General features: G+C 38.1%; 5 protein-coding genes, 1 long non-coding RNA gene and 1 pseudogene across 12 annotated transcripts; 3 read left to right on the top strand and 4 right to left on the bottom strand.

Moving 5' to 3' along the window:
* LOC112164090 overlaps nucleotides 1–8954 on the top strand; it is a 9281-nt pseudogene extending 327 nt beyond the window's left edge.
* A 511-nt stretch (nucleotides 8955–9465) lies between these two features.
* LOC112167170 (histone H3.2) lies at nucleotides 9466–10151 on the bottom strand. Its single transcript, XM_024304143.2, has one exon. The coding sequence runs from the start codon at nucleotides 10086–10088 to the stop codon at nucleotides 9678–9680; it is 411 nt and encodes a 136-aa protein (XP_024159911.1). The 5' UTR covers nucleotides 10089–10151; the 3' UTR covers nucleotides 9466–9677.
* A 12648-nt stretch (nucleotides 10152–22799) lies between these two features.
* On the bottom strand, nucleotides 22800–25927 carry LOC121049278 (basic leucine zipper 34-like). Its single transcript, XM_040505986.1, has 5 exons — nucleotides 25389–25927; nucleotides 25190–25280; nucleotides 24939–25065; nucleotides 24580–24777; nucleotides 22800–22915 (listed from the first exon to the last, which is right to left on the bottom strand). The coding sequence occupies exons 1-5, from the start codon at nucleotides 25925–25927 to the stop codon at nucleotides 22800–22802; spliced, it is 1071 nt and encodes a 356-aa protein (XP_040361920.1).
* A 15832-nt stretch (nucleotides 25928–41759) lies between these two features.
* LOC112164089 (protein ALP1-like) lies at nucleotides 41760–43153 on the top strand. The gene is made up of 3 exons (XM_024300328.1): nucleotides 41760–42281; nucleotides 42376–42601; nucleotides 42696–43153. The coding sequence occupies exons 1-3, from the start codon at nucleotides 41760–41762 to the stop codon at nucleotides 43151–43153; spliced, it is 1206 nt and encodes a 401-aa protein (XP_024156096.1).
* Nucleotides 43154–43805: 652 nt separating this feature from the next.
* On the top strand, nucleotides 43806–45213 carry LOC112164088. Its single transcript, XM_024300327.2, has 2 exons — nucleotides 43806–44240; nucleotides 44347–45213. The coding sequence occupies exons 1-2, from the start codon at nucleotides 43881–43883 to the stop codon at nucleotides 45019–45021; spliced, it is 1035 nt and encodes a 344-aa protein (XP_024156095.1). The 5' UTR covers nucleotides 43806–43880; the 3' UTR covers nucleotides 45022–45213.
* Nucleotides 45214–45491: 278 nt separating this feature from the next.
* LOC112166340 lies at nucleotides 45492–48142 on the bottom strand. 7 transcript variants are annotated; one of them, XR_005800882.1, is made up of 4 exons: nucleotides 47905–48142; nucleotides 47799–47830; nucleotides 45806–47668; nucleotides 45492–45708 (listed from the first exon to the last, which is right to left on the bottom strand). It is a non-coding gene; the product is annotated as an uncharacterized LOC112166340 (long non-coding RNA). The 7 variants fall into 7 exon arrangements; XR_005800881.1 differs by having other exon boundaries at nucleotides 45806–45860; nucleotides 46679–48142; XR_005800878.1 differs by having other exon boundaries at nucleotides 45806–46904; nucleotides 47121–48142.
* A 1909-nt stretch (nucleotides 48143–50051) lies between these two features.
* On the bottom strand, nucleotides 50052–54223 carry LOC121049277. Its single transcript, XM_040505985.1, has 6 exons — nucleotides 54099–54223; nucleotides 53864–53935; nucleotides 52544–52638; nucleotides 52011–52122; nucleotides 50267–50345; nucleotides 50052–50096 (listed from the first exon to the last, which is right to left on the bottom strand). The coding sequence occupies exons 1-6, from the start codon at nucleotides 54158–54160 to the stop codon at nucleotides 50052–50054; spliced, it is 465 nt and encodes a 154-aa protein (XP_040361919.1). The 5' UTR covers nucleotides 54161–54223.
* Between the last annotated feature and the right edge of the window lie 17595 nt (nucleotides 54224–71818).

The raw sequence follows: 71818 nt of genomic DNA, 5'->3' as shown, positions 1-71818 counted from the left end.
CAGGTTCAGGTTTTCCGATGGCTGATTCGGGGCTTTTCCGGCCGATTCCAGTGGTTCCGTCGACTCTTGGGATTGAGGGCTTCAAGGTGTGCGGTGAAGGTAGCTAGCGTTTGAAGGTTATGATTTTAGGGTTCCGGGGTTAGGGTTTCGTGTTGATAACGTGTTTTAGCAAATCGAAAATTGAGAAAGAATAAGTTGTGTCTTTCATTGATAATAGGGCCCTCTTTATATAGAGGATTATAATCAGAGAATATGAGTCTTACATGGAAACTGAATCATACATTGAATAAGATATCTCCGAGAATATCTGTATGACTAACCCTATTACAACTTGGAGAAATAATCAGAGTTTGGGCCAGACACACAAACTAGGTGTCCTTAAACATATTTAAAGTTTTCTAACCGTCTATTTATGTTGGTGTAACTGTACGTCAGTGTTCTAAATTCTAGGTAGGCCACTGATTAGAGAATAAATGACAGCTCTCTGGGAGTTTTAGGCAACCCATATACTGCAAGGAGCCGAGATGATTTGGGCAACCCCAAATAACTTGCATAGCCTCCAACAAAGGGGGGCTAACTTTTTCAATTGCAAGTTCAAGGTACAATTGGATAATTATATAATTAATTATAGACAAACAGCCCCCAACAGAGCGGCAACACGCTTTCATTACCTTGATCAAACTACTCCGCATTTCCGGAACCACCTTCCCTCTCCTCTCGTCTCCTCACTACTCATTACCAGTCGTGTTGTCGAAGTCTCCGTGTCTGAGTGACTATATTAACTTGTTCAAACTACTCTTGCTTTCTCGATCACGACCAGCAAATTAATATATATATATATATATATATATAGAGAGCTAGCTATTTTGCCTCTCACTAATTACACACCAAAAACGAAGCCAGACAAGGAGAGAGCCTAGAACACTAGTTCATGGCCACCAACGCCCTTCCTCTCTTCCCCTGCCGCTTTCCGACCATTCTCTGACGTAATTTGACTTCGTGTTTCTCCATTATTCCATCTAGGATGACTAGAAGGATAGCCGTCTCCACACGCCACTCCATGTCTCACATGACCGGAACCGGAGAGAACCAGAGCCAGCCTTTGGAGGAAGAGCGTGTGAGCTTAATTAAAGCATTTTTTTCAGCAGGCCAAGGATCTCGTCTCATCGGACATCGGACCACCTCACTGGTTCTCGCCTTTAGACTGCGGTCACCCCTTACATGATTCCCCCCTGCTTCTCTTTTTGCCGGGTACGTAACTAATAATAACTCAAACTCAATGTACTCCGCTTTTTTCTCTTCAAGTGCTGTTTGCGAAAGCTTTCAACTTTATGTAATTGTTTTATTCAACTCTAAGTTCTGCAGGAATTGATGGCACTGGACTTGGGCTTATAATGCATCATAAGAAACTTGGAAAGTACGTTTTAATAACGTCGACTGTTCTATTACATATAGTTTCTGTTTTAATTATTTTATTTTATTTTGGTCAATTACATATAGTTTCTGTTTTAACTTCTCAAGGAAATAGTTTACTGCCTCTTTCTATTATCAATTCGTGCTGATTGAACTACATTCTAATCAGTTGCCCAGCCTAATTTATACATATAGTTTGAAGGATTTTTGAGGTCTTGTGCTTGCATATTCCTCCCAAGGATCAAACACCAATTACAGGTTCTTCCTTGAGTTCCTTCTTTTTCTATGATATATGTAGCATTGGCACTCTATGTGGTGTGTTGCAATTTGGATTTGCTTCACTCGGTCATCCCATATATGTGACTGTGCTGCATGCAATGAAAATCACAATAGGAGATCAAATTATTTTGTAATTTCTCTTTTTCAAAATTTCTAATGTGACAGACCTAGTGAAGCTGGTTAAGAGAAAAATTCGGTCAGAGCATCATTTCTCACCTAATAGACCAATATATCTTGTTGGAGAATCTGTTGGAGCATGCCTTGCACTATCTGTGGCATCCCTTAACCCAGATATCGACCTTGTTCTACTTTTAGCAAATCCTGGTAACATATATTTGTTCCTTCATATTAAGCCTTTTTAATGCAAGTATATAAAAAGAGGATATTAAATTGGTGCAATTTCTCACTAAATTTAATCCCTACGATGAACATTTGCAGCAACGTCCTTCGGCAGGTCACCACTTCAACCCATATTACCTTTACTGCAGTTCATGTCTGAGTTATTACCCAATCTTAGTCTTCCTCATGTACTGAGTTCAATGGCAGGTGTGCTGTCCGTGTTCCATAATTCCATTTACTTTTTACTTGTGTCCGGAAAGATGAAAGCAAGGGCGGAGCTAGGAATTTGTTCATACTTGTTGGTTCATTTGTGTTTGGAGACAACCGATATAGGATGTCAATCTAGTTTATTTCGTTTTTATTTTATTTTTTTTATATTGAACTGATACGTGATTTGTGTAATCTACACTTGTTGCACTTAGTTCAAGTGAATTAATGGCTCAAAATTTCTGTGCATGTAACAGAAAGTACCTATATGTTTATTAATCTGCACCTGTTTTGCATGCATATAGGTGCGATGATGGCTGATTTAGAGAAGGGCGTTGAAAGGCTAACGCGGGATCTTGTTGCACCATCAATAACTTACCTCTCTGTAAGACACAGCTTCGAAACATTACTCTCACCCATAAGACCACTTTATATACATACATACATACATACATACATACATATATATATATATATATATATATATATATATATATTATGTGATTTTATTTTTCAAAAACCGAGGTAAATCTTGTGAAATAGAATTAATGGTTATTTCCAGGTTCTTGCTGATATCTTACCCATAGAAACACTTCTGTGGAAGCTACAAATAATTAATTCAGCTTCTTCGTATGCCAATTCACGCCTCCATGCTGTAAAAGCTCAGACCCTGATACTTTCCAGGTTTTCCTTAAACTTCCGTAACCACTTCTGGCAATATTTTCATGTGAGATACTGAATAATCATGCATCATTTCAATTTTATCACATGTGACAACTAACAAGAAAAATTTGCTGCATTACCCTATCATTTTTTTAGAATAATAGTGCTGATTTCACTTTTTTATCTGTTTAATAGTGGAAGAGATCCATTGCTACCTAATCAAGAAGAAGGTCTGAGACTCCAACTGCTGCTTGCAAATTGTGAGATCCGTACATTTGAAGACTCTGGCCATTTCCTCTTCTTGGTAGGATAATCTAATCATGTGCTAGTAGAAATCTGATCCCGTTCTCGAATGTGCATTAGTTTCTTCTCTACTATTAAGTTGTGACGTTTTATACAACCAGATGTTTCTGAGCATAAATTACATGTACTCACACTTGAATATTTTGCAAGTTTCACATCTATACATATATTTTTCATTGAATTTTTTGCAGGAAGATGCTTTTGATTTGGTAACTGTCATCAAGCAGGTTGGTGTCTATCGTCGTTTAAAAGAACGAGATTTTGTTCTAGATTACATACCACCATCACCTTCTGAATTAAAAGATGTACTGGACAAATACAGGTGGGTGATACTTTCCTGGCCTATATGGTATTTATGCATCGTAGCTAGGCTTTATTTTTGTTTTTCTTTTCCAATATTGATATTTAATGAATGTGTAGATGGATTAGCATAATTATGAGCCCAGTGATGCTCTCAACTTTAGCAGATGGGAAGATAGTGAGGGGCTTTGCTGGGATTCCTTCAGAGGGTCCTGTAGTGTATGTCGGTTATCACATGTTACTGGGATTTGATATCTTTCCATTGGTATCACAGTTGTGGGAACAAAAAGGCATCCATCTGCGAGGGATAGCACATCCAATGACGTTTATGAAATTGAAACAAGGAAATTTAGTTGAGTTACACTTTTCCGACTATTTCAGACTGATGGGTGCTGTTCCTGTCTCAGGAAAAAACTTTTTCAAGCTACTCTCTACAAAGTCTCATATCCTACTCTATCCTGGTGGAGTGCGTGAGGCTCTTCACAGGAAGGTACTGAATTCACTCCCCCTTATTGTTTCTTTTGTTTTCTAACAATGCCAAGGACATAACTGGATTAAATTTCCGTGCACTTGAAAATTTAAGTCACTAATCAGTACTGTAACTCGCACTTTCCAGGGGGAAGCATATAAACTAGTTTGGCCTGAACAGTCACAGTTTGTGAGGATGGCAGCTAGATTTGGAGCCAAAATCATACCCTTTGGTGCTGTTGGAGAAGATTATAGAAAATTGAGGTGTTGAATACTTCTATATATCTTAACTCAATCAAGGTTACAAGGCATATATATACAACTACTGTACGTTCTGATATCCTCACATCTGGGAGCTAATCTAGGAGCTATTCTAGGTAAGCATAGCAAAGATAATAACTACAGAAGATTACATAAGATTATCTACTCAATACAAGATAATTACGGAATTAGTTGGGATCCTTTCCTTCAATACTCCCCCTCAAGTTAGGAGTGTAGATGTTGATCACTCCTAACTTGCGCAGCAATGCAGTAAACTGATTCGAACTGAGAGACTTGGTGAAGATATCAGCTGGTTGCTCCTTCGTCTTGACATGCATTGTTCGAACCAATCCTCTTTGCACCTTCTCTCGTACAACATGACAATCAATCTCAATGTGTTTGGTTCTTTCATGAAACACGGGATTAGATGCTATGTGTATGGCTGCCTTGTTGTCACAAAACAACTTGACCGGCTGCACTTGTTTGACATTCAGATCATTCAAGAGATATAACAACTAAGTAATCTCACAACAAGTAGTGGCCATAGACCGGTACTCGACTTCCGCACTCGAACGCGAAACCGTAGTTTGCTTCTTACTCTTCCATGAAATGGGAGCATCTCCAAGAAAAATGTAGTAGCCTGTTGTCGTCCTCCTTGTGTTCTTGCAACTCGCCCAATCCACATCGCAATATGCCTTTAATTCCAATGTTCCTTTAGAAGGTAGAAAAATCCCCTGACCTGGGGTTTGCTTGAGATATCTCAGTACTTTGTATACTGCGTCCAAATGAGATTGTCTTGGTTTGTCCATGAATTGACTAAGAATATATATGAACTGTATACACAAGGTCCGGCCATGTGATGGTTAGATAAATGAGGCGTCCAACAAGCCTCCTATACTGAGATGCATCTTCTATCAACTTCCCTTCTGCCTTCATAAGAATAGTATTCTGATCAACCAGAAACTTTGAGGTTTTGAGCCAAGAAAACCTGTTTCTTCAAGTATCTCCAGTGCATACTTTCTTTGACTCAACATAATGCCTTGTTTAGACCTTGCTACTTCCAATCCGAGGAAGTACTTCAGTTTCCCCATATCCTTTAACTTAAAATGACTTGATAAAAAATTCTTGGTTCTTGTGATGTCATCTAGACTGTTGCCTACTAGAATCACATCATCTACATAAACCAACAAAGTTGTAAAGATACCTTGATGGTTTCGGACGAACAAGGAATAGTCAAACCATGATTGTCAAAAACCAGCGAACTTGAGGGCTGAGGAGAGCTTCAAGAACCATTGTCTGGAGGCTTGCTTCAAGCAGTATAACAACTTGTGTAATTTACAGACTCTGTACTCCCCCTTTCGTTTGAAACCAGGTGGAGGTTGCATGTACACATCTTCATGGAGGTCCCCATTAAGAAACGCATTGTTCACATCTAATTAGTGGAGATGTCAATTCTGTTGAGTTGCAAGACTGAGTAATAACCTGACTGTGGTGAGTTTGGCAACCGGCGCAAATGTTTCTCGATAATCAAGACCTTCGACTTGACTGTAACCTTTTGCAACTAACCGCGCTTTATACCGTTCATGGTGCCATCAGGATTGTACTTGATCTTGCATTTACACCCATTTGTAGCCAATTGGTTGTTTGTGGGCTGGAGGAGGAACTAGACTCCACGTATGATTGGCTTGTCATAGCTTCTCTCCATTTGGGATCTTTAACTGCTTGAGAAAACGAAGTTGGTTCTCTTTGCAGAGAAAGATTAGTAGCAAAGGTTCTATGAGAAGGAGAAAGGTTGGCATAAGAAAGAACCTGAGAGATACTGTGAGCCGTACTAGGAGAGTGAACCTCATCAGAAGAAGATGATGAAGTGGGACGTGAGGGAAGGGCCGCTTCAACGTGGAAGTCCTGAAATGCCTTAGGGATTTTGAATTCTAGACCATTATCACTTCTAATGTCCTTAACAATTTTACCAAACTTAGTTTCAGCTAAATGGATGAAATGGATGAGCAATGTGCGTGCTTCTGATTTTTGTGCCATCAAATACACCCCAAGCGCTAAGTGAATGATCATCAACAATTGTCAAAAAATACTTTGCACCCAAATAAGTTGGAACACGATAACCACCCCAAATATCAACATGAATTAAATCGAAACAAGATGCACTACGATTAACACTTAATGGAAAGGGTTGCCTAGTAAGTTTGGCTAAAGGACAAATAGAACAAGAGTTTGAATCACAAGCTTTATTTGCAAGAAAAGAAAATAATGAAGAAACTTTATTCGAAGGGTGGCCAAGCCGTTGGTGCCACAAGTTGTCCGAGCTCGCATGAACCACATTGCATGTTCCTTCCCGTTGCAGATTGAGGCGGTAGAGTCCCTCCTTCTCAGTTCCCGTCCCAATCATCCTCCCCGATCATAGGTCCTGAAAGTTCCTCATAATTTGAGATGTTACCGACCAAATTGGCAGATGGAGGCTTTGTTCGAGTTATTAGTTGGTTGAAGAGATGATGACACTCCTCTCTTGTGAATGGAAAATTGACAGAAACAGCTTCCTTGTCATCCTTTTGTACCTCGACATGATTTGCCTTGGATCAAATTTGTCCACCTTCAGCAGCAGCATTATCATTCTTCCTTTTGCGACAGTATACGTAGGTGTGCCCTTTGCCCTCGCAGTATGTGCACTTCAAGTGTGCCCTGCAATACCGCACAGTGTGATAATTTGATGTTCCCGCACTAGGATTGAAGTTGCGGTTCTCTCCTTCTTTAGGATTGTAGCCTTTGTTCACTCGCTTGACCACAAAGGCAGAGGATTCTGACGAAATTGTGGATTTTTTAGCTGTGGTTTGACGGTTTCTGCTTGCTTTTCTTGGCGTAACACCATTGCATAAGCTTTGTCGAGGTTTGGAAGAGGATCCATTCCTATTATGGTGCTGCGGGTTTGTGCAAAACTCTCATTTAGCCCCATGAGAAACTTCATGGTCTTTTGGATTTCAATGAAAGTCTTGACCTCTGTTGCGGCCTCACAGATACAAGGAGGAAAGGAACAAAGAGCATCCTTTTCATCCCATAGACCTTTGAGTTTCATGTAGAAGGAATTGACTAATCGTTGATCCTTGTTCACATCCATGTATAGCATTCTCTATATTGAACAACAAAACTGTATTAGTTTGAGAGAATCTCTCTTGCAATTCTAGCCACATACCTTGAACATCCTTGCAGTGAACAACGCTGCTTTGATTCTTCTTTGACATGGCTTCCAGGAGCCAAGTCCTGACAAGAGTATTACATCGATCCCATTGGTTCTGTTCATCGGCGTTGTGCGCCGGTCTTTTCTGAGTTCCGTCAATGAAACCCTTCTTGTTCTTGATAGTGAGCGCCATGTCCATTGATTGTGCCCACGTTGGGTAGTTATCTTCCATCAATGATTGTGAGACAAGAACTGCCCCTGGTTGATCTGAATGATGGAGAAAGAGCGGGTGATTGGAATTCTCCCATGGTTCTGCGGTCCTGGAAGTGTTCAAATCCTTGTCTTGTCTGATGATCGAATGATCTTCGTCACCGGCCATGAGGTAATGGTTGTATCATGTTCTAAGGTCTCAAGAGTGATGCTTTGATACCATATAGAAAATTGAGGTGTTGAATACTTCTATATATCTTAACTCAATCAAGGTTACAAGGCATATATATACAACTACTGTACGTTCTGATATCCTCACATCTGGGAGCTAATCTAGGAGCTATTCTAGGTAAGCATAGCAAAGATAATAACTACAGAAGATTACATAAGATTATCTACTCAATACAAGATAATTACGGAATTAGTTGGGATCCTTTCCTTCAATAATGACTGGGGTGACGTAAGGACACAAACCTTATTTTATCTTTTCTTTAATCTTGGGGTTTACTGTTTTATCAAAACTACACTTACTGAATTGGAGTTGTCTAAGACTACTCTTAAATACATGTGGACTCTGCATGCCCTGCTGATGTTTCACTTACAAGTTCAAAGTTATATCTGTTCTCGATTTGCTTGTTAGTTGTTACCCATTATGGTCAGATAACAATTGTGTTTAATTGGTTTCTTCTTGTAAGGTATTATTCGATTATGAAGATCAGATGAAAGTTCCTTTCCTCAAGAAATATATAGAAGAAAAATCAGATGATGCTGGAAAACTAAGGTACTAGATCTGTCAAGATATCGTTCCATTATTGATTTTCTTAGACCTTCCATAGGCATGCATTTTCTTAGAATGTATTCTCCTTGGATGTTGATGTGATATTGTGACCACAGGGCTACCATTGATGCGGAAGTAGGAAACCAAGCTGTACACTACCCAGGAATTCTACCGAAATTTCCTGGCCTGTTTTATTATTGTTTTGGGAAACCAATTGAAACAGAAGGTAAGCGTTTCAAACTATAATCAACGGACTTTAGGGAGAGGAGTGAGGACTTGTTTGACACATTAATTGTATTGACACTGTAGGGTGATTATGTACATTGTCATGTCACTCATGTGAATACATGCAGGGAGGAACCAGGAATTACGAGACGGGAGAAGGCTCAGGAATTGTATTGACAAGTGAAATCAGAGGTTGAGAACTGCATTGCTTATTTGCAGAAAAAAAGAGAGAGTGATCCTTACAGAAGCCTTGCATCTCGGCTACTCTTCCAGGCAAGACATGGCTTTACAGCTCAAGTTCCTGCATTTGACATCAATTAATGCCGTGCTCAGATACAAGGATCATGAACAAAATTGGTTTAATTTCCTTAGACATTTAAAACATGTAATACCTGCAACAAGTTAACAACTATACCATTTTATTTCACCAAATATAATTGTTGAATGTCAGTGGACACCTAACCAACCTACCAGTAATCTGAAGGTCCACAGCCATCATCAGAGGTAAAGCTTGAGGCAATCCAAAACTACATCCTTAAAATAAAACCACTAAAACTCATAATTTGTGAATTTGAAGGTAATAGATCTGAGAATATAACTAGTTCTTTCCAAAGGCTGAATATTGCAAGGACCTACTCACCGTGAACCTCAAAGTACCAACTCTCAGGCAAAGATCATCCCTTGATATAAAAAAATGCAGAAGATCACTACTGGAATTGACTAAACCAAGCATATGATCCCAACTAAGGGACTGATCTCAAGGCTTCCCCTCACAATAACCAATCCAAAAACACATTACCCAGATCCAGCCAGTTAATTCCAAAGCACCAACTACCACACAAAGACCAATCACAATTACTAATATCAAAGAGTACTTTTAACAATACACATGGAGTTCAATAAAATAAGCCCAACAAAGATTAACCACATAAAATTCCAGACTTCCTCATAGACTCAATTCAAGATTTCCAAGTACATTACCAATTCCAAAAGCATAAATCCACTGCCTAATCCTAATACCAAAGCATAAGATCTGGCTCAACTCTAAGCTCTCTCACCCCTAATCCTCCTCGCAAGCTGAATATCCTTGGGCATAATGGTAACCCTCTTGGCATGAATCGCACACAGATTAGTATCCTCAAACAAACCCACCAAGTAAGCCTCCGCCGCCTCCTGAAGCGCCGCCACAGCGCTGCTCTGGAACCGAAGATCAGTCTTGAAATCCTGAGCAATCTCCCTCACCAGCCTCTGGAAGGGAAGCTTGCGGATCAGAAGCTCCGTGCTCTTCTGGTACTTTCTGATCTCCCTCAGCGCCACAGTTCCCGGCCTGAAGCGGTGGGGCTTCTTTACTCCTCCGGTCGCCGGAGCCGACTTCCGGGCCGCCTTGGTGGCCAGCTGCTTGCGTGGGGCCTTTCCTCCGGTGGACTTCCGGGCAGTCTGCTTGGTACGGGCCATTTCTGAGATCTGGGGAATCTAGAGTTTTTGTGGGTTTGGAAAATTGAGAGGAGATTGGATGTGGAATTGAGAGGGGTTAGGGAGGGTTTGATTTATAGGGAGGGAGATTGGAGAAGCGGGAAGTGAAATTTTTGGGGGGTGAATGTGGAGCGTTTATTGTTGTTTGAATCGACGGTGGAGATTCTCTGGTGGAAGGTTTGTGGAAGTGTGAGGCTAGTGATCCGCGTGCCTTCTATAAGGACCAATAGGATTCATCGGCGAAAGGGCGGGCTGTTTTAAAATTTGGGATCTTAAAATTTTCAAGGTGGGATGTTTTAAAATTTTGAATTTCAGTTTAAGCTGAAAATTTTGAAATTTTAGTTTTTTTTTTTTCTTTGAGAATGAAAATGTTAGTTTTTTTTTTTTTTTGAGAGAAAAATAAAAATGTTAGTTGTGTTTAAGTAAATCCAGAATATGTGTCTAATCCAAACTCGGTAAAGTAGTTGTAATAGGGTTAGGAATTAGAGATATTTTCGCAGATATTCAGAGATATCCGATTAATTGTACGGTTATCTTTTCTTGTACAACGCTGATTCTATGTCTTGTAATCCTCTATATAAAGAGGCCCCTATTATCAATGAAAGCACGACTCAATTCTCTCCCAATTTCAGTTTTTCCTTAAACACGCTATCAGTACGAAGCCCTAACCCTAAAACAAATAGCTAAAACCCTAAATCCGAATACAAAACCTTGAAACCTTTTCTGTCTCCGCCACACTACTTGAAGCCCTCGATCCCAGGAATCCAGAACCTGCGACTTTTTCAGGCCAAATTTTTCGGCGACCTATTTCAATATATTTTTTGTTAAAAGTTCCCATTTTTTTGAGTTTTTATTCAATTTCTCTTTTTTCCCTTCGACCGAGGTTATTTTTGTCCCATTACCTATTTCAATGTATTTTCTACATGTATGGTCTCGAAACTTGAAGGGTGTGTTGTGCTCTTTTGTATTCGGATTTAGGGTTTTTGCTATTTGTTTCAGGGTTAGGGCTTCGTACTGATAGCGTGTTTAAGGAAAAACTGAAATTGGGAGAGAATTGAGTCATGCTTTCATTGATAATAGGGGCCTCTTTATATAGAGGATTACAAGACATAGAATCAGAGTTGTACAATAAAAGATAATCGTACAATTAATTAGATATCTCTGAATATCTGCTAGAATATCTCTAATTCATAACCCTATAACAACTAGGTCAAGTAAACTAGAGTTTGGGCTAGACACGTATTCTGGATTTACTTAAACACTCCCCCTTGTGTCACCCAAACGTGGTACCTTGCCGAGTAACAAAAACCCTGTGGGACAAAAATAACCTCGGTCGAAGGGAAAAAAGAGCACAACACACCCTTCACGTTTCGAGACCATACATGTAGACATCTCCCCCTGATGACTACGGTAATGGGAGTTCGGATAACTTCCGCAAACGATGCTATCAAAATGTTCCTCGAAAGTGGAATTTAGGCAATGACTTAGTGAGCAAGCCTGCCCCACTGTACTTACATGAGCATTTTTCGAGCATAATTAGCTATAATGAACCACGTTCATGCTACTGCCAGCGGTATCGAGAACCCTTCTTCTACCCCTCTTTCTTCATTATAGGGAAGACCTAATTAAGCCGAACTATGGGGGTTCGTGCTCACTCTAAGCTTTGAGCTTGTTGAGATCTTCAAACTTAGAGTTTGTAGAGAATTTATGATCGACCACTTACGTCATTGTTTCGATCTAATCCAATATCTCTTGGAATTGAATTTCTTGGAAGCGATTACGCTTAGAAATTCCTAATTTCTTGAAAGCGATTACGCTCAGGAATTTTATATGTTTTCGTGGTAGCTTTTTCGCTCCGAAACTAACCATTTTTCTTGTTCTCTTTCAGGATGAGTAACCCGAACAAATTGAACTTTGCTCCATTGGGAACAACTGGCTCTAGATATCATAGGTGGGTTCGTGATGTCTGCCAGCATCTCAAGGCCGATGGAATCCTAAAGTGACTACTTGATTGGGAAGGGATATGCCCACGCATTTCCATAATAAGTTTCAGATTCTATCGCAGTTCATGTAGGACATGATCTTCATTGGAAGCCCTTAAAGAGTTAAGGGAAACTGTTGAACACTTGAAATCCGAGTTTGAGATGAAGGATTTTGGGAGAACATGATTATGTCTCGGTTTGGATCTTGAGCATCGTGTCGATAGATGCTTAGGCATTTTGACAAGGTCAAGCCTTCAAGCACCCTCATGATCTTCCATAGTCTTGATCCTAAAAAGGATCCTCTTCGTTCAAAGGATGATGGCGAAGATGTGCTAGAGGTGGAAGTGCCCTACATAAGTACAATAGGTGCATTATTATACTTAGCTCAATGCACAAGACGGACATCTCATTTTCCATGAACTTGTTAGCTAGATATAACTTTGCGCCAACGCAACACCATTTGATTGGTGTAAAAGATATCTTTCAGTACTTGAGATGTAAGATTGATATGGGCTTGTTCTATCCTTACAGAGAAATGATGGATTCGGACCCATCACACACCAGGAACGCCGCCAGCACTGGCCTGCGTCCACTATCCCCATCTCAAAACGACATGCGTTTTGGAAGGTTTTGCTGATATTAGGTATCTCTCTGTCCCACACAAAAGTCATTCTCAAACTGGTTAAGTGTTCACCATGGGTAGGAACTCTGAATCATTAGCACATATTTTTCTAGAATGTTCTTATTCCAACCAGATTTGGTGTTGCATGTTTTCTAAATTTGAGTTAGGTACTGTCCCCAATTCATTAATTGAGGTATGGCAAGTGGGATTGGTTAATCGTAGTCCTCAGTTGAAGGAGTTGTGGTTGGCATGTTTTACCACTGTTCTATGGTTTATATGGCAAGCAAGGAATAAAATGAAGCATGAAGGTCAGGGTTTCAATGTGGCAATAATTTGCCGTTTAATTGTTGGGCATGTTCAAGCTGCAAGTCGCATTGCTTCCGGCTATATGACCAACTCTCTTCTTGATCTTCAAGTGTTGAAGCAATTCGGAGTTCAATGCAAGCCACGCCGTACTCCGTCAGTTATTGAGGTTAATTCGTTCCCTCCTCCTTTTGGGTGGGTGAAAATAAATACTGACGGTGCTTGGAAGCAAGATTCAGGCCGTTGTGGTTATGGAGCCGTTTTTCGTGACTACAGAGGAGATTTCATTAGTGCCTTTGCTTCTAATCATAACATTCCTAGTTCGATAGCGGCAGAGGTAATGGCTGTCATTAAGGCTATTGAGCTAGCTTGGGTAAGGGACTAGAAACATGTATGGCTAGAAGTTGACTCTTCCCTAGTTCTAAACTTTCTGCAGTCCTCGGATTTAGTGCCTTGGTAGCTTCGTATTGAGTGGGGTAATTGTTTATATCGTATTTCTCAAATGCAATTCCGATCTTCACATATCTTTCAAGAAGGGAATCGCATTGCAGATGCATTAGCGAATTACGATGCGACTTCTAGTGTTCTGACTTGGTGGGATCTAGCTCCTCCTTTCATTGACAGACATTGTCAAAGTGACAGTTTGGGAATGCCGAATTTCCGTTTTTGTTAGTTGTTTTTTCCTATAGCTAGCTGTTTTCTGTTTGGTATGGGAGGTTTTGGTTTTTGTTCCCTCTCCCTTTGTGTATTTTTTCTTTCTTCTTTAATAAATTCTCAAAGGTTAAGGTGGCTCTTTGCCTCTCTTAACCTTTGACTTCAGCCAAAAAAAAAGAAAGTGTTCACCATGGGTAAAGACCGTGATATCTTTAAGGTCTACAGAATAGACCCTAGTCGCTATATCTTCGAACAATGCAGAGATTATTGCTATTCACGAAGTGGTTCATGAATGTATATGGATTGGATCCATAATTACGCATGTTCGAACAATTATGGTTTGAAGTTTACCACAAATGAGCCTACGAGCATATAGGATAATGCTACTTGAAGCAAGGCTACATCGAAAGCGACAACACCAAGGATAATCAGCAACAACAGACTCTCCTCAAGATCAAAGTGAACTAGGTTCAATTTGAGGACAGTGTGGTAGGCTTGCTCACTAAGTCATTGCCTAAATTCCACTTTTAAGAAACATGTTTGTAGCATCGTTTGCGGAAGTTATCTGAACCCCCATGACCGTAGTCATCAAGGGGAGATGCAGACATCAGGGGGAGGTGTCTACATGTATGGTCTCGAAATGTGAAGGGTGTGTTATGCTCTTTTTTCCCTTCGACCGAGGTTATTTTTGTCCCACAGGGTTTTTGTTACTCGGCAAGGTACCACATTTGGGCGACACAAGGGGGAGTGTTTAAGTAAATCCAGAATATGTGTCTAGCCCAAACCCTAGGTTACTTGACCTAATTGTAATAGGGTTAGGAATTAGAGATACTCTCGGAGATATTTAGAGATATTCGATTAATTGTACGATTATCTTTCCTTGTACAACTCTGATTCTATGTTTTGTAATCCTCTATATAAAGAGGCCCCTATTATCAATGAAAGTACGACTCAATTCTCTCTCAATTTCAGTTTTTCGTTAAACAAGCTGGAAATTGAAACTCTTGAGCCTAATTTTATGATAAGTTTGTTTTTTTACGTGAAATTGCTTGAGTGAAACATATGGTCTGGACCAACTAGGGCTAATTAAACTAATTTAGTGTATTCAACAAGTGCACTGTGCACCCAATACTAAATAATTAATCAATATATTTGTTTAAACAATATGAAGGCAGTCCATCTCAATTATCGAAGAAAACGTGTTGTGATACCCAAATTTATATAATTTTTTTTTGTTGATAATAAGGAATTCAAAAAACAAAAAATGCAGTTCTTAAGACACAAAACTGTACGTCATACATATCTATGCTTGAGCTTTCAGCACGTGAGGCCTACCATTTTCTTCATCCCACCCTTCCCCGTGTTGGTTGGTTCGGAATCGGAGTCGTCTGATATGGTCTAAATTCATTCCTCCCCTCATGTCAATTACATTCTAGCTTGGAAGGTTCTCAAGGGGCGCATTCTCTCTTAAGATTTTCTCCAGAGACGTGGTGTATCTCTTGCATCAAGGTGCATGCTTTCTATGCTTTACTCATGGTGAATCACTTGATCACATTTTTCTTAATTGTCCTTTTGCGGAGTCACTTTGGCAACAGATTGCATGCATTTTTGATTTAGGTGGGATTCATGGTTCTTTTGGATAGGGCGATAGGCGGCATCATGGTTTATTAATTGGCCGAAGTGCACAATTGCATGAGCTTTGGCGTATTGCTTTTGTTGGGGTTCTTTGGTGTCTCTGAAGGTTTAGGAACAAAATGAAATATGATGGTGATTGTGTTAATGTGGCTGGTGCTTTTCAATTGGTTAGTGGACAGATCATTTCCTCCAGCATGCTTGCTTCAGGTACCATGTCTAACAATGTCCATGAGCTTTGCATTTGAAGGAGGCTTCGGGTCCCTTGTAGCTAGTTCTAGACGTGCTCCCCGTATTATTGAAGTTAATTGGTTTCCTCCTATTATAAGATGGGTTAAAAATTAATACAGATGGTGCTTGGAGGAATGCCTCAAATCAAGCGGGGTATGGTGGAGTTTTTCGTGATTTTAGTGGTCATGTAATTGGAGCTTTTTCAATCTGGATATTCCTAGCTCCATTGCTGCTGAAGTCATGGCAATAATCAAAGCCATTGAGTTGGCTTGAGTTTGGGATTGGAAACATGTATGGTTAGAGGTTGATTCTGCTATAGTTCTTACCTTCCTCAAATTAAATGAGCTAAATCTCCCCATCTAGTGCCTTGGCAACTTCGTGTTTCTTGGTTAAATTGTTTACGCCGCATCTCTCAAATGTAATTTTACTCTTCTCACATTTATCATGAGGGGAACCAACTAGCAGATGCTCTTACTAATCACGGCTTCTCTTCAAATGGTTTGATTGGTTGTACCTCCTGATTTTGTTCTTTCACAATATAGTAGGGATTACTTGGGTTTGCCCAATTTTCGCTTTCATTAGTTTGTTGATCATGTATTGCTTGTTTACTTTGTTTTTGTAGGGTTCGACTTCTATCACCCCAAATTTGGTGTATCCTTTTTTTTTTTCATTTATTTTTACTTTTTCTAATAAATAGGTGATCAGGTCTTCTGATCTCCATTTCAACGTAAACAAAAAAAATATCTATGCTTGAGCTAAAATGACTATAGCAAACGCAATGTGTATGCATACAAACCACTCTAGCTTTTAATATGTGTGCACCTGACCTAGATGACTTTGTAACTCCACATTCGTTTGATCGACTTTGTACGATAGGTCGATAGTTAAGTCCCATTTCGTTTAGAAAATTTCATCACACATCTTAAAAGAATTTCCTCTTAATTTCTAGATACGTTAGGCTAATTGAGCCCTCATTTTTCTCCTTGTCCCTTGTCAAAGACAGAAACCTAGCTCATTCCTTCACATTAGTCCCCCTTTTTTCTTTGGTAACCCTAACCCTTCATGCCTTCTTGGGAGACCAATCTTTCATCGATCCGAATGATCCGATCCCCTTTGTGGAAGAATCCGACCCCTCTCCCACTCTTAATGCCTTCTTGGAAGACTAACCCTACATCCAACTAAGCAACTGAACTAATATATCTGACCACAATCGATCAAATCCCAAGAATTAGTGATCAACTCTCAATCTCACAATATGAGGAACTAATCTCCACAGTGCTAGCATGCATGGTTCTCCTATTTCAATGATCAACTCTCTGCGATTGCGATAAAAGTACCATATTTCTCTAGCTTCAAGATTGTTATCCCACTTCCGGCCTGGATAGTTCCATGATGCTCATCCAACAACAAACGTAAGTATACGTCCTTGAGAACAAGAGTATGCATGGCTTCAACAATTATTTAAGGCTTAATTTGGACTATATATACATACGCACACATCAATATTATACATATATATACACACACACATGACCCTTTTAGTGAGGAATCTCATTTTATTTTGTCATTTTAAGGGATCGCTTATTAGACTCTATCATTTTCCAATCACATATCCACAGCTTAACCGTTCAGTTTTTAGGTCTATATGACTAGATCATCTCTACAAATTTTCAGCCAAATTGATAATCATTATGACATTCATAACAGTTATTTACAATTATGAACACGAATGGTTCAGGTTGGACAAATTTGGTTCTTCTAATCTTGTTCAATACCTTAATAATCATCAATTTGGTTGAAAATTTGCATAAATGAACTATACATTAGGACCTAAAAACTAAACGCTTGAGATGCCGAAATGCAATCGAAATTGAGTCTCACAAGGGATCCCTTAAAATGTTCAAAAAAAAAAAGATCCCTTAGTAGAAAGGTCCTCTATATCTATACTGTTATTTTGAGAAGAAGGTTTACTAGCCAAAATAAAAAAACATTGACAGAAATTACCCTAAAAGATTAAAAAAAAAACTTTGAGAATTAATTAAATCGTAAGGACAATTATGACATTTATAAAATATATTTTTATTATTAAAATAAACAAAAAAAGAACCATAACCTATTTTTCTCCCATTATCATTTGTCTACAATAACCGTTTTCTTTTTTATTTCCTGAAAGAAAAAAAAATTGCACATGCTACTTGTATAAATATATAAAAATCAAAACTAGAGATCGATGTCATTAATTTTTTATATTTTCCCACCATATAGAATGTAAGCCAACAAGTATTGCAATAAAGATTGAACAGTATTGTTGACACGTGAGTCATTATTAGTTGACATGTGAGTCATTAGGAGAATATGTATATTAAGTAGTTACCTTATGGGAATTAGTTTCCTATATTGGATTGTACTAACGTAGTACAAGTGTAGTACACTAGGGTTGTATATATACCTCTTACACAATTGTGAATAATATTGAAGTATTATCACTCTCAAATATATCCTCTTTTCCATCTCAATATTTGACCTAGTATCAGAGCAAAGATTTAAGAGGATTGTCTCTTTGTTTTTCTTTCATTTTTCTTTCCTCACAATCCAGGGAAATATTTATGTTCCTTCCTCTAATTCAGAGGTTAGGATTGGTTTTTTCTTTCTTTCAGAAAGTATACTACGGCTTTGTCCTTTGTCTGATTTTTTGCGAAACCCTAACGTTTTGACTAGTAGATTAATTCCTCTCGACCAGTCGACGTACCTTCTGTCTCAATTCCATTGCACGTTGTTTCTGTTGGTATTCCAATGGCTAGTCTTGATGTTCCACCTCCTAGCTTCTCTCTTGCACATTCAGGACTTCATCCCATAACTCAAGGTCCTTCATCAGGAGTCAATTTTGGTGGGTTGGTATGTCAGCATTGCAATCTGACTAGACACACCAAGAAAACTTGCTATAAGCTGGTTGGGTATCCTGCTGGATACTTTAGTAGGGCTAAGCCAACTGGATCTCCAGGTGTCGCTAGGCAAAATCCTACCACATGCATAAATGGTAATCCTTCATTATTAATGGTTGGTAGAAGTACTGGTAAGATTGGTATGGCTTTAAAAATTTCAAATTTTGTAGGTTCAAATATCATGGATTATTGATTCTGATGCTTCAGATCATATGACCTATGATAGGAAATACTTAATTAGTTTATCCATTCTTGGTGTGTTATATGTCACAAATGCCAATGGTGAATCCTTCCCTGTCTTAAGTATTGGGTCCAGAAGAGTCACACCTACCTTGGTTTTACATGATGTCTTATATGTGCCTGACTTATCACAATATGATCTAATCTCCGTTCCCCAGCTAAAATACTTAATCCTTGTGTTCTATAATATTCTTTCCTATGTATGTTATTTTTCAGGATCTTCTAACCAGGGAGGTAATCGATAGGGGGTATCTGAGGGGAAGACTATTTCATCTGAATCAAGCATATGTCAAGGAGAGGCCAAGGAAGACTATCTCAGTCACTTTGACGTACTTTGAATTCTGGAGAGTTGAACGAAGTGCGGTTATGGCATAGATGCTTAGGGCATCCTTCTTCTAGAGTAACGCATAAAACTATGCTCTCTTTATTTGTTGCCATTAATGAGTCTTCCTTACATTGTGAAACCTGCGTTTTAGCAAAAAGTCATCGAGTTAGTTATCCATTGAGTCTTTCTAATAAAAGTTCTATTCCTTTTGAAATTATTCACTTTGACGTGTGGGGACCTTCCAAAGAACCTATTGTTTTTGGAATGCATTATTTTGTTCTATTTATTGATAATTGTACTCGATTGTTGTGGGTTGCATTGCTTAGGTCTAAGGATGCTGTGTTTCCTGCTTTTCAAGCCTTTTAAAAAATGATTCAAACACAGTTCAATGGCCTTATCAAAGTTTTTCGTTCTAATAATGAGGGGGAGTTTGTCAATAGCGTTTTCTAGGAGTACTTCCAAGAACAAGGCATAGTCATCAAACTACTTGCCCCTACACACAAGAACAAAATGGTGAGTTAGAGAATAAAAACCATCATCTCTTAAACATAACTCGAGCATTATTCTTTGGTGCGCATATGCCCAAGTATCTATGGGGTGAAGCAGTCCAAACAGCATCCCATCTCATTAATCGTCTTCCTTCCAATGTCCTTCAGAGGCGTATTCCATTTGAAGTCTTGTCAACCCATGTCTCCCTTCCTTCCATAACCTACCTACCCGACTCTTTGGATGTGTTTCCTTTGTTCACATACCCAAAAATTAGCGGTCAAAGTTGGATGCCCAGGCTTTGAAGTGTATCTTTGTAGGCTATAGTTCTCATTAGAAGGAATATAAGTGTTATCACCCACCTACACAAAAGTTCTACATCACTATAGACGTGTCCTTTTATGAAGACATATGCTATTTCTCCCCCACCAACCCCTCTCTTCAAGGGGAGATTGAATTTTTTGAAGAGATGTATGTTGGTGGAGCATTGAAGAAGAATCAAGATACAGAAAAAGAAGAAAGTGCTGCTGAAAATCAATCAGTCGACCAGTTAACAGAGGGAGTTGACATGTCAATCCCTAGACTTGAAGTTGTTGATGATCAGTTGACAGGGGGAGTTGACCTATCAATCAAAGAAATCTTACAGTCGACCAGCCAAATAGTCGAACAATCGAAAGAATGGGGAGTTGACATGTCAACCCCTAGACTTGAACCCATTAATAACCAGTCGACAAGAGGAGTTGACCTATCAATCAAAGGAATCTTACAGTTCAGTTGACTAGATAAGTAGCCATCCAGTCGGAAGAAGGTGGAATTGACATGTCAATCCCCAGACGAGAAGACGTCGACGTCGACCTGTCAATTTCTGAAGCTGAAGAAGATTCTATGCAGGCTTTCCCCTTACCTGATACTCCACCCCTTAATGTCGAAATCTCTGGTCAAGAAGCTCCAACTCAGGTATGTCTAATATCTTCACCTAGTAATCTTGTAGAGTCTATCTCTTCTACATATTTGTTACATAGGAGAACTACCCATGGTCAGCCAGTAAAGAAGTATAAACCTTCTATAACTGCTAAAGTGAAATACCATGTTGCTAACATTGTGTCACACCATAGGTTGTCTAAATCTTATATATCATTTGGGAATCAAATATCCTCTGTATCTCTACCTAACAAAGTGCTGGAGGCTATGGGAGACCCAAAGTAGGCCAAGGCAATGGAGGAAGAAATGGAGGCATTAGAGAAGAATCACACCTAGGAACTTGTACCATTACCACGTGGTAAAAAGCTAGTTTGATGTCTGTGGATCTTCACTGTGAAGCATAATGCAGATGGCATAATAAGCAGGTACAAGGCAAGGTTGGTGGCTAAGGGGTTTACTCAGACATACGGGATTAACTATGATGAGACTTTTACTCCAGTTTAGGGATGAATACTGTTCAAGTGTTATTGTCATTGGCAGCCAACCTGAACTGGCCACTCCATCAGTTTGACATTAAGAATGCTTTCCTTCATGGAGAGCAAACTAAAGAAGTATACTTGAACTTACCTCTTGGTTATACACCTGATACACCAGGTGATATTGTGTGCAGATTGAAGAAGTCCCTTTATGGACTGAAACAGTCACCCCGTGCATGGTTTGGCAGGTTCACTCAATCCATGAGACATAAGAGCAATTCTGATCACACCTTGTTCTTGAAACACCAAGAGGGGAAGACAACTGTGCTCATCATATATGTGGATGATATGGTGATTACCAGGAATGATCTAACAAAAATTGATAGCCTTGAGAAGAAGTTGTCATTCGAATTTGAGATGAAGAATCTAAGTGACTTAAAGTATTTCTTGGGTATTGAGGTAGTCAAGGGGAGAGATGGTATCTTCCTATGTCAGAGAAAGTATGTGCTGGACTTCTTGATAGAAACAGGCATGTTGGATTGTTGTCCAATTGATACGCCAATTAAGCAAAACCATAAACTGACAGAATACCTTGATTAGGTTCCAGCTGATAAACCTCGATACCAAAGGTTAGTGGGATGTCTGATTTACTTATCAGACACTAGACCATGATGTAGCTTATGCAGTTAGTGTTGTGAGTTAGTTTATGCACAATCCAAGTGAAAGACAAATGAAGGTTGTTGTAAGGATCTTGAGGTATTTGAAGTCTGCACAGGAAAGGGCTTAATGTTCTCTAAACATCAACATCTTGATGTTAGTGGGTATACAGATGCAGATTGGGCTGGTTGTATCACGGACAGAAAGTCTACATTTGGCTACTTTACTTTTGTGGGAAGAAACCTTGTTACCTAGAGGTCCAAGAAACAAAAGGTTGTTGCACGGTCAAGTGATGAAGCTGAATATAGTGGTATGGCACATGGAGTTTGTGAACTCATGTGCTTACATAATCTACTATGAGATTTGGGTTTTAAGCCTAATTCCGCTATGCAGCTATATTGTGACAACAAAGCTGCAATTGAAATTTCTCAGACTCCTGTGCAATATGATTGAACGAAGCATGTGGAAGTTGACCGACACTTCATTAAGGAGAAGTTAGATACAAGGTTGATTACCTTTCCTTTCATTCCCACTGAGGAAAGCATATATACTTACCAAAGCTGTATGTAGCAAGCTGTTTCATGACTCACTAGGCAAGTTGGGTCTTCGAGATATTTATGCCCCAACTTGAGAGGGAGTGTTGGCACGTGAGTCATTATTAGTTGACATGTGAGTCATTAGGAGAAGTGTATTAAGTAGTTACCTTATGGGAATTAGTTTCCTGTATTGGATTGTACTAACGTAGTATAAGTGTAGTACAAATATAGTACACTAGGGTTGTATATATATCTCTTACACAATTGTGAATAATATTGAAGTATTCTCACTCTCAAATATTTCATCTTTTCCATTTCAATATTTGACTAGTATGAATATAATGAATATATGAGTAAAACTCTAAAAGTTCAAGATCAATCCATAAAATGATATAACAATTTAAAGAAATTTATTTTCATAGATTCATGAATAATAAAACACAAAGCAAATTCAAGTCCATGCAAACACAAAGAAGAAAATGGACACAGTGCCAGCCCTAGCGCGCCAAACACGAAACAATAATATAAATTAAAACAAAATATGACGAATCTTATTCAAATAATAAAATAAAGCAACTGCGGCCGAGTCATGAATGAAATCTGATGTGAAGCGACGGAGCGGAGGCTCCTGGTTCTGGTTCCTCTGATCTGATCATGTAGTTTTATTGAAGTGCAGCCTCAGTTCCTTATTTCTTCGATCCCGCAAACACTCCCAAGCTCGGTTTAACATCGGGCGTTTGTTCAGCCGCCTCACGGATCTGGTTCTGCAAATTCTCTGCTGCTGTCTTTTCTCCACTTTGTGCTATACAAAATAGGAGAAAGAGAAATAATGTCACTTCTTAATACTACACCAAAGCAATCCTCATAGCAAAAGAGAATGACTGCATGAGTTGTGTCAAAAAATTTGGACTTAAGTAGTCCGAATTCAAATAAATAAATTCAACACCCCAAAAGGCCGGAAGCAAAAATTTATGCTTTCTATTAGTGTTATGTCCCAAATATGAACAGGTAGGCAGAGGTTCCATGAAAACCTAATACAAGCATACAACTAATTATTTTGTTCTGGAATAAATATAATCTGCCATAATTAGTTACAGTTACATCAACTCTGCGTTACACGCATTGCTATACAGCTAAATAGCTGGCAAAATAACCGTTCCCACACATGTTTTACTCATTTGCTTGTTTTGTCCTAATTCAACACAAGTTTTGACTGGTAATTAATTACCCAGCAATAATCATGTTTATGCAAAACACTTGTTTCAGAGTTTCTTACATCCTGTCTTCATTTTTAACTCCTCCAATCAATTTGTCTCTGCTCTATCTCATTTAAAAATCAATCCAATTAATTCATACTTAATAGTAATTTTCTGTAGAGTTAAAAGTTTAAAAGGAGCATTTAAGGTAACATACATTTTAAAGAAGACCTAGATGCGACAATAGTAATTAATATGTGTTCTATTTTTGCTGTTGTTGCCTAAGATTTTCTTCCTTTTTATGTTCTGATGAATTTAGATACATTGGATTAGACCTCAATATTCTTTTCCTTAATTTCATATGACTCATATGTAAGTGTTACAGGTGCTATTCTGTTTTTCCTTAATAAGTTTGCCAGGTTGCTGGGTTTTCTTTCCCAAGTAATTAAGGAGCATATTTCTAACAAATTAATTGTAAACAACAATGAGCCAAAAATGGTTATGAAATATTAGTGTTCTGGTATACAGGCTTACGTAGTAAACGTAACTTTGTATAGCAGACAAGTACGTATTAACTGATGTGGCAATGCATGTATGTCAGTAATAATTAAATAAAACAATACTGAAACATTATGTTCGTTCGTATAAATTGCATTTTTGAATATCTTAACGATCATCAATTTGACTGAAATTTTGCAGAAATGATCTATACATTAGGACCTAAAAACTGAACGGTTCAAATGTGAATATGTGATCGAAAAGTGGCCAAAGACTGGAAATCAGTTCCATAAACTTAGGTAAGGATATACTTACCTTAGAAAAATCATATATATATATATATATATATATATACACTATTATTAAGAGAAGAGGGTTTGTTAGCTAAAGTGGACGTGAAAAGACAACTAAATCCTTAGACCATAGATTATCTAAAAATATCTTTTAATTAATAGAGGACATAATCGTAATAAATAAAATAACCTAATAAAATTTTAATTGATTTCCCCTTAAAATCTCTCTCTATAACTTCCCACTTCCACAACAAAAGAGGAAGAAAAAAAAAAAATTCAAGAACTCCCCACATTTTCTCCAATGATTATTTTGTTTTTTGTTTTTGTTTTGTTTTTTTTTGTTTGTTTTTTTTTGGAAAATTAAACCCACACACAGTGTGTGTTTTGGTCTAGTATGTATGTGTGTGTGTGTGTGTAAAAAGATGCAATATATCGCAAAATTGGTGAGTACGTTTATGGAATTTATGTTTGGGTTTTACCTTTTTTTGAGTCTGAACTACATAACATCTTTCCCAGCTCAGATTGAGTGAAACCTGGATAGTTCACCATCTTCGGGTCCATTGACCCTACACCATCCATATTAATAAACATGCTTGCCTGCATTTGCTGCTGTTCAAATATCTTCAATTGCAGTAGCCTCAATCTCTGCACCTCTTCTTTGTTTGCTTCAATTAGAGCTGGGAATCAAATTACAAACCACGTACTTTCCATTAAATTTATTCACCCCACAACCGAATTACGAATAGACACCCCAATCTAGCTTCTTTTCCCATAAATTACAAAGTCGAAAAATTATGAAACACTCAATTTGGAGTGCCTAAAGGGTAGGCTTACATACCATCTTTATGTAACTTGTCAACTGCGCGAACAGATATTGATTCGTTCAAGGCATGTTGCTCCATTTGTAGAAAATAATTCTGGTTTTTAAAGAACTCCACTTGAGGACTTAGCAGAGCTACTTGAGCCTGCATACACATAAAATTTCAAATATTAATTTCTGATGTAATGGAAGTACTAAATTGACAGATTTATCACGTTTTGGAGTTCAATCAATGACGTCTGAGAATAATATCTGATTTGTATGGTCACCTCCAGAGCCTTTGCCTTCTTTTCCATTTCGGCAACATATTGAAGCTTCTTTAATCTAGATTTTTGTGCGGAAACTCGGTTTGAAAGGATCCTACAAAAGAAAAAGAAAAAATATATCAAACATAAAATCTCAAATATCTAGCAACCCATCTAACATAATATCATATAAATATAATTAATCTGGTGAGTATATGAATGCCTCTTGAGCTTTCTCGGATCCAGTGACTCAGGAGCTACGTTACGACCCACTCTAATTTGAAGAGGAGCTCCAATCAGAGTGTCGTCTGTCTCCTCCTTCTCAGTCTTGACAGTAACAATTTTATTATCATTACCGTGGTCAGCATCACTCCCAGATTCTTTCTGGGGTTTCTTGCCCTTATCCTTTATTGCTTCAACTGCAGGGGTGGTAGTGGTGATTGGGGTGGTGGTGGAAGGGGTAGGGGTGGTGGTAGTGGTTGTGGTGATCGTGGCGGTAGGGGTAGGGTTAGTGCTGGTGGTAGGAGTAGGGATAAGGGTAGTGGTGCTAGTGCGGATATCTAAGGGCTGGAAATGAGTCTTGGCTCCTCTATTGCCTTCCCCATTTTCAAAATGGTTCATCAAGTAAGGTCGTTTCCACACCTGAGATGAACTAGGGGCTAGAGGAAGGGTTGATGGAGCCATCATCGAAAAGGGGCTGTTTGGCCAGGGTGCTACTGTCTCCAGCTGGCTAATTTTACTAAACTTCTTGTCTGCCTCCATTTTACAAATCTCTTTGTAAACAAGAAGATGCCAGCAGAAAACAAGGCAATAGGAGAGAGCAATAATGTGCTTATAAAGGGAAGGGTTTTGTATTAGAACTAGCCCCTCCTTAATCAATTAATGTGTACAAGTAATCTGGACACTAGGATTGTGAAGGGCTTGCCTGGCCACATGTTCATACAGAGAAGATTTTGTAAAGTTACCAAATATTACCATCAATACGTTATTGGCCCTCCATAACCATTTGAAAATTCAATAATTTAAACTAGCCTCGAAAATCTTCAGAAGTCATGCTAGATATAATAGTTGGTGAATTGGGCACAATAATTGGTCAATTTATTTGTACAACATCATTATCATTAGATTGAACTTGGTTATACGTTTAATGTTTGTTCTTATCTCCTATAATGGTCTCCTACAAATTAATTTTTGTGTTGCAACGATCATATACAACGTTCGTCTCACAAGCTCACCGCTAAATGTTCACGTGGTGCAACTTATCTAATATATGGTCGTGAGAAGAACGTTGCATGAAATTAAAAATTACAGCTTTTTCATGCTTGTAATTAAGACACCCTAATCAATATGGAAATACCAAAAATGATAGAGAAATATAAACAATTTTAATGCACGCATAGAGGGATATCAGATATGTACCAGAAAATTTCAAACATATGAATAAAATCCGGCAAATTAAGTATGCATCTCTAATCATTACTTCATTAGCGAAATTATACCCCACCAGATTTCCTACCAAGTTCTCATTTGAGTTTGAATAATGTTCAAGAATATTGATATTAGGACATATCTGCATTTAGTGATGGGGAAAAAGCACCCCTTTTTTTTTTTAGTTGAAAAGGTCATACTATTATGAAGTTCAGCAAGCAGTACAATAACGGCTTGCCCAAAGGGCCGTCAGAAGAAGCCATTACATAGAGCACACTACACTAGCACACCCCTCACATAAGCATACTACTTAGCACACCCACCTTTTTGGATGAAGCTCAAAACAAGGAAACCCTAGAGCTCCAAAGAGAATTAAAAGAAACGACGGAGCTTCTAGCTAGTTTCCTTGTTGATCTTTCCTACTCAACAAAAGAAAAAAAATAGGCCCAACATCCTTTCGTGAGAGAGGATGTGAACCCAATGCTAACATAATGAACAAAAATCTAACAATGCTATGAGCCCAAATAGACCAGGCCCATACTACCAACACCCTGGCAGACCAGGCCATTAGTAACAAAGACCAAAAAGCCCAACTAGGGCAAACCTAGTTGAGCCGTTTCTTCCCTTGCCTTCGCCGTCACTGCCTATCACTGACGAGGAAGATAGAGAACCCGTCACGACTATAGTTTGGCCCCCGACCGAGGATAACGCACGGTCGAGATCCGAACCACCATCACCATCATCATCTATCTTCCAGCCTGCAATGCCGCTCCCAGCAGATGATTGAGAAACTAGTCTGCCACCTCAATACTCACTCCGACCACCACCATCGATCATAGATACAAGGGCCAAATCAGAAACAGCTCCACCATCTCTATCCTCACGACTAGACATAGCACCGAGTCCCCGAACAGGATACCCACCAGTCTCTTGCCATGAAACAAGAGCTCTGACCAACACAAGGAGGCCAAAGACAACTGAAATGGAGCCACAAGGTAGAAGAACACCATTGCTCAAAGGGCAACTAGAGAAGAAGGGGAACCCAGCCTTGTAGGTCGGAGGTGTGACGCCGCCGCTAGGTTTAGTTAGTCGCCGACGCAAGTCCTCTTGTGAGAGAGTAAGAGGAGAAAACGAAAACATATTTTACAAGGATTGGTTTGAAATTCTTTTAATTATATAGAAAAAACTCCAACTTGTATGCATAATGGGCGAATTGCATGTATAGTTCTCATATAAATCCAAGTCGATCTGCATTCAAATATTTGGTTTTTTCCTATGTTCGAATATCTCACTATGCCAAAAGAGGCTTCAGACGACGGCTGATATATGTCGTCTAATGTTGTAGAATTATATTGTCTATGTGGCTGCTGTCTCTAAGCTTCTTAGACGATAGAGAAATGTCATCGTTGAGGAAGTACTCAGACAACAGATGCAGTATAAGGTACTGTCGTCTGAAGTTGATAGGAGCATAAAATGCGATAATTATATTGTTGTTAAAGTAAAATGACAATTGGAATTGGTCTGGTCATTTCATTTCATAGCCCTTTTATATAGGGAGAGAATTACAATGGAAAGAACAATTACAATGATGACATTAAACGCTAATTGATCCGTAATTGTGCTTATTGTTGGTAATCACTGATTCCTTGATTCCCTCTCCGTCAGTCACTTTGACGAAGGCACATAATGTGCTTTTCCTTTAACACTCCCCCTTGTGCCAAGTCAAAGTCTAAATGGTGCATGAGTTGTTGCCTCACTAAAAACCTTGCCAAGTAACAATAAAAACCCTGTGGGACAAAAAATACTCCTTGGTTGAAGGAAAAGAGCACAACACACCTTTTACATTTGAGTATGACATGTGTGTGTTAGACTCCCCCTGACGTCTACACCTCCCCCTGATACTTACATTAATCAAGGGAGCTTGGAAAGTCTTCGCATTCCTATGATTTTCACATGTTTCCCAAATATGGCCTTGGGCAATAATTTGGTGAACAAATCTGCCACATTCTCCTCAGACCTTACTTGATTCACTTGAATCTTGAGGAGAGCCTGTTGTTGCTGATTGTAGAACAACTTTGACGATATGTGTTTTGTGTTATCATCCTTAATATAACCTAGCTTCATCTGTTCGATGCAAGCTGCATTGTCTTCTTAAATGCAAGTAGGCTCTTCAGTGGTAGAACTCAAACCACTAGTCCCTCGAATATGTGTAATGATAGTTCTTAACCATACACACTCACGAACCGCCTCATGTAGAGCAATGATCTCTGAGTGGTTCGAGGAGGTAGCCACAAGGGTTTGCTTGGTTGATCTCCAAGATATCGCCTTGTTCCCAATGGTAAATACATAACCAGTTTGGGAACGATCTTTATGTGGGTCAGAGAGGTACCCAGCATCAGCAAAACCAACTAAAACGTCATTTGGCGTTTCGGTGTAGTGAGTGGCGCTTTCGCCATCAACATTTCCTTTAGGGATTGCAGTTTCATTTGCGGTCCCTCTTGTCTCTCTGTAGGGAAAGAACAGTCCCAAGTCAATGGTTCCTTTTAGGTATCGAAAATGTTCTTGATACCATTCCAGTGACGCTCCGTTGGCGCTGAGCTAAATCTAGCTAACAAGTTCACTGAGAATGCAATGTCTGGTCGAGTATATTGGGCTAAGTACAATAACACGCCTATTGCACTTAGATAGGGAATTTCAGCTCCCAACACCTCTTCGTCATCTTCCTTTGGACGAAATGGATCTTTCTTTGCATCCAAGCTTCGACCGATCATGGGAGTGCTAGCAGGATGCGTTTTGTCCATGTTAAATTGCCTAACTTTTGGACATACGCAGACTGGTGGATTAGTATTCCACAAACTCAGTGTTCTAGTTCAAGGCCTAGATAGAATCGAGTTTTCCCAAAATCCTTCATCTCAAATTCGGATTTCAAATAGCTCACGGTTTCTCTTATTTCATTAAGAGTACCTATTATGTTCATATCATCGACATATACTGCTACAATTGCAAATCCGGAACTTGTTTTCTTTATGAATACGCAGGGGCATAATTCATCGTTCTTATATCCCTTCCCAATCAAGTAGCCACTTAAACGGGTATACCACATCCGCCCGGACTATTTCAATCCGTAAAGTGAGCGTTTCAACCTAATTGCAAACGCACTCCATGGTTTAGAGTCACTTGACTTGGGTAATGTAAGGCCATCAGGCACTTTCATATATATATATATATATATATATATATATATATATATATATATCTCTCTCTCTGAATCTAGATCCCCATAGAGATATGTAGTAACCACACCCATGAGCTGCATTTCCAATCCTTCGGAAACTACTAAGCTAACTAAGTAGCGGAACGTTATAACGTCCATTACGGGAGAGTATGTCTCCTCGTAGTCAATTCTAGGGCGTTGTGAGAAACCTTGCGCCACAAGGCGAGCCTTGTACCTCAGGACTTCATTCTTCTCATTGCGCTTTCTGACAAAGACCCATTTATGTCCTACAGGCTTTACACTTGGTGGGGTTAGCACTACTGGACCAAATACCTGTCTCTTTGTTAAAAAATCTAATTCTGCCTGGATTGATTCTTTCCATTTAGGCCAATCTGCTTTTTGTTCACATTTTGCAACAGAGCGTGGTTCGATATCATCGTGCTCTATGATTCCTTGAGCAACATTATATATCATCAATGTGTATGGAAGATCTTTCTATCAACTCATACGCACTCTCATAATCCTTTGAGATTTCTTTGTTCTCTGGAATCATTTTAAACATCGGAGCGTCCTCCAGTATTGATTCATGGACATAATTGTAATCAGAGACAATCTCATGGGAGGGATTCTATACATTGATGATTGGTTTATGCCTTACTCGCCCTCTTCTTCCTTGGGTGAGTGTCAATCGAACCAAGTGTCCTCCCCCTCTTCCTTTGGGGAGCCACGACCTCAACCACACCTCCACTAAGTGTGGTTGCAGTGCCTCTATCTGCGGCACCGTGCCCCTTGTTAGGGACTTCTAACCTTGCAGGCACATTTGCAGCTGGTATATGTGATCTCATCACTTTTACGATATCAGTAAACATATCAGGCATTTAATGTGCTATGTTCTGAAGATCGATTATTCTTTTCACTTCACTTTCACTTTGTGACGTATCAAAATGAGACAGAGTGGGGACAAACCACGACAATTCCTGTCGTTCCCTTGGAAAATTCTTTTTCCTATCTTTCCCTAACGACGGGAATACTGTCTCATCAAAGTAACAATCCGCAAATCTAGCGGTAAAGAGATCGCCTGTCAAGGGTTCCAAGTAGCGGATAATTGTTGGGGATTCGTATCCAACATAAATACTTAATCGTCTCTGAGGACCCATTTTAGTGCGCTGTGGGGGCGCAATAGGCACATATACAGTGCAACCAAATATGCGTAAGTGTGAAATGTCAGGCTCATATCTAGTTACCAGCTGGTACGCAGAAAATGGTTGGCTAGCAGTGGGTCTGAAACGAATGAGTAAAGCTGCGTGCAATATTGCATAACCCCAGGCAGATATAGGCAGGTTGGTGCACATAACCAATGCCCTAACCACCATCTGTAGCCTTTTGATAGTGGCTTCTGCGAGACCATTTTGTGTATGCACATGGGGTACAGGATGCTCCACATCAATCCAATAGACATGCAATAATCATCAAATGCTTTTGATGTAAACTCTCCAGCGTTATCAAGTCTTATAGACTTGATAGGGTGATCAGGGTGGTGAGCTCTTAAACTTATAATCTGTGCTAGGAGTTTTCCAGCAATTCTTGTGGACAATAAAGCGACATGTGACCAGATTGTCGAAGCATCCACCAGAACCATAAAGTACTTGAATGGTCCGTATCTTGGATGGATAGGTCCACAAATATCTCTTTGTATCTTTTGTAAGAATGGAATGTTTTGTTTTGTATCTTTAGCATAGGAAGGTCTCAATCCTGTTTTTGCTAAAGAGTAGGCTTTGCGTAACGAGTGATGTGCCTTTGAAATAGTCAAAGAGGCAGAATGGGAGGTAGTGCTTCTGGTACTTCAGAAAGCAATGACTGCATTTAAGCAGTACTAGGACCGACACCTTGCAGTGTGACGGATTTTTCTCCCACTTTATTTTTCACTCGATATAAGGAATGTCCATATGAGTTCTTTAAAATACGGATAATCATGTCATGACCGGGGTGCCCTAGGCGGTCATGCCAAAGCCTGTATGAGTCAGTGTCCCACATTTCATTGTTGGTGACAGCATATGATTCAATGATCCGAATCGTAGTGAGGTACAGTCCACTAGATTGACTCATAAGTTTCTCTAAAATGCGTTTCCTTCCACATTCATTAGAGTTAATATCAAGATATTCAGTTCCATTCTCACTGTGTGTTTCTACTGGATAACCGTTGGCACAAATATCTTTGAAAACTTTAACAAGGTTCGATTAGCTCTTGGTGCATATAGAGCGTCTGTGACTTGAAATGTTGTGCCCTTTTATTACTTGTGATGATCCAATCATCGTAGTCACAAAGGAATTATAGGCTATTAATTCAATGAATAATTTCCTATTTCTTAATATTGTGTGGGCAGTCGCACTATCAACTAAGCACTAAAGTTCTCATCCATTCATTCCTACAAATAAATGGGAGGTATTTAGAAAATATAACTCATATTCTTTAGAGTATTTCTATTTACGTAGAATGGTATTCTTTTCATTCTAATAATTTTTCCTTTTTCTAGATGTATTGATTTACATCTTTATAGTGCTATTTCGAACCATGCATGTAGTAAATAAAATCGGATAAATTCAATGCTTCAGAATAAAATCTGAAATTTATTAGTAAGCCAACGATAATCCAATCAAGGTCTTGTTCAGAAATCTAATTTATCAAACCATTCTTTAAGACCAAATAATAGTCTAATTAAAAATGAGGCATTATGCCTTCATAACTGTCTTTGGAAAATAAAGCAGATCAGTCAAGATTGAGAGCATCCATTGACTTAGCAAGTTCCTCTTTGCCATTGAAGTCTGCAATTGTAAGGTTGACGTATAGGTCATGACCTCCTTCTTCCATATAGTGAGCCTCTTGTTCTTTAGACTCTCTATACCTCTTGTAATTGGCTACTACTCTGTTGTTTGCTTGGCAGTTCTTGTACCAATGCCCAATGAATCCACACCTATAGCATGGTTCATTGTCAACTCTTTCCTTTTGCATCTTGTTTCCACGATCCCCATGTCCCTTTCCACGTGGTGCATTGTTGCCACGTGGGTAGGGATCAGCACGTCTAAACCCCCTTGCATTGGAGTTATTTCCACCTTTCATTTTTCCATAATTAGCCTCAGGAATTTTCTTTGTCCCAGTGGGCCTGACATTGTTGTTCAAGAGAACCTCATTATGTCTCTCAGCCACTTGCAGTAGGCTTATTAACTTATTGAAGGTTGTGATTCTTTTGTTGTCATACACTCATACTCCAACTTATACTGGTTCGCTAGTATAAATGCTGAAGTAGGAAAGGTGGTAAGAGTCTTGTAGATCATATCATCTTTTGTGATTTCCCTTCCACAAAAATTGAGACGTGCCTTTAAGCGCAACATGTCCTTGTTGAAGTCATTGACCCTTTTATAGTCAAGCAAGCAGATTCCATTCCACTGAACGGCCAGTTCTGGGAGCAAAATGTCATGAATGTTCCCAAAACGTCCCTTAAGGGCTTCCCACAGTTCTTTGGGTGTCTTCAACTGAAGGTACTCCCAGCGTAGGCTGGGATCAATATGTCGCCTTAGAAACATTAAGGCATTTGCTTTCACCTTATTAGATAGTTCATCATCTTTGGGGTCGGTAATGGTGGCAGTGTAGTCTTTTGCTACAAAGGCAGTTTCTACATCGGAAACCCAACGATGGTACTCAAGTCCTACTGAGTCCAAGATGTCAAATTCAGGTCTAGTTGGATTAGCCATCTACATAAACAAGAGGGAAGATATAAATTACGCAGTCATAAAGACATCCACGTGAATTATTTTCCAAAAATGTGAATTAGATTTCAAGACCAAAATTCGTAATGGTCATAGTTTTTTCGATGCTACGTGAAAATGCATTATCACGATAAGTATGTATGTATAATGCTCATGAATTTTCATTATCATGGCAAAGCGGATTATATATGTTGCATTCTAAAATAAGCATAACACATTTAAACATAGCATATATAAGAAATAAACTACATAGCATGCTCAAATTTCATAAATATACAACAAATTATATACTGCACATAATAATAGCAATGATATATCATGCATAAAATAAAATGTAAACAATAGCATAATACAAAGCATGCGTAGACATAATTTATATAAGTGTAAAAAGAAAAACATGCTCAAAATTTCATAATAAACCATAAACAATAAAATATAAAGCATGTTTAAACATAATTATATAAATAACAAGACATGCTTAAAATGATCAAAATTATCTTAACTAAACATGCTTAATAACCAAATATAATAAAGTATGAATAATGAAGTATAAAGCATGCTTAAAAACAGAAAACATAAATAAAATTCACATGCTTGATTAAAATCATAAAAATAAAATAAACAAAACATACTTGATTGCGAGAAAACAAAACGATCCTAGCGCACGCGCCTGTTGATGCAGGCGTGCGTAGCGATGTTTTTTTTTTTAGCAGTGGGCAGGAGTTTTTTTTTTTTTTTCTCTCTTCTTGCTGGGCTGCTTCATTAGTGAGGCATGCTTTTGTTTTTTTGTTTTTTTTTTTTTTTTTCGGTCTGGGCCGGGTCTACTCTTTGGGCTGGCCCCTTTACTTTGGGCCGAGTTTCTTTTTTTTTCTTTCTGTTTTGTTTTTGTTTTTGTTTTTTTTTTTCTGGGCCTTTTGTTTTGGGCCGCAGTTTTTCTTTACTGGGCCGGGTCACAGGTTTTCTCTTTTCTCTTTTTTTTTGTTGGGCCGGGTTAGTCCTTTTTTTTTTTTTTTCTAGTTTTTTTTTTCTTTCTTTTTCCTCCTCCACGTTTTCTTCTTTCTTCTGGTTTGCTCTTGAAGTGCAGGGGGTCTGGCCGGCTGTGGGATGCGCGCTGGAGGCAGCGACTGCAGGGTGGGGCAGCGAGCTGATAGGCTAACGCCGATCTGGAATCGATGCGGGATCGAAGTGATGCAGCCGAGTCTGGGATCTGCAGCAGGGCGCGGGGCTGCTGTCCGGAAGGAGAATCTGGCAGCCGGTTTGGACGAAGGCGCGGGGGCTCTGGGATGTGCGCAGCAGTGAGCTAGGATCTGCATGGTGCTACTGGAGGCTGGGTGTCGATCTGGCTTGTTGTGGGAGGCTGCAAGGCACAGGGCTGAGCGCGCGTTGCAGGTAGGCGGGGAGGCGTGCACGGGGCTGAGCGGGCTTGGTTGCAGGTGGGTGGGCTCTATGTGAGCGCTGAGAGGCAGGATTGGTAGCGCGGGGGCTGGGGTGTACGCCGAGCAGGTGGGGAAGGGAGGGCCGAGTCTGCTGGAGAAGGAAGAGAGTTTTTTTTTTTTTTTTTTGGGTTGCGGCAGAAAAAAAATGGAAGAGAGTTTTTTTTTTCTCTTCTAGGGTTTGGGTGTTTTTAACTAGAAATTGGCTATTGGCTCTGAGCGTACTGATAACGTGTTAAAGTAAAATGACAATTGGAATTGGTCTGGTCATTTCATTTCATAGCGCTTTTATATAGGGAGAGAATTACAATGGAAAGAACAATTACAATGATGACATTAAACGCTAATTGATCCGTAATTGTGCTTATTGTTGGTAATCACTGATTCCTTGATTCCCTCTCCGTCAGTCGCTTTGACGAAGGCACATAATGTGCTTTTCCTTTAACAATTGTTCAATTCTTTACATTTTACTTAATTATTTCCTTAAAAAGTCCATTTAACTTTGTTATTTTCATAGAAACTTCGTGAAGCAATTTGAGAGAAAAGGAAGCTTTAATGGAGCAATAAATGCAGTAAACGAGAAGTACATATGCAAAGGGCTAGGTTTGATCACTCCTTTTATTAGAAATCACAAGAGAAACCCATGAAATTTATCGTGCAAAAAACAGTTACTCCGAAGCTGAAAACTGGAATTTCAGATTCAGCTCCTCGAATTGAGTTTTAGAGATCTTTTCTTGCAACCTTTCGAGCGGACTCTTGTATTAAGTGACAGGACCCGCCCTGAATTTTACCCTGAAATCCGAGGTGGTCGTGTGGGGCCCACTTTAGGAATAACTCTACCAAAAATTCGGCAGAGTCACCCCTAAAATGGACTACCCAAAACCTGTAAAAACACATTCACACTGCTAATAAGCCATCCTGCTCCCCAAATCATAACAACTCCACAATTAACAACTGAAAATCGAACCATTCAACATAATCCAATACACTAGTGAACTCCAAAACTTTACAACATTAGTCCCACAGGTTATCAGAGCAATCTAAAGGAGAAAAAGAATTCATAATACAAGTAGGTTCAACGATTAACCGACAATATGAAAACAACAGCAGCAGATGCTATGCCCCAAATCCTACTATGCCGAACCAGCTACTCTGTAGACTGGGCATCTGAAACCGAAGGGCTCAGGGGAAAAGTACATAAAAACATTAGTGTGAGTGGACAAAAATAAGTAATTGTAAAGAAGAGGAAGTTTATACTTTCCCACATTTATTCCTTTGAAAGTCCAATGCATGCAACATTTATAAAACATATTTCTTTAAACTCAAAATCTTGTGAAAACATGCTAGCCTCGCTGGTTAAGAGAAATCGGACTAAGCCCCGCTAGTCAAGTAATAACAGACTATGGGGAAGAAGTCATCACCATACCAGTAAGGGAGCCTCCCAAGCTCGGGTCGGAGTGTCTCACACTCTTGAGCATCCCATGGTCTGCTCAACTCACCCACAAACACAGAGTAAGTGGGGAGGAGTACTAATATGCTAGCTAGCAATAAATATAACGACCCAGGTATGGTGGGTTAAAATCATATGAAAATCGAAAATCAGTAAGGCTTCTCCAATATCTCACGAGAAAATACATATTCCAACGACGTGGCCCCGCACGCCAAAATATTCTCAAATGCATAAATAAATAGGCGAGGAATAATAGATGAGTAAAATTCTCTTGAAAATCTCATTTTCTAAAACCTTTCAGAAATCTCAAAATCGACGAATGAAAATATAAATAATTCCGGAAATCACCTTGGAAAATACTTTGTCGAAATTCAATATAAATCACAAATTCAAAATCGATCATAACAAACTTCAATTCGAAATTCCAATCGATAAGGTAATGAATACTTAAATCCAATTAATATGCTCGATAATTTAAAAATAATAATTTAAATCACTAATCCATTTCCCAAATCAAAATCAAGATAAATCAATATCAATTTCCCAAAAATAAATTATAATAATATGATAATTAATTAAATAAATACTTAATTTGGGAAAAACAATTGCATGCATCATTATTTAGAAACAAAAGTCCATTCACAGTCTACGGCTAACGTGGTATCCAAGCGTAAGGATCCTCGTCGAGTGATGAGTCAGTACCTCGTCCTATACACAATTGTATACCGTAAACAACAATTTGATAAATAAATACGATTCTTAAACGAAACCCGAAAACCCCACGTAAACCAACAACTCCATTTCTTTCCGGATTCAAGCCAAACTTCACCATTAATATTGATCCGTCGATTAAAGTATTCTATATCGGAAATAAGGGAAATCCTAAGGTCGGATTCCCACAAATCGACATCCGAAACTCCAAACTTAAGAAATTCACAATCAATGTCAAACTTCTCCCAAAATTCACCAAAATCACATATCCAACCTCTACAACAAATATAGGATTTAATAGGCTCAAAATTGAAGTCAGAAAATAGCTCTACGCGCCTCCAAGCGCCAACTATAGTGGTGACACGTGGACCACACTCGCCGCTGGCCACCACCTCCGATGGCCACCAAATTTTGGCAGCAGCTTTGTCTCAACCATCCAAACATTTTTCTCAACTACAATAAATCCAGAAACGACTAGAAGTATCTCAACAATGAAGGAGAAGTTTGGACTCGAATCATGAATAGTGACCCATAGCTTCCAGCCGTCAGTTCTTCCTCCACGTTTCGGTTCTCGGCAAAAGCTTTGGGGAGGATGCTCTTCCTCTCAATGTGCTCCTAATGGACCTGGTCTAACCCTTTTTGGTGGCCGGAGTTGGGAGATCGATGCGTTGAATCAAAATGAGGCCGTGAGCTTCTCAGCCTTGGGTCTTCGTTTTCCGGCCAAGACGCCGTGAGTTGTCATCGTAGGGAGGTTGGGTAGGAGTAGAGGAGTCGAACGGTGCTAGTTGTTCGTCCCCAGGTGGCCGGAAGAGAGAGAAGGCCAGAGTTGCAGAGGAGAGAGAGAGACAGAGAGAGAGAGACCTCAGAGAAAAGAGAGAAAACGCGCGGGGAGGAGAGAGAGAAAATTACCCGGCCACAGTAGAAAATTTAAATTTATACTACCTACCATGAACAGTAACTTCCATTTTCTGCTTATAACTTTCACATACGAACATTGATTTTTACTTATACCACATATGCACGTGCTCTGTTTAACTTCCTCTACAACTTTCATGAAGAACATTTTCTCAAATTTTGACCTGAACAAAAAATCAACTTTTAGGGCCACTAAAAGTATCGAAACAAAGTAAAAAGTGAAAGAAGTTGTCGTTTACCGTCCAAATGACTAGTAAACGGGTAAATTTAGGTTCGGGATGTTACAATAAGGGCTAGAAATACTTAAAGGAAAGATGTTTTACTACAACATGAGCCAAAAATTTGGTTAGAAACATCAACGAGGCAGTAGGAAATTGTGTTCAAAGTAGGCTTCCAGAGAAGGCAAAATCCGGCAGCTTTTCAGAAAGCATTTGGGAGATCTTTGCTGTAACCTTATTGAAAGTTTTTCTCAAAGCTGATTAATTAATCTAGAAGATATGATGTCATAGTTCAAAGAGAGATCGAGAACCATCCAAATAGGTGGCTGCAAGGATTCGTTCCTAGTCCAAGAAAGTAGCAAGAAAACAAGAAAATCCTGAAGTACCTTTTCTCAGTGAAACTTTTGGGGAAGTTTTTGATCAAGATTTCTAGAAGGTTTCAAGACAGTTCTAAAGCAGTTTTAAGGCAGCAATATCCCAGCTATTTTGTGGCAAAAATTAGTTCCCAACTCATGAAGGAAACCTTGCAAAATAAAATCAAGAAAAGTCAATCGTGATTGTAGAAGGAAAGGATTTTTGGAACTTGTTTTCTAGTCGTTCAAGGAGTAGTTTTTGCCATAACTATGAAGACTTGACATGAGCTTTCTAAAGGCTTCTAGAACTGATTTTGATGCCATGATGGATGAAGAATCAAAGGAGATCAAGGACTGGGAAAGAAGAATCTAGAATGATGACTTGGACCGATCAGAATATTGCAAAGAAAATCTTCTCTTCTAATGAAAGAAAAAATTATTTCAAGTTGGAGAAGGAGTACAAGAGGGTCATGTACTATATAAAGAGGGGCTGCCATAGACGCTTTCACACACCATATCATTCACCTTCTCTTCTATCTCTCTTTCTTGTTCATAACTTATTCTTCTTCTTCCTTTTTTTGTTTTTATTTTTATTTTTTTAATTCCTTAGCCCACTCCGCCCTTACATATACGAGTGAGAATCGAATCCATGACCTTTACAATGTTGGAATTATAATTTATTCTATGTCTGAAAAAAAAAAAAAAAACAACAACAACAATTCACTGATAATTTGTTCTTTTTCTTCTTCTTCTTCACTGCAACTCAAATGCTAATAATGTTGAAAGATTTTGGGAATACTCATCTTACATCTAATAGTTGTGAATTCAAATATATAACGAATAATAAATAATTTTGAATATCATATAACATTTTTTTTTTTTACTCAAATGGAAGACTCAGCAAAACAAGATATATGAACTCCAATAGAGAGACTACTAACCCTACAAAAAACAGTTTCTGCTCCCTGATTGCATTACTGACTTCTTGCAGCCACATTTTTTTCTCTTGGGCTATTACTAGTTCCTCCTACAATATATGATCATTACTATTAAATCCCATGCATGTGAGCTTAAGATTATTAATCTACACATCTACATTGATACATATATAAACACTCAAATATATAACTAAAAGAATATAATTAATATTATGTTTTGAGCTGCAATCTATGCTTCAAGCTCCTAATGCCTGGGCCATGTGGAGCAAGCTTTGGTGGTAAATTATCAACATCGAGAGAGTCATAGTCCTCAGTCTCAGTTCTTGCACGTTCTACTGCTTCCGGTCTTCTGATCTCCTCATCATTGGAGTTGCCATGCGATGGAGGTCGCAGTGGTGGTGGTAAATTGTTGGAACCGTCCATTTTTTTGGAAGTCATGTGACTAAAAGAACAAAAAAGTGCAATAGCTAAGAGATGTATACATATTGACTGAATCAAGCAAGAAGAGCCGAAGCTCATCTAAATCAAACTCTATCACTCATCATATCCATAAAACTATAACTCACCTTACAAAAAGCTTGAACAAAATAAGAACAGAGAAATGAGTAGATCTGGGTGGTGAGACTGTTGTCAGCTATAATGTCCCTTTTATAATTAAACAGATCCTATGGCAAAGGGTTTTATAATATAATTGGACCCATGTGATCATTTGACTGAAGTGAACAAACAAATACCTTTTAATTAGTTACCTTGACTACTATGGTAAGCCGATAAGGGAGAAAAATGAGTCTCATAAATTTTATTTTGATCAAAGTGAACTTCTGGCATGTTTACTAACTTGGAATCGGAATGAGAATGGATGGAATGATTCCGGAATAAGAGAATTCTGTCGTTTACTTACATGTAAGGGAATCGGAATGGATGCGGGTCCCACATCCTTATCAGGAATCAATTCCTGAATACTCAGGAATTCGATAACCTAGGGGGGAGATGGGTTTAGGAATCGACCCACCCGGAATCAAGTTTTTATACCAAAAATACCCTAACATAATTTCAATAACACCAAATTACCCAACCCTAGAAATATATATGCTATTGTCGACATTAGAAAACATCAACGACTAAAAAGAAACGGCTGGACTCGTTTGGTTAGTGACCGATCTTTGTCCTCTCTTCTCTGGTCTTCTCCTTCTTTCTTTTTTTCTTTCACTAATCTGGCATGATAGTTATTGAACAACTTAGAAGCAAGCTTTTTTAGAAAGAACGAAGCTTGAATTTTTATAGTTTTCCTTCAAATTTCAAAAGTCGAAAAAGGGTGTACATATTCTTGTCTGGTAATTTGCTTTTCATGATATATGATGTTTTTTCTTTCTTATTTGTGTGAAAGTTGTACCTATTATTGTGAGTTTACTTGAACCTTTTATGTCTAAAGTTGTTTGTGAAACTGTTTGTTTTTACCTCAGTCTTGTTGCTGTTGTTGTTTGTTTCGCATGTAGCTTTGTTCCTTTGTGGACGTCTCCTCATCCACTTTCTATTTTGTATCATTATTTTTCTTCAATATGTTCTGCTTCTATTAAAAAAATATTAACAAAAATAAAATATAAAGGATTTCATTGATTTGTTTAGATAAGAAGCTAACAGAGTTCACATTGTTTGGAAATGTGGATGTTGGATCAGAGCAAGATTGGTTTTATAATGATAAATTGACAATTGGTTTTGTTCCAAGGTCAGTTGTTAAGGATTAAGACAGCTACATTCCAAGTTTTTATGTTTCAAGACCAAGAAAGTGCTTTCTCTTCTTTCTTTTTTTTTATATGAAGCGGTGGAGTTTTATAATGATATATTGACAATTGATTTTGTTCCAAGTTCAGTTGTTAAGGATTAAGACAACTACATTCCAAGTTTCTATGTTTCAAGACCAAGAAAGTGCTTTCTCTTTTTTTTTTTTTTTTTGTATATGAAGTGGTGGAGAGTTGTGTAGTGATCTTGTTTGGTTATAGTATAGCTCCTGATCCCCTCCTCCTCTCCAATTCCTTGACCTTTTGAATTGAATTGCGGGATTTCAGTTTTGCCTTATTTTTGCTCATTTATGTAGTATTTTTTCATACTTATGAGTAGTTCAAATATGCTCTGATATCTTGAATAATAAATTTTATGTAATGTAGATAAATGGCTCGTCTAAGTTTCTCCACAAAGAGAAGACTACTTGTCACCATAAATGCATTGCTTGCCTACCTTCGAGTACTATTTGCTGTATGTGCTGCCGGTTATGCCTATGTCAACTTAGCTGTAAAGAAACACCATCAACCAAGTCGACCCTTAGCCATAAGAGTCTATAAACAAGTAGAGTACTTGTATACACTAGTTTATTGGAGTGATGCTATATGTATCGACCAACTACGAATGGATAGACAATCATTTCATAAGTTGTGTCAAATTCTTATCAATAAAGGCCAATTAAGATCAACCCGAAATGTGTCTATAGAGGAGATGGTAGCAATGTTCTTAAATATTCTTGCACACCACAAGAAGAATCGTAGCATAGCCTTGTATTTTACTAGGTCAGGGCGAACTGTTAGTAAATACTTTCATGAGTGTTTGAAAGCCATGATTCGATGCCGAAAAGACTTCTGGAAAACACCTGAACCTGTACTTGAGGACTCAACAGACAATAGGTGGAAATGGTTTAAGGTACGCAAGATAAGATTTTATAAAATTATTTAATAATTCCTGCATTTATTGTTTTTCAAAGACTAAAACTTTTTTAATATATACCTTAATGCAGAATTGCTTAGGAGCATTAGATGGAACACATATTAGGGTGAAAGTGCCAGAACGAGACAAGCCAAGATATAGAACAAGGAAATGTGAGATAGCAACCAATGTTTTAGGGGTTTGCTCTCAAGACTTGATGTTTATATATGTTTTACCGGGATGGGAGGGTTCTGCACATGATGCTCGTGTTCTTAGAGATGCTGTGAGTAGGAGAAATGGATTAAAAGTTCCTAATGGTAATTTCGAAACCAAAATTTTAACTCTTTACATTTTTCATTAATTAAAATATTGCTAGAGAGATATGACATCCAATTTTCTTTTCGAAATCAGGTTGTTACTATTTAGTAGACGCTGGCTACACCAATGGAAATGGCTTTCTTGCACCTTTTAGAGGACAGCGTTATCATCTAAATGATTGGAGAGATGGATACCGACCTGAGACGGCAGAGGAATTCTTTAACATGAAACATTCAAGTGCTCGGAATGTTATTGAGAGGAGTTTTGGTTTACTGAAAATGCGTTGGGCAATTCTTAGGAGTCCATCATTTTATGATATTACAACACAACGTCGTATAATATCTGTGTGTTGCATGCTCCATAATTTTATTAGAAGAGAGATGGCTATAGATCCTATAGAAGAAGCATTCGATAATCAGCCGGTAGCTGCAGTTGAGAACTTGGAAGATGATGACTATGTTAATATAGTTGAGACCTCAAATGAGTGGACAATGTGGAGACAAAACCTTGCAAATGAAATGTGGGATATATGGCGTGCAAATAGGACATAAATATAGGATAGAAGAAAGAAAGAATAGCTTGTTTGAGCTACTAGCCTATTATAATTATGTATGTATGATGACTCTGATTGTATATACGGTTAGGATGGTTTTCATGTATATTTTTGTTTGAATGGATTTGCCTCTTTCTCTTTTCTCTGTTGGGTTTATTAATCCATTGCCATGTCATCTGTACATCTGTTTTTTGTCTTTGGTCTGATTGTTATCTGTTGGAGGGGATTTTCTTTGATTGTTATCTGTTGTTCTGATTGTTATCCTGATACTACCTTGAAATAGTGGTTTATTAGTTATATGTTAAAGCATTATATTCTAAGTTTTTATCTCTTACCTAACTTGCAGCTAGTTTACAACTATTGGTGTTCATTTTGTGACTTTAGAAGTTACGCATGTAGAACTTTTAGAAAAACTGGGAGGCATTCATGTATTATGTTATTAGTGAAAAGTTGTCTCAGACTTTAGAAGGATAGGCAATTTTAATTAAAGTTGACTTCATTCACTTTACTCTTTGATTTTCTATTTTCTTGTTACTCATTAGACGTGAAATTAAAGCTGTCTTAGCTTTAGAAATATAGGCATTCATGTATTATGTCAGTTACTGCAATTTTACATTATAATGAGACTTCACCTTATTAGTTGCTGCAATTCTAGTTGCTGCAATCTTACACATTATATTATTATTTTGTATAATGTTTGTTTTTTTATATGTAGTCATTTCAACATGAGTTCCGGAGCTACTTCAAGCAAATCAAAAAAAGCTGGAAGGGGCCAAAACAAGCGTTTCTGGACAACCAAGGAAGATGATGTATTGGTCAGTTCTTTATTGGAACTCTACCATGATCCTAAGTGGCGTGCGGATACTGGCTTCAAAAATGGTTACTTGCAGAAATTACAAGATATGATAGAAGCCAAACTTCCAAACTGTGGGATACTGGCAAATCCACACATTGAATCAAGAATAAAGACATTGAAAGGGAAATATGTTGCATTAAGCGAAGCATTATCTCAGAGTGGTTTTGGATGGAATGAAGAAGCAATGATGTTGGATTGTGAAAGAAGTGTATTCGATGAGTGGGCAAAGGTAAACTTTCTCCTTATTATATTTTGTCTTGTGTTTTTTCTATTTTGTATAACATTGAATAATATTGTCTTATGTTTTTTTTCTTTTTTTTTTTTCTGTTTTGCAGAACAAAAAGGATGCAAAAGGTTTGTATGGTAAACCATTTGAACATTATTATGCCCTTGGAGAGATATATGGAAAAGATCGTGCAATGGGAACAAATGATGGAAATGCTGAAGATGATGAAGAAGAAGTTAGGGAAGAGGATGCAAGCATGAATCAAGAGGTTGTACGAGCTGATGACTTTTTTGAACAAATGAACATGACTACTGATGGTGGATCTCAGTATAGGGGATCACAGTTTGAGGGGCTTGGTGAAACGGAAGATAATGATACATCTTTTATACAACCAAGTCCTCCCCAACCACCAAGTGCCAAGCAACGTGCCAAACAGCAGAGGTCAACTCAAGATGTAACAAATGCTCCAAATAATACTCGTAGAAAGGCAAGAGCTTTGGATGATATGGCTAAAAAATTTGGAGTGATCACTGAAGCCGTTGCAGGAATGGCTCCAAAGTTTGAAGGCTTGATTAATGTTCTCTCAACAGATAAGGATCTTGCTGATATGCAAGGCAAACTTGGTGGTGAGCTGAGGAAAATGGATTTCCTATCTCCATTGCAGGTATTTCACGTCACCAACAAATTAGCTAAAGAGCATGACTTGTTGAGGGTCTTCTTCACCATGACTGATAAGGAAAAGAAGGATTACATAATCAACCTTCTGCAATATGGCCTACAGTGAATGGATGCTTGGACTTAGTTTTTTCTTTTGTGGATGCTTCACTAGTGTATTGGAGATTATAACTTGTTCAGACTGATGGTTCAATTTCTACTTTGAGGGATTGTATGGTACTATGGTTACTATTTTGCTAAATTGGTACTATGGTGGTATTTCAAGTTATTCGAAATTGGTACTCGGTGTTATTTCCTTCTATGGACTTTCGAGCTTCTGTTGCTTTCTATTCCTTATGTTCCTGCTTAGTTTGTGCGTCTTGTGGATTTACAGTTTTTGAGATCTTATTGAATGATATGCATGGTAATTTGGCCTACAGAGTTATTTCCTGGGAACAAATGATCCGTGCTAGAGTTTGCTGAACCTAAACCTTCTATGATTGCAATTTCTATGTCTGCTTTCATCAATTAGATGTTAGAATAGGTGTTTTGGAAGTATAATTGATGATGTTTGAACTATAAAAATCAGTGCTGTGAACATATAGTAATTAATGGTTACATTGCAATCTGAATAACAAATATCAGTACTGTGAATCTGAAGTACTATAAACATCAGTCATAACTAAAAGTTACATTGCAATTTTGATGACAAATATGCCAGTATCATCTATCGAATAGACAATTCATTTGTATTATACATTGCTTTGTTTGTAACTCTTGGTGTCGAGTACTTGTTTGCCGCACATCCCACAGACTCCTGTAAAAAAAACAAATCACATACATCGATCAGGCTTTCCTGCAGTACTCAAATCTGACAAACCAAAACCAACTAGAACAGGAAACAGAAACACTACCTTTGGACTAAGCAAATTTGTGATAATAATTTCTTTCTGGGTTTGAAAAACTAACCTGTAATTAGAGGAAACAATAAAGTCTCATACTGATACAAGAGCAATAATAATAACTGTCTTGCAGGTGAAATGAAAGCTTCACAAAATTCCGACAAGTTTAGTTGGGGCTGAGAAGTGCCCCATTTGAGCAACTGAAATATAGCAACTGAAGTATAGCGTCCTTTATCACCCACAAACAAATCAATTTTGATCCTTTAAGTGAATAAAATATCAGAGTTAGGTACAAATCCATTTTGATCCGTTAAGCCAATCAAGCTATTGAAGATAGAAGCATGTAGCTTAACAGCTTGCATAGAGTAGACAATAATAGCAAATGAAGCAGCAAGTACAAGAGTTTTGTTCTACCATCAACAAAACAATGTGTGTCTCTCCCAAAAAAGGAGACCCAAAGACTGACTCCAATTTAGAAGCAACATTACTGCTCTACAATCTAGGCCATAGACCAAAAAAGGGTATAAATAAAATCCCAGATAGAAACTTGATAAAAAAAAAAGGTTCAATCGAATAACACAACATTCCCTTTTTTTTTTTCCTTTTTTTCTGTCAAGTAACCATTTATTAAACACAAAGAGACCAAACAACGACAAAGAAACAGAGGAAAAAAGAAGCAAACCAGAAAAAGAAACTCCCCAGCAAAAACAACAAAGCTGAGGAGCCAGAAAACAAAAGACTATTAAGTAGGAGCATGTCTAGAATCATAAATTTTTCAAAAATTTAAACACAAGGCCAGTAACACAGCTTGATAAAGGGCCAAAGTTTCAGCAAGAAGGATCAAAGAGGCCCTAACAATCCTCATCTTGCCATAAAGAAGCTCACCAGAACTATTTCGAACTATCACTGCCAAACCAACCTGCAGAGATTGTTTATCCCAAGAAGCATATGTATTTATCTTAACAAAATCCAAACAAGGAGGAGTCCAAGGTGGAGGAGGAGGAGGGGGCGGAGGGGGAGGCCTATTGCAAGTAAGAGACAGAGCATGAGATGTTAAAAACTCTGAAGAAGCCACAAAAGCCCTTGTAGCCACCAAAGTCGGATTAGGAACCTTGTAATTGAAAATGCAATCACACCAATGTTTCCATATAAGTAAAATCACACAACATTCTATCTTAAAGCATTAAAGTTGCAAATACAAACGTTATCTGTCATTGATTACAATTACAAGTAAAATACACATATATGCATATATATATATATATATATCCAGTAAGTTTAGCATTTGGTCAAATAAAACAAATCAAATAAAATTAAAAAGCGGTACCTATTCTTCTTGGAAAAGAGCTTGTTCTCGTTAATCATTTTGCTGCTACAGCAGACATCTAAGTTTGCAAACCAGAATTTTTGATTTTGATAACCATCCTGCATTGTCTCCTTTGGAAAACCCCTTGTCTCTCGAAACTCAGCTGGAAGACACCTCAAACACAGTAGTTTTGAATATATTTGGATATGAAGAATAAGCTCTGAACAAGTGATAAATGAATAACCATAAACATATGGATCAAAATGAACCTTAGCTGGAGTCAAACACTCATTAAGTTACCTTGACCAATTTTGTGTTCCTGCTTGAAAATTCCAGAACATCTTCCTCTCTAATTATCACCATGTAGAAATTCCACCTTAGAAACATTGCAGAACTATTTTTAAAAATAGCTTCTTCTCATCTAATCCTAAAACAATATCAAGTTGCTTCTTCTTGGCTTTCTCAACAAATTCATCATTCTGTACTTTTTCTAGTCTTTACCACACCAACAGCAGCAACACACATAAATAATACCACATAATGAAGAAGAGTAGCAACAATTGAGATAGCTGAAGAGGAACAACACCTCAAAGGAATGAGAATCACATCAACAATACGTCAAGTAAAGATTCTAGCATCAAAATCACCATGAAAATATCAAAATGAAAGAACAATAGATTGAGAGAAAGCTTAACATACCATGAGAGAATCAAATCAACTCCTTCTGAAGCCTAAACAAAGCAAACAGAATCCCATCAACATAAAAGTCTTGAATTTTTTGGGGACCCAAACAAAAAGAACCAACCTAGCCGACGAGGATAGGAGAAGCCGGTGGCTTTTTCTGAGAGGATGCGCTGGATACATTGCGGCGGCGCCGACGAGTTGTCCACCGTCTCACTATATCGGACTTCCAGTTTGTCAATTTATGGGGTGTGTGTGTTTGAAATCATATAGCTGTCTTTTTCTCTTTTCTTTTTCTAGGGGTATTTTAGTAATCAAAGTAGTTTAATTCCTATTCCTAAATGTAAGTAAACAACATCAATTGTAATCAGTTTCATTCTTATTCTGATTCCACATGGTAAGTAAACAGCGTAATGGAATTAAAATATTCCCATACCGATTCCTCTATTCTCCGATTCCAGCTATCTCCGATTCATGATTTATTCCGATTCCAAGTTAGTAAACGTGCCATTCATTAATAATGAAACGATTACAACGGATTACGGGGCCAAAGAACTACAATCATCCACCAATAAGTAGAGATTAGAGGTGGCAAACGGGCCGACCCGACCCATTTTAAGCAGGCCTAGTTGTGCTTCGTGCCGTGCTTGGGCCGGCCCATTTACTTAAACATTAAGCCCGGCCCGAGCCCAAATCATGCCGGGCTAATAAACAGGCCGTGCTCGTGCCTACCCACTATAAAGCACGATTTAAAAATCTTAATTTAAATAAATAATAAATAAATTCAAATAAATTAAGTTCTTCAATGTTTTTCTCAATCTTAGCTTTTTAAGATTAGTTTTCTAATAATTTTTTATATTCCACTACAAGAAAGAAAGAAAAAAAAAATAACTCAAAATATATTGCTTTTAGTATATTATTGTGAGATTAATCTTTATTAATATAATGAAGATTTAGTATCATATTATTCTTTCCTTCATTCTATAGTTGTATTATTATGAGATTAGTCTTTATTCATAAACATATATTTAATATTTAGAAAAAATACTTTATGTCAAAACAAGGATATAATATTTTTTTTTGACTATTTTGACAACATAAAAGAAATAGCATTGTTGGAATTGTCATGAGATTTTAATTAAGGAGGTCTAATATTTAAATCTCATCATTGTGGTTTTTTAATATTTTTAAAAACAAAATGAAATTTTGTGTTTGAAACGGGCCGGTCCAAATATGTCGTGCTCGGGCCGTGCCGGGCCTATTACGGGCTCGGGCTCGGGCCGGGCCACTAACGGGCTTGGGCCGTGCTGGGCCGCTTTTAAGAGTGTTGGGCCAGTGCCGTGCTCGTGCTTAGCGGCCCGTTTGCCACCTCTAGTAGAGATAGATAAGTTCTTGCCCACAATAGAGTTCAGACTGAAAGTCCATACTGGCACACTTCAAGAAGGCTTCGACTATAAACACAAAATAGGTTAATTAACTTATTTACGTGAGCAATTCAGACATATTTATTAAAAGAATTCTTGTTTTAATTTATTGAAATTAATTAAGTAATATTAAAAAACACAATTTGTTCGGTAGTTAATAGACTTATAAGCATAACTAGCTATTCAATCAAAATACTCAACTGATGTTTGACAAAATAGTTACGTCTGTACTATTTTTTCTTCTCTCTCTCTACATCATACGTCTTTTTCTTTACATGTTAAATATATACTATTACATGATTCAGTTGTCATATTCCATGTTGTAATTACAATTTACAAGACCGTAATATTACACATGATAGTAAGAGAATTATTATTTTCTGTTATCACTGCGGTGTGAAAAACTGATCCAAAGTATATTGTGGAATGTCTAAATTTGTTACCAATTGCAAAAAGACACCAATTAATTCACCTAGTCTTTATTCTAAGTACCAAAAGACAGAAAAAGAAAGAGCATTTAGCCTAAATAGGCAAATATTAAAGACATACATGCATCTAGTATAAATATATATATGATATCTATTTGATAGGTACATCAATATGAAATGTTGTGTTATTAATATACAATTTTTTTGGGGGGTGCCTTTTATGTTTTGGTATATACTTGAAGTATAGCCCGCGCGATGCCGCAGGTTTGCTTGATGCAGCACTTCTAATTTAACATTAACATTTCTAGGCCAATATTTGTTGTCAAAATAATCTCACTTTTGAAGCATTCATTCAATTTAAAGAGCTCCAAATTAGAGACTCCTAGTAACTATTATCGCAAATTAATGCTCAGCACACACTACCTTCTTTGTGGCAGATAGGAGAGGTTCTCATTCAAAATGTACTAACAAAGAAACAGAGATAAGACAAATACAAAATCACATAAATCAATATTCCAAAGGTAGGCCATCCTAAATTGGCATTCAAAGTAAGGCGGGACTGCACACAACTGTGCAACCACAACTTTTGGGTCAAATAAACATAATTTTTTTTTTGGCATTCTAAAACACTCACTCTAGCCAACAATATAACAAACATAGTTATGTTCAAATAATCTTTTGCTTGATTCATCAAGTCTGGTGCAATGTTAAACCTGAAAAGAAAAGAACAAACGGATTTAAAAAGATAAGTAAATGAAGTTTATATTGAACTTATGTCGAAATGACTGTTATACACAATCCAAAGGGTCAAGAGGATCTTCATCTTTTTTTTTTCGGAATGTAGTAAAGAGCTTCAATTGGCATGACAAAAACGTCTAAAAGTGCCAAGTAAAGCAACCCAAACCATTCTCCAAACTCTATTCTTCTCTAGTATAGTAACTATAGAATTCATTCAAACTTGCGACCCTAAAAATTTGCGCACAAATATAACAGAATAGCATAAGTGGAATAAGAAATAGCTAAGCAATAAAGCTTTTTGTTGTCTAATTCCTGATACAATACTGACCCATGCACTCTCCCAGGTAAATAGTGAATCAAACTATAATAGAGATTCAAAATAATGTGGTTTTGAAATGAAAGCTTTAACCAAATGATCTTTTCCATCTTTCAATAGGTGAATAGATTTTGTTTACCTTGTTACAAGATCAGGGTAATGGCAGTTCTGCTTGCATACAGAATCTGCATTTTGTTTACCAGCCATGGAGTATGTAAGATTTGAAGAATGCTTGAAGCTGCAATGTGTGACCTGTGAAAATGAATTGAATTAATTTCAAGAAAACATTGGCCTGCAATAATCAATTGGATTTTGTGAGGAACTTGTTGAGTATACCTTGTGAAGCAAATATTGAGTATACCATGTGAAGCAAATATCTACTTCCCTTCACTTGAATTATGAGATCACCTGAAACTTAAAAAGAAATTGGCAGCGGAAAAAAAAGAAATTAAAAAAAAAGAAAAAAAGAGTCATTTAGTAACAACCTTCTATTCATAATTCATTAATGATGCAGCATATCTTAAAAATGCTTTCATATTTAATCAAGTGTGCTTTTACCTTATAGCGTGAGAAGTTATCAGTAGTATCAAGTTTCATAAACTTCATGATTGATTCCTTACTTTAGAAGTTATCAGTGCAACCAAGGGAAATTTAGAAAACCTCTTCACAAAAACTTACAAAATCAATAATTAGACTATCTCAAAACCAAATGAAACAATACCAAATCTAATATACCTCAAACACACTATCCAAAAGCCAAATCAACCAATCGCAGAATGATAAACAAACACTTAGGTAATTTATTTTTATACATCAATGAGGCATATAACATAGTTTAAGCAAATATTCTACTGAAATGGAATAGAAAAGATCTCACTATTTAGTCTTGATTACAAAGCTAGAAGTGAAAGGAAGAGAAGGTCCTCACCCAATTTCTCACAGCAGGAACACATATATCATGACATATATGAATTGACAGCCATCTGAAGTAATAGGTTTCCTACTGCCTGCATATTGTCCATGATTTCATCAAATTAACTCAGGAACCCAAAGAGCAATTTATAGGTTGTCTAAAATAAACGCACAGCAACACAGAATCAAATTAATTCAGCAACCCAAAGAGCAGTTGAAAGCAAAAGAATCAGTAGCATTTTGAAGTTCATTAACGTGAAGTATGATATAACTTCTTTCAATACGAATCTACTTCTTAGTCTCTAGCATCAGATATAGATTACTAAGCTGCACAACAGATACTCTCTTTTAATATTTTTTCTCCCATCAGCTTATCTCCATATTAATAATAATGACATCAATAGTTGATTACCTCATGATGTGCAACAGTCTTATCATCCACAACAAAATAATCATGTCCAATCCATGATAGAATGCTGCCTCCGCTGGTCGAAAGCATAAACTCAATCCCCTTATTCTAGTTGCTTACATTTACATGTAAAAATTTGTCCGAATCAGCAAACATTGACATTTCGTACAATAATGTGGAAGTATTGAAAAAATGCATAACAAAATCAATCTAAGCATACTTTTGTACCTTTCTAGATCCTATGTAAGTCTAACTAAAGCAGGTTTGATCCCAAAGTTCCAAATCCAATACCAATGGCAAAACCTAAAGTCACAAACTTCAATCAGTAAAAGCTTAAAATACTAAAACCCTATAACTAAAAACAACAAAAGAAACCATTTTGCAAAGATGGGCATCTCAGATAATCAAAGATGCAGTCAAACTGTTGTCTTCTCTGATAAAATGACTTCATATTAGAACATGGAAAGATGTAATGCTATTTATCACAACCTAACAAAAACGTAAATACTTTCTTGTTGAACAAAATTGGCACGTACCTTTGTTCAGAACACCAATACCATTCTCCAACTCCAGATCATGGAGACATGCCTGGAAAAAGTGATTCCAACTCCAGATCTTGTGAGATAGTTTTCTGACATAAAAAAAAAGCATCAGGAAGCAATTGCCGAACTTTCAAGACCAAGTGAGTTGTATCAATATACACCGGCAGATTACATAAAAGTTAACTCTATGCTGAGAACAACATAACCACATAGGCAGAGGAAAAGCATGCACTTTTGAACCCAGAAACAGTTCAATTGAACAGACCTAATAACACTTCATAGTTTTGACTTTTCGATATGAACCCAGAACAACACAACATCCAATTTAGCTCTGTAAACCAACCAAATCAATGCAAGCAAAGAGGCTCAATAGAAACCATAGATAACCCAGAGAGCACCCACATAGTATCTTCATGAGCAGCCACTGCAAGCTTAAAATTTTTCAACATTTCAACCAATCCGATGTGAAAGACTAAAACCAAATTCAATATTTCACCTCTTGTTTGTTTTTCTTCCCAATCACTCATACATATGGAGGGAAAGAACAAAAAAAAAAAAAAAAAAAAAAAAACTAAAAATTAGATCCAATCTAACATGAAAATTCATACACACACAATATGAAGCACTGCCAAGTTTCTGAATTACCCAGACCCAGTAAATCATGAATCACAGAGAAAAAGGATAAAGCAAAAACAACCGGTCAATAATATTTGTTTGCAGAATAGAGATACACTCATTGAATAAAAGCTTGCTTAATCAACAAAAAGCTTATGTTCTATTAAGTGTAAACAACATGCTGGGCTGGTACACGTTGTGGCTGGGTTCGAATCCCATAAATGACAGACTTTGTTTGGGTGTGTGTGTTTGGTGGGGTGGTAAGGCCTTGGTCTCATATATAAGAGGTCAGGAGTTCGAGCCCCATCAAGGGTGGGAATGGGGTGGGGTTTTTAAAAAAAAAAAAAAATTAAGTGTAAACAACAAAAAGCTTATGTTCTATGAAGCAACCACGCCAAAAAAAAAAATGCAGAAACCAAAGAGTTACTTGGAGTGACTTCATTCAGCGCAGGGAGAGATAGAAACCGAGGAGGACTAAACTCAGGAAACTTTCTTATTCTTGTAAAGGAAAAGTTGCAGACTTTGAAATCAAGTTTCATATACAAAGAATTGAATTAGATGATCTTTAATTAACAAAAGAAGGAAAGAACAAAGGTATTTGTTTTGATAAATTGCAGAATTTCAAAAATCAATCAGTATCAAGATAACGACACTTAACTTGTTCCAATCAATCCCAGAAATCAAGATATTGCTATATACCTTTTCCGAAAGGAAGGCAAACTGATTTGCCGTCTTCTCTTTTGTATCTCAACGCTCGACGTTTTATAGAGACTGCAAATCAGAGAAAAACAATTTTTGTTTTCAGAAACATGTTAATATAGCTAGAATGAAACGAAATCAGTTTGGGTAAATAAGTAAAAGATGAATAAATATGACATTGATGTTGATATCACAAAGTGGAAGTGTTACCGAGCTAGTGATTTTGATCACCGACTTTCGGGTTAGATAACAGTGATTCTTGATGGTAATGGAGGCTTCCCGAACATTAGAGATCATCTGTTTTGCTTATAACCCAAAGAAAGAGATAGAGTCGAAGGTTGGAGTCGGTGTAAGTAGAGGCTTCCCGAACAAACTGAAAACAGATATTTGTACAATGATGGCAGCGCCGTAAGTTGAGGGAAAACAAAGGGCAAAAGCGTCATTTCCCACCCCCAAGATGAACAGTAAAATGAATAGTGCAGCCGTGCAGGAGCTTTAGTATATAGTAAATTTTAGACAAAAGAATATTCTCCTGAATATAACTATATCATATTTACTAGTGAAGGTATCCAAAGTAGGGGTGGGGCAAAAAAGACCAGGAATCTGTAAAATCAGCTGGTTCTATGCGCGTTTCTTAGAAGAAATTTGTTGTTTTTTGGGTCTGAATCGAATTTTTTCGATCTGATTTTCGGTCTATTTGTATATATTCGGAAACCCGATTGGACCAATATACCCCCATTTTTTTACTTATTTATTTATTCTTGGTTTATGTGACTTTTTGTTATTGGGGAATTCTACATTCTAGACTTAATGTTGACAATCGATCATGTACTACAATTTAAAACTCCCCATTAGATTAAACATGTGCCTTCTTCCTCCATTCTTCTTCTTCTCCTCTTCGATCTGCTTATTCTTCCAATATCCGGGTAAGCAACCTTCATATATAGCTTCTCTCTCAACGTCCTTCTCCTAGATTCCCTCTTCTTCTTCTCCTCGTACCTTCTTTTCTCGTCTCCACTCCCTGTACCTCTTCTTGTTCTTTTCATTTTCTTCTACTTTCATATCAAATCTATGATCTGGGTCCGAACAAGGTCAACTGTGGTGTGAAAGAAGATGATGAAATCAATGGAAACGGAATTGAAAACCTAAGAAACCGACTCGAAAAATTTTAGGTATAGTTTTCTCCAGGCCCAGCAAATGAGAAAGTTGTTTCAGGCCAACTTGAAAATTGCCAATCATGTCTCAGGTTCAGCATATTAACACTCAGGCCCGACCCGCGGCCGGTCATATCCAAACACCCCAATCTTGACTTATTGGCCCAAACAAAGCTCAAGCTTTAGCAATCACTGCAAGTGACCAGTGGTTCTTGCCTAATTGGGTGTGCTCCCCAACCTAGGTTCGAACCCCAAAGCTGTCAAAGTGGCTAGGCACTGTGCTGCAATGCACAATTGGAGCATTTCACATGAGCCGAAGGGGTTTATCTTGGGCCTAGGAAGCCTTTAGGTTCCCCTTGACAAAGTCAGAAAAAAAAGCTCAAGCTTTAGCAAGAACCCGAAAAGACCCGAATTCAAAACTTAACTGAAATATTTTTCAGCTGATTTTGGAACTAAAAGATTTTCAAGACGCTACGCTAATAGCTAGTTTAAGTGAAAAACTTCCCTTTATGTTCAAAAGCAATTTAAGAAACCTAATTTTCTACTAGTGGGTTCTTTACAATATTTTGTACAAGACTAAACTCTAATATAAGTCTGAAAAGGCCAAGTAAAAAAAATTTGCTATAACATTTAGGTAATAAAATGAAATATTAATCTAGAAAGCTAAATGTTTATACCAACTATGTGCTGAGTAGAAACACCACAAGTACTCAACCATTAGACTATGTAGGAGCCGAGCAGAGGCTTGAGATCTAACTCTTCAAGGTGGGCCTAGGGCCCAACACAAACACTGACCTCACATTAATAACTTTGGTAGGCCATATTTTGGCCCACATTAAAAACAGAAAGGAGACGAGTCCTAACCAAACACTATATATACATGCATTCACTTTCATTTGTGGTATGTAACTACTCTCTCTCTATCCTTACTCTGTCAATATTCTCACAGATATCTGATTTAAGAATCGGAGAGTCGTTGGCCCCCAATCTGTCCCGGTCTACCCTCTGACCTTTGTTCGTTTTGATAAGTATTGGAGCTTGATCAATGACAGACTGCTCTCTCGGTGATTTTTAGTTTCCCCTCAATATCTCTGTAGAAACACTAAAAGGTTTAAATAATACTAGATGAGTCATCTTTTTGGGTACCCGCCTGCATCCCAGCTAATGTGGCATTAGCCACGTTATTTAATGAAATTTTCTAGATAAATTAAGTTCATGCTAATTAGTTAGCGCATGAGGTGGGATGCAGGTGAAATCCAAAAAGTAGTTTACCTAGTATGTTTAATCTAAAAAGCATTTTCTGCAAGCCAATATCTTTTAGATTTTAGATATTTCATCCCAAAGAATTACTCTCACTAAATATGATTCATATTTGCTTCTATCAATGAACTCCATATATTTTTAGGCTTGTGAAGGTACGAACTGAAAAAAAAAAAGTAAAAAGTAAAATGATGTCTATATTGCGCGACATCAATTAAGTTTCGTGCAATCCTATTGCCAGAGAATATCATTATTTGCAAGAGGAAAATAATTTTTAAGGAGAGTAATTTTTGTGTAATTAATGTAGTTTATTGATAATTTTTGTTGTTATTGTTATCATTATTATCTTCAAATAGTCACGGGTCAAGTGATAACATTTTTAATTGTATCACAAATCATTTTTTGTTTAAGGAAAACTGAAATTGGGATAGAATTGAGTCGTACTTTCATTGATAAAAGGGGCCTCTTTATATAGAGGATTACAGGACATAGAATCAGAGTTATACAAGGAAAGATAATCGTACAATTCACTACTAGAATTTTCCTCATATACATAGGCCAGAAACCGATGTAAAAAAAAATTTGTACCCATGTGTTAGTGGGTGATGTAAAAGATCGCAAAAAAATAGACATCGGTTAAAAACCAATGTCCCATATAATAATAAACATCGGATTATGTTCCAGAATCGATGTTAAACTGCTATTATGATCACAAATTGGTGTTTTTAGATATTGTTAAACCTTCATATTTATGCATTTAATGCTTAACGAAATATAGGTCCAACATCACTAGTATTCATTTTAACATCGTTACTCATTCTAGAAACGATGTGTTATATTCTCTTACACATCGGTGTTTTTGAAGTTTGCCTGCTGTTTATAAGCTTTACGGGTACTTGCCATATATCACACTATTTAAGATTGAATTTACATTCTTTTGTACTATGCGACCGATGTTCATTAATCTATTAAACATCGTTTCCTTCTATAAAGTGATGCCCATTTTTCTATTAAACATCAGTTTTTGAGGTTGGTACCGATGTTCATACTTATACTAGACATCGTTTTTAATTTAATAAATCGATGTCCATTGATTTGTTTTACATTGTTTCTTACACAATGTCGATGTCCATTGCGTTGTTTTACATCGTTTCTTACTTAATAAGTTGATGTCCATTGGGTTGTGTTACATCGTTTCTTACTTAATAATTTGATGTGCACTGAATAAAGAGACATCGATTTTTATTTCCAATCTGATGTATCATCTCTTTAATGACATCGTTTTTGTAGTTTAATATTGATTTGAAATACGCGTATATACATCATGTCCTTTATAAATTGAAAATTGGTAAGATACCAATATGAACTCATTTCAATTACAATCCAACAATCACAATGTAACACCAACCAAAGGTTTTGCAAAATTATAAGCATCAAAATACCTAAAACTACTAAGTTTCTTGTTGAAGTTAAAGAGTTATACACAAAACTAGTAACCAAAACTTCTGAACTATGTGTGGTAATAACTAATAGCATCCTCCTTGCTTGTAATATTCCTCACCAAAAGACAGGTTGAAAGACCTGCACATATAAAGGCACGTTCAAATTTATATTAGGATCCTTGCCAGAACACTTCTAGCTAGAGCAGCCCCATTCTAATGCTCCTGCATAATAGGTATGTATCAATTAGATGGAATTTAATTTTTCTAGCTGGAGGTTTAGCCATTGTTTCATAGTACAAGAAAATGATTACCGACTCACATAAATAATTGTTTGACACCAATTTTAACTTTCAAGTATGCAATGCCTGACAATGGTACTGCTTGAACTCTTAAATAAGTAAATTCTACATAAGAGAATTTTTTAACACTGGTACTTAATATGTAGATCACAACAATATATGAAGCTCAAGAGTATAGTCTGTAGGCAAAATGGTGGTATATATATTCTGGGAATAGTAACTTGGGTACTACGGTAGCTAAGTTCGAGTAAAGGCATTTAAACTCGATACTCTTAAGAGAAAATGGCTGGAGGCTAACTAAACTGCAGATATATCATCACCATCAAACATCAACTTTGAACTTCATGCAAAGAACATGTATAGTTGACCTTCTTTTTTCTAAAATATTGTTCTATATAGATTGTAATACAATTGAAGATTCATACAATATGCAGAAATGGTAAACAGAACTTGACAGGGTGACTCATGACTATGAAAACTAATATACTGCTTTTGGAGAAACAAAATGAGCCCTCAAGATGGCAAGTACAGAAATTTCCGGGGGAATATGAGTAAGACCATATTGCTGCCAACCAAGTAACCAAAAGGTCAAGTATCATACCAAATCCAGATTATGTAATGGTATCACATATCCATGTCATTGTCATCGCACCACAGACCAATAACATACTTGTCAGCATCACATGCTTGACCCTGCAATATCCCAGAAATACAAACATCTTCAATACGTAACGTCACACTGGCAAGATACCATCTTCTTAGCAGGAACAAAAAATCTCTATAAGTTGAGGATCAGATATGTTGAACACAGTAGAATGTAATAAGACCATGAAATTAAAATAATAAAAAGTAAAAAGATCCATGCTAAGTACATGGTGGAAAAGATAGCATAGGTAAAAGCTTTTAATTTAAAATTTCCAGAATGACTTAAAATCCACATAATATATTTGAAAGTACAATTAAATAAGATGTATATACTACATTACATGTGCCTAGCTACATAGATTGAATAGAGAAGTGAATAACAAGCATCACAGCCTCTACAATTGCAAAGCCAAGAGACATCCACCATCTTGAATAGACCAAAACAACACTATAAGGGTTCAAAATCTTGCTTTAAATACTGATCTAAAGTAATTTATTGCAAAATTATGTAAAAAAGAACTTGGCTTACTGCTTGAGATAAAAACTAGACACACATAACTCTTAATCTTCTCTTGACCATCTAAGCCTTCTTTCCACAGCTTTACTAGGGAGGGGACGGCATAACAGAGTACCTATACATCAAGTTTTGTAATTTCAATATCTCAAAAAATTAAATACCTTCGTATCTTTCATAGTTTCATTAGTTTGAGTGAAATTGAGGAAATAAACTGAAGTCATCCACAGAGCCTAAAGTAAATAAGAGAGCATCTAGAACAAGCATCTATCTATGACCAGGATATCTAACAATAATAAATATATCTAGAGAAGAAGAGGGAAAACTACTTCATTTTGAGCTGACGAGATAAAGTCACAACAGAATAGCGAAACACATTGTACATGCTTGTACTCTCAATATCAAAGATTGAAACAAATACAAATAATCGTTTACTTTTGTTAGTTGCAAAAAGGTGTATGGATATCTACAGGGAAGCTGTAAAAGATATTCGCTTAGTTAGCAGAAATTAAAGTTAACTTGCAGAAGTAAACCTGCAGGATAATCGATGCTATAATTTGAGGACTGATTCCAAACTGGAACAAGGACATTTTAAGCTCCGCTGTAAAATCACCAAGCTCATCTGCAAATAAACAACATGGATGACCCTATAACAGACTTAACATCAAACCCAACTCACTCTTATGAAAGGGACAGAAGGAATAACTTAGCAATAAGAATTAGTAAACATGTATGAATATAAGATATCAAAAATCAAAGTCTGACTATACCATGAGCATCAATTACTCACCAACTGATCCCACGACAAAGCTGAGATAATCCTGAGGTATCAACCTTCTATCAAACCCAGGCAGAGGAATGAAATAACCAACACGACTAATCACAATCGATTAGTACTGCCGTCACAAACAACCTCCTCCGAATCTCACTCTTGAAGAATGCAGTCTTCTTCAGGGAACGCAGGTATCCCCAAATCTCCACCCATCCATGCCATGACATTCACTAGTAACATCAACTTCTACAACAACAACAAAAAAAAAAAAAAAAAAAAGGAAAAAAAGAAAAGAAATAACACCACCTTTCTTCACAGTACCTTATTGCTGACAAATAGTAATTCCTCCTCCTGGTCATTCTTCCATGATGTTACATGACCCCCATACAAATACACTTAGGAAGACGAGATAAATATAAGACATCAGATAAAGACCTAAGGAACATGCTTCTGCAGCCTGAAGTATAATAGGACAATAATCTTACAAAATGGTAAACTGAAAGGAAAATGAAGTTTGTTCATTTCAGACATGCCCAAATAGGAGCGTGTTACAGGTATTTGAGACCATAAAAAACTATCCCTTATAAATGTCAAATGATGCTTGTCCTACTACTCACCACTACTGATTTGCTGACACAGCAGTGCCAGCTGTTCCACACAGCATTTCTACTAAGCACAAAAGATACGGTTGAGACCGTTAAACACAGGCCTTGTGCGCTAAGGTTTGGTTGTCTGACTCTAACAAAGTTTCACAGAATCAATTCAAAAGGCATTGCTTCAATGTAACAATGCGGAGTAACCCATCGAGGATCCAATATAGTAGATGTATTAGTGTTTGATTTTAATATTAATACAATACCAAATTTGTGAATATTGAAAACTGGAACACAACCCATATTTCGAGTAGTTGAGTCCAAATTCATAAGTCAAAAAAAGTAAACCAATTGAGTTACTAAATAGGCATCAAAAGAATGCACAATTCACTAATGAAAGAGGAATGAAGCATCATGGGATACGTCACAAGAAGTAAATGGCATGCTTACTAAACTATCACAATTATCAGAATCAACTAATAGATTCACATTAGATATTCTTAGACAGGGAACGCAAGAAAAATGCAACTACGATAGCAAATTTTGGTTTTGTAAAACGCAAATGTGGTTGATGAAAATCCTGATAAATTGCATTTGCATGAGCATAGCATGCATTTCTATCTCCGATTACTATGGTTAAAGCTCAAGAATCACAGGTGTACATGTACGGGAGTCAAAATGAATTAATCTTGAATTTTCCTCTACCAAGGATTGTCAAAATGGATGAGGCTCAAAAGAAAGGTGTAATTATATCCCATCGCAATGGAATCCCTCATTCTTGATTTTTCCCCTCTTGTACACAGGGTCAAAAAGGCCTGACCACACTCTTGATTTTTCCTCATAAAGGCATAAACTCAAAGGCTTAAGTCATAACCTCACTCTTGATTTCCTCTACCATGCATTACTACAAGGGCGAAAGCTGAAGAATCACAGAGTTACCATATGAAATATAAACAATACAGCTATTGTGGCCTTAGAACCTTTCTTTTTGTAAAGGATTAAGAACAATTTCAGAATTGAAGTGAGGGTTACAATCAAAGAAAACCTATACATCAAATTCCTCACGATTTCATAATCAAGAACCTGAGCTAAACAGATCTAACACACAAAAAAAAAAAAAAATCAACCAAAACCATCCAATAGAAAGACAAAGGCAATCCAAAAATCTCAGCAAAAACGGAATCAAAGAAAGCATCAGATCTCGAACCAATCACACAAAATGAGAAACCTCAAAGTGGAAGAGAATACGATGGCGTCTCCGCGAGACTGCTGCGCGGATCACGGAGGACAACCTTGTCGAGGCCATTGACGCCCTTAATGAACTCGACGCCGTGAGGAGGAGTGGTCTTGGCGTTCGCAGCAGTAGTTGCAATGGGATTGGGAACCTTTTCGCTACTCATACTCTCTCTCTCTCTCTCTCTCAAATTAAACCTGTTGTAGAGGATGCGTTGCCAGATTGAAATCTTCCGAGATCTTAGAGAGAGCGAGAGAGAGAGAGAGAGAGCTTGCGGGTACAGGTGATAGCGCCGGCGAGGTGGTGGAGGTGGTTAGGAGAGAGAGAGAGATAGTAGAGGGAGTGAGTGGAGAGGAAGGCGATGGTAGCCGTGGAAAGAGGGATGGAGAGGAAGGAGGGGAGGGCTAGGGTTTCGGGCAAGAGTGAGAGAGAGAACGATGAAAGTGAGTGAGGTAAAAGTAGGAAGAATAACAAAGTGTGTGGGGAATGAAAATTTTGCTCCCCGCCTGAAAGTTTTTAACTTAGTTTTTCCGCGTATTTGTAAATTTTTGAATCAAAATATAGACATCGGTCAACAGTAATAAACGATGTCAATTATATACATATAAATCGGAATTTGAGGAATCGATGTTAATGATATTTTTTTACATAATGTGAATTCCTCACTGATGTAATTGTCGTGATGTCTAAGAGCAAAATTCTAGTAGTGATTAATCGGATATCTATGAATATCTCTGAGAATATCTCTAATTCTAAACTTTATTACAACTAGGTCAAGTAACCTAGAGTTTGGGCCAGACACATATTCTGGATTTACTTAAACACTCCCCCTTGTGTCACCCAAACGTGGTGCTCCTCTCGTTGCCTCATTAAAAACCTTGCCGAGTAACAAAAACATTGTGGGACAAAAATAAACTCGGTCGAAGGGGAAAAAGAGCACAACACATCCTTCACGTTTCGAGACCATACATGGAGATATCTCCCCCTGATGACTACGGTAATGGGAGTTCGGATAACTTCCGCAAACGATGTTATCAAAATGTTCCTCGAAAGTGAAATTTAGGCAATGACTTAGTGAGCAAACCTACCCCACTGTACTTACATGAGCATTTTCCAAGCATAATTAGCTATAATGAACCACGCTCATGCTACCGCCAGCTGTATCGAGAACCATCAAGAGTGTAACCTACGGAAACACAGCCAAACATGCTATTACCTGAGCCCCGGATCACCCCCAGATCACCGCTGACGCGCAGCCACGCGCTGCGCCAAGATCACCTCGCTGAAGCATTAGAAGCTGGGAACTGAAGCACATCAGTCCCACATCGAAAACAAGAAAGAGGTCAGCCTCTTCCTCACCTATAAAAGGTCCGCTCCTATCTCCTCATTAATTACGCATTTACAACTTACCTACTGCTATTCTGTCAACACAAATATATTGACTAACTTAGGCATCAGAGAAGAGAAGACCGCCAACAGCGGTCTCCCTTTGCCGCCCTTTGTATTTCATTTGACAGGCAGTGGGAATATTAGCAACAATATCACAAGTAGCGGTTCGCCCTGCGAACCAGCGTTAACCGAGATTTAGCTACAGCTGAATCTTAGACATTAACACCCACTGTCCTCAGATCGAACCTAGTTCGCTTTGATCTTGAGGAGAGTCTGTTGTTGCTGATTATTCTTGGTGTTGTCGCTTTTGATGTAGCCTTGCTTCATTTGTTCAAAACAAGCAACATTATCCTATATGCTCGTAGGCTCATATGTGGTAGACTTCAAACCACAATTGTTCGAACATGCGTTATTATGGATCCAATCCATATACATTCACGAACCACTTCATGAAGAGAAATAATCTCTACATTGTTCGAAGATATAGCAACTAGGGTCTATTCTGTAGACCTCCAAAATTTCGCGGTCATACCCATGGTGAACACTTAACCAGTTTGGGAATGACATTTGTGTGGGTCAGAGAGATACCCAATATCAGCAAAACCTTCCAAAACACATGTCGTTTTGGGATGGGGATAGTGGATGCAGGCCACTGTTGGCGGCGTTCCTGGTGTGTGATGGGTCTGAATCCATCATCTCTGTGTAGGGATAAAATAAGTTCATATCAATCGTACATCTCAAGTACTGAAAGATATCTTTTACATCAATCCAATGGCGTCGCATTGGCGCAGAGCTATACCTTAGCTAACAAGTTCACAACAAATGAGATGTCCGGTCTTGTGCATTGAGCTAAGTACAATAATGCACCTATTGTACTCAAGTAAGGCACTTCTGCCTCTAGCATATCTTTGTCATCATCCTTCAGATGAAGAGGATCCTTTTCAAGATCAAGACTATGGACGATCATGGGGGTGCTTGTAGGTTTGACCTTGTCAAAATGCCTAAGCATCTATCAACACGATGCTCAAGTTCCAAACTGTGACATAATCGTGTTCTCCCAAAATCATTCATCTCAAAATCGGATTTCAAGTGTTCAGCAGTTTCCCTTAACTCTTTAAGGGCTTCAAATGAAGATCATGTCCAACATGAACCGCTATAGAATCCGGAACTTGTTATGGAAACGCGTAGGCATATCCCTTCCTAATCAAGTAGTCACTTTAGTGAGTGTTTCAACCTTATTGTAAACGCGCTCCGTGGTCTAGAGCCACTTGACTTGGGTAAATGAAGTTCACCATGAACCTTCATGTATATTCCGTATCTAGATCCCCATAAAGATACGTAGTGACCACATTTGTAAGTTGCATGTTCAGTTATTCGGAAACTACCAAACTGATAGGGTGGTGGAGTGCAATGACATCCATTACGAGAGAGTATGTCTCATCGTAGTCAATTCCAGGGCGTTTTGTGAGAATCCTTGCGCCATAAGGCGAGATTGCCATTTTTTTTCTTTCTCATCACACTTTCTAACGAAGACAGTTAATAGGTTTTATGTTAGGAGGTGTTGGTATCACTGGCTCTCGAAAAACTTCCTCTTCGTTTAGGGAATCCATCTTAATCTGGATCGCATCTTTCCATGTAGGCCAAATTTCTTTACGTTGACATTCATTCATCAACTGAGCGTGGTTCAATATCATCAGACTCAACAAACTCATACGCAACGAAATGCTCAACTGCATCATCAATTATGATGGTTGTTTCTATCCCACGTCTCATGTACACTAGTGTAATTTTCAAAGAGATCTATATTCTTAGGAATAGGTTCTGACGTTGAGGCGTCCCCCAATGATAACCATAATCTGGAAGATTCTCATGAGACGAATTTTGAGTCTTGATGATCAAAGGATTGGAATGTGCCAAAGTATCATTCGAACCCACGTGCCTCCCACAAATCCTAGCTGGGGCCATGACCTATAACGCCAGAGTGCCACTCTCTTTGGCATTGGAGCCATCCCTACCTCCGTGTATGGTGGCGCTACATCCTCTCTTAGGGATGTCCATCCTTGCAGGCATGTTTGCAGCAGATATGTGTGATCTCGTCACTTTAGTGGGGATCGAGATGAGACATAGTAGGGACAGACCACGACAATTCCTGTCATTTCTTCTGAACATTCATGTTCTTATCTCCCCCTAACGACGGGAAGACTGTCTCATCAAGGTGACATCCGCAAATTTAGCGATAAGGAGATCGCCTAGCAAAGGCATTAAGTGGCGGACGATTATTGGAATCTAAAATCCAACGTTGTTGCCCATTCGTCTGTAAGGACCCATCATAGAGCACTGTGGCGGCACAATTGGCACACTCAAATATGCATAAGTACGATACTTGTACCCAATCACTAGCTGTAATGCAGAGGTAAATTGAGTGGCAGTGGGTCGTAGACTAATTAGCATAGCTGCATGCGATATTACATCACCCCAAGCGGATATAAGGAGATTGGTGCGCATTACCAATGTCCGGACTACCATCGTAGTCATTTCCGTGAGACCAATTGGGTGTGTTCATGGGAATATAATGTCCAACATCAGTCCCAATGCAATAACCATTGAAAGTCTTCGATGTAACTCTCTAGCATTGTCAAGTCCAATTGACAGAATAGGATGATCCAGGGAGTGAGCCCGTTATTATATGATATGTGCTAGGAGTGTAGTATAAGCAGCATTGCAAGTGGACAATGGCACAACACATGACCACTGTGTTTGCGTGTCAGCCAACATCATGAGATATTTAACTATCTGCAGGTTGGTTGAATCAGTCCACAGAATCCCCATGGATTCTATGTAAGAACAGAATGAGTATTTTCATATCCTTTGTATAAGACGATCTCAGTCCTAATTTCCTTAAGGAATGGGCTTTGTGAAATGAGCGAGAGGCCTTAGAATCAACCAATGAGGATTTTGGTTGGGCCTAAGCGTCTGAAACGCTATTTGAAGCAAAGTTGGTGATTACAACATCACCTGGGGCGTCATCACCATGATGTACGCTATCCATGGCGTCATAGATAAGGACTATGCCAGCCCTAGGTTGGTGGTGGACGGCGGCGGTCACACTTAGTCCAGGAATCAACTTTTGATTCATGCTTCGTTTCGCTAGAAAGAAAGGATGTCCATGTGAAGTCTTTAGTAGACGGATCATCATATCATGACCAGGATGACTTATCATGTCGTGACAAAGCCAATATGTGTTTAAATCCAAGAGATCTTCTCTCATGACTTTATTGGATTTAATAGCTTGAATAGTGACATAGAGTCCACTAGAGAGACACATAAACTTCTCTAAGATGCGCATTTGTTCGCAATTATTAGAGGTATTGTAAAGGAACTCATTTCTGTTCTCTACATGTTTTTTCTCATGGAATCCGTTGGCTATTCATAGGTGTGATTTGCCCTAGGAGAGTAGAGAGTTTCTGTGACAATAATCAAGGTGTCATTTGGCAGGGGAACTTGGGCTACTCTATGTCCTTGAATTAATACTGAGGGCCCAGCCATCGTAGTCACAAAGTAATATGCTCAGTATCAAAATGGAGTCATAATGAAAAGAACTCGAAATTTTATTCATAAGCCAACAAAGTACATCATTGTCTCTTAACCATTAGGAGAATCTAATCCAAATGCTAGCTAATGCAAAACAAAGGTAGTCGTTTGACTTCTTTCGGCAACTCCAAAATAAATATGACCAGGTGAGTAGAGAGATGTCGGTGGAGCAAAGCTCGCTTAAGTACCACTTATCTCAAAACCTTCCTAGACATCATACTTATTTTGGATGAGCCTATGTAAAGAAAAACTAAACCAATGACATTTACTACAAAGTGTATGGCAATTGCCTATTACATCTCTTCGAAAAATAAAGACTTAAACTGAATTGGCGATCTATTGATCCCAGCCAGATTTGTAGTCTTCAACCCTTCACTCTATATCATTTTCTTGATCTTCTTGTTCCACATAGTGAGCTTCTCTTGCTTCACAATATGCTTTGTAGGCGGTGATAATTTCTTCACGAGCTCTACAAATGTGTGCCCAATGACCGGATACTCCACATCGAGAACATACATCTCTTTGCACAGACAACATTGATTGAGGCGCTTTGAAAGCGTCATTTAGATGGCTCTTAGTGTTGGTGGTGCCACTAACATGGCCAGAGGCGTTGCCTCCCTCTCTCTTTCTACGTTGACCTATTCGGTTCTGTGTTCACCTATTTTGGCGGTTACCTTCCCAAGTAGCGCGATTATATGGACCAGAACGTCCAGAAGTTTTCCTAAGATTAGGGTTTCGCTCTTGGCGCCCTCTCTTAGCGGCATGACTATAATTGGATTCCATAATGAGCTCTGTTTCCACGGATCTCGAATTATAGTTCTTCACAAGGATGTTGTCATGCTTTTCAGCGACATTCATAGCTCCAATGAGCTCATGAAACCTTGTGATCCGTCCTACACTAACATCGATTCGATAGTTCTTAGCAACCATCAATGCAGAGACGGGGAAGGTAGAGAGAGTCTTCTCAATCAACATCGCATCTGTGTTCTCTTTACCACAGAATTCCATTAAGGATTTAATGAGAAGTGCTTCCGAGTTATAGTCAAGAACTAACTAGAAATCACAGAAATGGAGGCTATGCCATCTCATTTCTAGGTCAGGAAGCACGGAGTCATGGACGTTGCCAAATCTTTCTTCGAGTGAGACCCACAGCCTTCTGGGGTCTTCTTCATTCATACACTCGTACTGGAGAGAATCATCCATATGACGAGTCATTAGGATGATGGCTTTCGCCTTATTTGCCTCTAAGGTTGCTCTATTTGCTTCCAAAGCTTAAGCTTGCTCAACAGTTAGCACGTCCTGGCTAGGCTCGAGAATTGTATCCAGGATTTCATCGGCCTTGAGATGCTGGCGGATATCATAAACCCACCTGTGATATCCAGAGCCAGTTGTTCCCAATGGAGCAAAGTCCAATTTTTTCAGGTTACTCATCCTGAAAGAGAACAAGAAAAAGGGTTAGTTTCGGAGCGAAAAAAGCTACCACGAAAACATGTAAAATTTCTGAGCGTAGTCGCTTCCAAGAAATTAGGAATTAATTTCTGAGCGTGATCGCTTCCAAGAAATTCAATTCCAAGAGATATTGGATTAGATCGAAACAATGACGTAAGTAGTCGATCATAAATTCTCTACAAACTCTAAGTTTAGAGATCTCAACAAGCTCCAAGCTTGGAGTGAGCACGAACCTCCACAGTTCGGCTTAATTAAGTCTCCCCTATGATGAAGAAAGGGGGGTAGAAGAAGAGAGTTTGCAAGTCCCTGAGAAAAAGAAGAGAAAAGAAATAAAAACTTCAAAAACGGGAACTTTTAGTAAAAAATACCTCGAAATAGGTCGCATGAAATTTTGGCAGGAAATATGTGATGACCTGGTTTTCTGTTATTTAAATTTGGTATTTAATAATGGACCAGTTGTACGAATATTTGTTATTATGCTTTATTCGTAGGTTGTATGTGGAGTGGAATGGTTTTCGTACGTATAAATATTTGAATTTCACTTTTTAGGGGGTCATGTGAAGTTTGACTTTTTATATGTTGGGATTCTTGGAAAACTTCATTCACGAAAGTCGTAGAGCGCGTCGATACGAGTTCGTGGACATGCGGAACGCGTAAATCGGAGTTCGTATGAGGAAGTTATGGCTATTGGAAAAAGTTTCCGTTTTAGTATATAAAGGAAAAATCAGAAAATATTTTCATTTTCCTCATTTCCTTTTCCGGAAGCCATCCTCTCTCTCTCTTCTCTCTCGTCCGCGCCCTCAGAGTCGAAGATTTTCGACTGACCTGACCCGAACCCGGCATTCCGACCCGACTTTTCCGGCTAGCTCCGGCCATCTCCGGTGACGAAACTTTCCAGACAGGATCGTCTCCGCCGTCTGGTGGTCCCTGTGGTGTTCTCTAGTGACGAGATCCACCGTGTACGGCGCTGCAAGGCCGTACAGTTAGCGTTTTCGGACCCGGCCGGAAAACACAACTCCGGCGACTTCATGGCTTCAACGATTCCTTGGTTGAGTTCAGAATAGGCTTCCTGATCGATCTATGGTGGTTGTTTCGATCGATTTACATGGAAATCGGATAAACTCGGATTGGATTACTGTTCACGGCTTGTGAGGTAGTTTTCGATCCTTTAAGCTTGTTTTCTGACTTCGATCCAGTTATGAAAGTTCACAAGCATGCTTAGATGAAACTTTTTGATGTTGGGAGTTTTGTGAAATATTGAGTTTTGGCCGGCGGCGGTGCGCCACCGCCTGTGGCGGCGTTCCGGCAGTGTTCCGGCCATGTAAGGGACTGTTTGTGGTATTATATATGTTCTAGTCGTTGATACGAGCGTTTCGATATATAATATGCAAATTTTGGAGTTCGTATGAAATTGTTATGATTTTTACAGTTTCATACCGATCGATTTATTCGATCCGTGAGGATTCGAGCGTTCGATCGACTTGTGGTTTGGTCACATCGATCGTGGGCGTATTCCGGAGACCTTGGGAGGTCTCGGATGTGGTTTTGCCTCGATTGGCGCCACTTTGTGGGTTTTAGTTCAAAACAGAGGGTTTCGAACTTAAATCAAATGTTAATCGTCACTAAATTGGAAACGTATGTGAATAGGTACTTGACGAAGTACAGTGGACGATTATTTGTGAATTGGCGGCTTTGTGTTTTGTTGAAGACGCAGCAGGAGTTTCGAGGTGAGTAAATCTCACAAGGAACTTTATGAACAGAAGTACCATTATTGTTTTGGCGTTAATTATTTAACTGCAAATTATAGTTGGTATTAGTAGGCATTTCTGAGCGAATGACTACATATATATATTTAGATGAAATATATATATCCTTGTGGATGATTGTGATGAATAATAATATGCATGATGGTGTTCATATTATTGTTGAATGCGACTTTTCAGGAAATAATATTATAGAAAAAGATGTTTTCTATCGTTTGGAAAGTATTGAGCTTGATGTTACATTTTGAGTCAAGCGTGACTCATTTGAGATGTATTGGTTTTAGTATCAAGGGTCACAGATGGTGAGCAGGGATTAGGAAAACCGAAACTAGATGTTGTAACGTTTTTAAGTCAGATGTGACTTACTTAACGTTGACCTTAAGACCAGATAGGGTCTAAGAAGATCTTAAGTCACAGATGGTGATAGATCATAGATAGTGACAGGTTGCAGACGGTGAACTTGATAGTTGATTTCATGACCAGATGGGGTCTGAAAATCATAAGTCACAGATGGTGATAGATGGTGATCAATGGTTTAGCTGAGACCAGATGGGGTCTAAAGATCATACGTCACAGATGGTGACAGGTTGCAGATGGCTACCTTGATGTTGATTTCATGACTAGACGGAGTCTGAAATCATATGTCACAGATGGTGACAGATTGCAGATGGTGATCAAGGCAGGAAATAGGTAATTACGTCCTTGGTAGGACGAGTGATTACAATTTCAATAGAGTTTTTAGTGTATCTGCCATGATAGCTTATGGGAGTAACGGTCGAGGTTGCTTGAGACTCATAGGTATGCAGCTTAAAGGAGAGTTTCGATGGTATTCTTCTTTAATTGTCTAGATGAGACTTGAATTGCTACTTGATGGTTAAGTTAGCAAATAGAGCATGGTCATAGCGGTGACTCATGTTGTCCTTTCTTTGGATAGGATATGGAATGTTAGAAGGAATCATGGCTGCATGTTTCCTTAAGTAGATTGATGTGAGTTGTTGATTGATGTTCATGAGTTACTCATACGAGCTTTCATAAGCTTACCGGGTTTTGTTGTGTGGAAAACCCGGTGCACCATTCTTTTGGTGTAGGGGTTAATCCTGCAGGTCAGGAAAATCGTGGCTGAAGCAGAGGTAGCTTGTTGGCAGCTAAACAGGTAGGAAGCAAATTTTGTTGGCTTTGCCATTGTTATGACTTCCGCTATGTAGTAAGCTCTGAGGAGCATTTACGCTTTATTTTGTGATGACAATTTAATTCGTAAATTTGTGTAAAATATGACTCTATGGAGCGAGTGCATATTAACTCAGATGGTTTCAGGGCATCATTATGTACTTGTTCTAATGGAAAGATGTTCCAGGTATTGTATTGATGACTGAACATTCACGCATGTATAATTATGGGATTATATATATATATATATATATATATCGATTTTCATGTGTGTAAAATCAGGGGCGTGACAAAATGTCGCCGGTGGCGGGCAGTGGTGACGTGGCAGGACAGTGCTGATGTGGCAGTGCCGAGCTGACGCATGTGATGACGTGGCAGTGGGCTTGATTCTGGGCTGCGGTAGTGGGCTTGCTTCTGGGCTGCTTCACGGGCTTGGGTCGCTTCTTCTTTCTTCTCTCTGGGCCGTTGACTTCTTCTGGGCTGCCTCTTTTTTTTTTTTCCTTCTCTCTGCCGGTTCAAGGTTTAGCAGCAGTCAGGTGGTCAGTTCAAGTACTTTTAGGCCGGTTCCGGGGAAAATATTTTCGGTTCCCTGATTCTGGGATTGAGGAGCTACTAATGGTAAAATTTGGTAGTAATTAGAGGTCCGAAAGTTGGTGAACCGGTGGAATATTTGCTGCGGATAG

The sequence above is a fragment of the Rosa chinensis genome, chromosome 5 (genome assembly GCF_002994745.2).
Source record: "Rosa chinensis cultivar Old Blush chromosome 5, RchiOBHm-V2, whole genome shotgun sequence".
NCBI lineage: Eukaryota > Viridiplantae > Streptophyta > Magnoliopsida > Rosales > Rosaceae > Rosa > Rosa chinensis.
Note: the sequence above shows the minus strand (reverse complement) of the source record. Positions and strands in the feature narration are given on the sequence as shown.

Excerpts from the sequence above, each read along its gene's own strand:
- LOC112167170 (XM_024304143.2), bottom strand. The coding sequence starts at position 10,088 with ATGGCCCGTACCAAGCAGACTGCCCGGAAGTCCACCGGAGGAAAGGCC.
- LOC121049278 (XM_040505986.1), bottom strand. The coding sequence starts at position 25,927 with ATGGAGGCAGACAAGAAGTTTAGTAAAATTAGCCAGCTGGAGACAGTA. Across the intron at positions 25,281-25,388 it reads GATCCGAGAAAGCTCAAGAG|GATCCTTTCAAACCGAGTTT; the intron begins GCATTCATATAC and ends TTTCTTTTGTAG. Across the intron at positions 22,916-24,579 it reads TAGTTCAGACTCAAAAAAAG|CACAAAGTGGAGAAAAGACA; the intron begins GTAAAACCCAAA and ends TATTTTGTATAG.
- LOC112164088 (XM_024300327.2), top strand. The coding sequence starts at position 43,881 with ATGAGTTCCGGAGCTACTTCAAGCAAATCAAAAAAAGCTGGAAGGGGC. Across the intron at positions 44,241-44,346 it reads TATTCGATGAGTGGGCAAAG|AACAAAAAGGATGCAAAAGG; the intron begins GTAAACTTTCTC and ends TCTGTTTTGCAG.
- LOC112164089 (XM_024300328.1), top strand. The coding sequence starts at position 41,760 with ATGGCTCGTCTAAGTTTCTCCACAAAGAGAAGACTACTTGTCACCATA. Across the intron at positions 42,282-42,375 it reads ATAGGTGGAAATGGTTTAAG|AATTGCTTAGGAGCATTAGA; the intron begins GTACGCAAGATA and ends ACCTTAATGCAG. Across the intron at positions 42,602-42,695 it reads TGGATTAAAAGTTCCTAATG|GTTGTTACTATTTAGTAGAC; the intron begins GTAATTTCGAAA and ends TTTCGAAATCAG.
- LOC121049277 (XM_040505985.1), bottom strand. The coding sequence starts at position 54,160 with ATGATCTCTAATGTTCGGGAAGCCTCCATTACCATCAAGAATCACTGT. Across the intron at positions 53,936-54,098 it reads CACTGTTATCTAACCCGAAA|TCTCTATAAAACGTCGAGCG; the intron begins GTCGGTGATCAA and ends TCTGATTTGCAG. Across the intron at positions 50,346-52,010 it reads AGACTGTTGCACATCATGAG|GTTTAACATTGCACCAGACT; the intron begins GTAATCAACTAT and ends TTTTCTTTTCAG.